This window comes from Python bivittatus, unplaced genomic scaffold, assembly GCF_059951505.1.
Source record: "Python bivittatus isolate LINGU-HERP-01145 unplaced genomic scaffold, Pbiv_v1 ctg000340_np1212, whole genome shotgun sequence".
In the NCBI taxonomy this organism is placed as follows: Eukaryota; Metazoa; Chordata; class Lepidosauria; order Squamata; family Pythonidae; genus Python; species Python bivittatus.
In genome coordinates, this window is record NW_028277056.1 from 15,611,626 (window position 1) to 15,683,714 (window position 72,089).

The 72,089-nt window shown below is 38.6% G+C and overlaps 3 protein-coding genes across 3 annotated transcripts; all 3 read right to left on the reverse strand.

Annotated features, from left to right (window-relative positions):
* Positions 1-4,495: 4,495 nt before the first annotated feature.
* On the reverse strand, positions 4,496-13,466 carry LOC103066940 (interstitial collagenase). Its single transcript, XM_007434734.2, has 10 exons — positions 13,359-13,466; positions 12,569-12,813; positions 10,881-11,029; positions 10,651-10,779; positions 9,367-9,528; positions 8,853-8,970; positions 8,562-8,695; positions 7,259-7,415; positions 5,678-5,781; positions 4,496-4,599 (listed from the first exon to the last, which is right to left on the reverse strand). Exons 1-10 carry the CDS (start codon positions 13,464-13,466, stop codon positions 4,496-4,498), a joined length of 1,410 nt encoding a protein of 469 aa, XP_007434796.2.
* Positions 13,467-27,626: 14,160 nt separating this feature from the next.
* On the reverse strand, positions 27,627-36,972 carry LOC103067400 (stromelysin-1-like). Its single transcript, XM_025170876.2, has 10 exons — positions 36,883-36,972; positions 35,799-36,043; positions 35,539-35,687; positions 34,466-34,591; positions 32,960-33,121; positions 32,393-32,549; positions 30,909-31,042; positions 30,260-30,419; positions 28,401-28,501; positions 27,627-27,727 (listed from the first exon to the last, which is right to left on the reverse strand). The coding sequence occupies exons 1-10, from the start codon at positions 36,970-36,972 to the stop codon at positions 27,627-27,629; spliced, it is 1,425 nt and encodes a 474-aa protein (XP_025026644.1).
* A 22,401-nt stretch (positions 36,973-59,373) lies between these two features.
* On the reverse strand, positions 59,374-69,165 carry LOC103067634 (stromelysin-1). The gene is made up of 10 exons (XM_007434737.4): positions 69,055-69,165; positions 68,375-68,619; positions 66,321-66,469; positions 66,117-66,236; positions 64,206-64,367; positions 63,559-63,709; positions 63,111-63,244; positions 62,159-62,318; positions 61,320-61,423; positions 59,374-59,618 (listed from the first exon to the last, which is right to left on the reverse strand). The coding sequence occupies exons 1-10, from the start codon at positions 69,163-69,165 to the stop codon at positions 59,515-59,517; spliced, it is 1,440 nt and encodes a 479-aa protein (XP_007434799.2). The 3' UTR covers positions 59,374-59,514.
* Positions 69,166-72,089: the final 2,924 nt, after the last annotated feature.

The window sequence follows — 72,089 nt, forward strand, 5'->3', positions numbered from 1 at the left end:
GATGGCCAAGTTTTGTGGAGATTTGGCTTGACGTTCATTTGCATAATCATCTTTCTGGTAGTCTGCAGTTTCTGGGGTTTTTTTCTTTTTGATTTTTTTATCCCACTTTATTATTTTTATAAATGACTCAAGGGAGCGAACATACCTAATATTCCTTCCTCCTCCTATTTTCCCCACAACAACAACCCGGTGAGGTGAGTTGGGCTGAGAGAGAGGGACTGGCCCAAAGTCACCCAGCCAGCTTTCGTGCCTAAAGCCGGACTAGAACTCACAGTCTTCTGGTTTCTAGCCTGGTGCCTTCACCATTAGACCAAACTGGCTCTCTTTTCCCAGTTTCCCCAGTTTCTCGTACTATTTCTCACTATTGGCCTCCATCCAGGGCTGAAGCCACTCAGACAAGCTCATTAGAAAATCCAAGAACCAGGTAATAAGTAATAATTATTGAAGCAAGTAAGGAAGGCACAACCAAAAGAATTTCAGTACCTGCTGTAACTCACGTACTTGCCCTATTTACCCAAGCAGCCTTCTGACATTTTGTTTGCTGTGCTCAAGCCCTGTTGCATTTCCTTTTCCTTCCTGTTCTGTGTAACAGATTGCTTGTCCCCCTCTTTTGATGGGGTAGGCCTGTTTCTCTCCGTTCCTTGTTTTACCATAGTTGGATTTGTTGCCATGTTTTTTCACTGATTGTGTGACAATTAGCTCTAGGCAAAGGGAGGACAAAATGAAGCAACTCTGCTCATGGGGCATTTTCACAGCATGAATGGTGGGTTGTCGGGGAAGCTGTGGAGTGATGGATAAACAAGGTCACTAATATCCTTTATCTCCTCATAACCATGATATTAAGCTCAGAAATATAATGCATTGAGAATGAAGTAGAAAAACAGGAAGAAAACATTCAGGAAATAGAAAGAACATTTGATCAGTATTGGCAGACTGCTTTCATGCTGTATCAAGGAAACTCTGAGATTGTATCTAAACAGCCACCAGGAGTCATCACTGGATTGATGGCAGTTTTGCCTTATAGCTGTTTATAAGTCTTCTAACAAATGCACCCTACACAGAATGTCATGTTGCATCTCTGCAGACATTTAAAGGTACCAGTTTGGGGTGAGGTATCATCAGTATGCTGATGATATCCAGCTTTATATCTCCTCCGGGCTGTCTGAGTGATGCCGTGGATGACCTATCTCAGTGCCTGCAGGCTCTAGGGGCCTGGATGGGGCATAATGGGCTCCAGCTTAACCCAAACAAGACTGAATGGCTTTGGGTGTTTAGGTCTCCCAGTACCAAGGTTCTTCCATCTTTGGTTCTGGGTAGATGGACTTGGTGCGCAATATGGGGGTCCTCTTGGACTCACGGCTCCTGGTGGAAGAGCAAGTGGCAGCCGTGGCTAAGAGGGCCTTTGCACACCTTTGGGTTGTGTGCCAGTTGTGCCCATTCCTGGACCAGGAGGCTCTACTTACTGTCACTCATACCCTCATGACCTCCTGTTTGGACTATTGCAATGTGCTCGGGCTGCCCTTGAAGAGCATTTGGAAGCTTCAGCTGGTACAGAACGCAGCTGCCCGGGTTGTAATAGTGTCAGCTACTCAGCACATGTAACACCACTGCTTCAGGAGCTGCACTGGTTGCCGGTGTGTTCCCAGGTGCAATTCAAAGTGCTAGTTGTCACCTTTAAAGCTTTTCATGGCTTGGGACCGGGTTACCTTAGGGACTATCTTTTCCCAGTTGTTTCTCACTTGTTGATGGGCATGCTCCATGAGAGTCTTGTCTAATCCAGAATTCTTACCCTACCGATATTTCTATTCTTTCTAAAATACACTGTGGTCATTATCAGCACTTTCTTCCATGAAAAGCAATCTACAGGCTTAAATGTACAGACCAAATTGTATAGGACACATTGTGATGGGGAAACAAGCCCAATAAGATATGTATCATTATGGAATTTATTTATTTTATTTATTTATTCAATTTATATAGCCGCCCATCTCAGACCAGATCTGGGCAGCTAACAATAATAAAAACAGTCAAACACTTGAAACAATACAGAAAATTAAATATAAATATAAATACAGCCAAGAGATCTTTAAAAACCATTGGTATCAGCACAACCATAAAATGGGGCCCTTCGTATACTTGGGGCTCCAGGCTCAGACATAAAGCCAGGTCTTCAAGGCCTTCCAAAAAGCCAGAAGGGTTGGGGCCATCCTAATCTCAGGAGGGAGGATATTCCAGAGGGCAGCCACCACAGTGGAAAAAACACGTCTCCTGGTCCCCACCAGCCGACATTCCTTGGCTGATGGGACCTGGAGCATGCCCATCAACAAGTGAGAAACAACTGGGAAAAGATGGTCCCTAAGGTAACCCGGTCCCAAGCCATGAAAAGCTTTAAAGGTGACAACTAGCACTTTGAACTGCACCTGGGAACACACCCGCAACCAGTGCAGCTCCTGAAGCAGTGGTGTTACATGTGCTGAGTAGCTGACACTATTACAACCCGGGCAGCTGCGTTCTGTACCAGCTGAAGCTTCCAAATGCTCTTCAAGGGCAGCCCGAGCACATTGCAATAGTCCAAACAGGAGGTCATGAGGGTATGAGTGACAGTAAGTAGAGCCTCCTGGTCCAGGAATGGGCACAACTGGCACACAACCCAAAGGTGTGCAAAGGCCCTCTTAGCCACGGCTGCCACTTGCTCTTCCACCAGGAGCCGTGAGTCCAAGAGGACCCCCATATTGCGCACCAAGTCCATCTACCCAGAACCAAAGATGGAAGAACCTTGGTACTGGGAGACCTAAACACCCAAAGCCATTCAGTCTTGTTTGGGTTAAGCTGGAGCCCATTATGCCCCATCCAGGCCCCTAGAGCCTGCAGGCACTGAGATAGGTCATCCACGGCATCACTCAGACAGCCCGGAGGAGATATAAAGCTGGATATCATCAGCATACTGATGATACCTCACTCCAAACTGTCAGATCACCTCACCCAGTGGCCTCATGTAGATGTTAAATAAGAGGGGTGAGAGAACTGAGCCCTGTGGCAACCCACACAGTAGGAGCTGTGGACTGGACCTCTCCCCTCCTACCAACACCAGCTGGAACTGACCCTGGAGGAAGGAGGAAAACCAGTACAACACAGTGCTGCCCACCCCCAACTCCCTAAGGTGGTCCAGAAGGATGCCATGATTGATGGTATCAAAGGCTGCCAAGAGGTCAAGAAGAGCAAGAATGGAAGCACTGCCCCCATCCCTCTCCCGCCAGAGGTCCTCCAAGAGTGTAATCAATACCATCTCAGTCCCATATCCTGGCCTGAATTCTGACTGAAAGGGTCCAGATAATCCACTTTATCCAGAGCCCTTTGAAGTTGCTGTGCGATCACTTTCTCAACAACCTTCCCTGAAAAGGGGAGGTTGGCGACTGGATGAAAACTATTCAGATTAGTTGGGTTGAGCAATGGCCCCTTGAGGAGGGGGTGCACCATCACCTCCTTAAGAGCTGGCAGGACCATCCCCTCCCTCAAAAAGGAATTAACCACTGCCCAGACCCAATTACGTGTCTTCTCCCAGGCAGCCTTTACCAGCCAGGAGGGGCATGGATCTAACACAGAAGTGGCTGAACTAGCAGCTACAAGAACCCTGTCCACTTCCTCAGGTTTCAATAGGCTCGAACTCCTCCCAGATAACCATGCAAGACTCAGCCCCCATAACCCCCACTGGCCTTGCATCAAAGCTGGAATTCAACGCAGAGCACATGCAAGCAACTTTACCCACCAGATGCTCAGCATATTCCTCATTATGAATGCATAGTATATCTAGATGAGGTATACTGTAAATTATTTTAGCTATAATTTTATCCTCAAAATCAGAATGGCTAAAAGTCCAGTTCATAAATGTACATTCATCATTGGATGATTGTACTATGAAGATCTGATGCTGGAGATTTTTTACATCTGTGAGTAATATTATACATCAAACAGCAGATGTGAATTTCTCACATTGTCTCACATTAAGTATAAATGCTGTGTTTTTGCAATGTGAATTAACATTTTCAACTATGATCTGTAACTTCCCAAATCAATTCATGACAAATGAAGTGATATGTATGTGGAAGTGTGCACCAGCACAAATGTGGATAAATATTATTTCTCGCCTTTTATGCTTTTGGCTAATTTAGCTAGCACCTTGTAAATTTCTTAAATGAATTACTCCAGCTGTACATTATGCAATTCTTGTATAAAAGTGTAATAGTATTTACATGAGATAAACAAAGGAAGCAAACAAACACCATATTATTCACAATAAATACTTTATGGGAGAGCAGAATAAATTATAGTATATACATATTAGAGTTTAATGGAGTCATTCAGCTGAACTTGCTTTACATTTAGATGAAAAACAAAGCCACAGGTTATTACTGCATTCTCAGTCAAGCTTGTTGAATTCTGTGTTGTTGATAAATCAGAATTACGTATAACTAATAGGTAGTATTGATTAAATGCTTTAACAATTCAGCCAATAATTGCTCCTTCGAATGGGCCGAACAATTCTTTTGCTCTCAGGGTCAAACTGAAACACTCTCATTCCTCGGAAGAAATAGATATAGCCTGGGGATTAAAAAGAAAGAGGCATAAATGAAAAATCTCTTTTTTTCAGACCCCCCAAAAGCTTCCTCTTTACAGAATTCAAATGTGAATTTATGAAAAACTGAGCTAGGTGTGCAAAAACTATTCATGACAATTATAAGTCATAACAGACTTTGTTCTTAAGGTAGGCTGAGATCTGGTAACTTTAAGCCAACAGTAACATGTAAAATAAAAAAACAAATGTATATCTTGTCTGTTAATTTTGAGTCTTGGACTACATATTGACCAAACTATGGCTTGCTTAAGCATAGTTTATGAACCAGTGACTGACTGGGCTTGCACAACATGCCCAACATGTAAGTCACACATTATTTACAGATATTAGTGCCTGGGTTCATACAACAGGTTAAGCCACAAAACAACCAACCTATGTGAGTGCAATCAATTGTGATTTAGTCCACAAGTCATTGCTACTAGTATTTTATTTAGCAAAATATGGTTCAGCAAACCTTGTAGCTTTAAGGTCATGTGTGGACTCAGCTTCAGGCTTGATTTATTTTCGTTTGCTGAATTAATAGATGATATGAGCTTTTGTGTACTTGTAAGTCTTCATAAATTTGCTAGTCTTTAAGGTGCCACAAGTCTCTTGTAATTTTTTTTAATGAAGGTAAATAGTATTAGCAAAACCAAAAAAAAAGGAAATAGAGACAGGGCAAACCAATAAATTGTGGCATGATGACTTGCTTGGTCAAACATCCAGGAAATATTTAGTGAATATGCTCCAGAACCAGTGAACAATGCTAGAGCAGTGATAACTGAACGCGTTATAAAATTGACAGTTTCTATCTTAAGTGATTACAATACAAAATTCAAAACTGTTGAAGGAGTATTACAAGAACTACTATCTAAAACGAAGGGCCATTTAAATGAAGAAAGTTTAAAAGTTATAATGGCCAATGCCATGTGCAACCCCAGGATATAAGTCCTGGGGAAAAAAGCATTTAATAATGCTGATGATAATATAAATGCAAATTAAGTCATCCTGGGTTCTAGATAAACCTTGTTTCTCTACCATATACCAACTGACACTTTTACTCACCACTGTGGTATAAAGCAGCATCAATTCTGGGTTTAATCCCTTTAAAATCTTGGACTATACTTCTGGGGTATCCTTTTTCCATGCTTTGTTCAATTTCATTATATCTGAATGAAAATAACAAATACCATTATTGAAATACAATATAGAAAACCCTTTAGTTAAAGGAAAAGGATTCAAGGAAAAGGAAGCTGATTACCATCAACTGGTAATGATCAATTGAACAAGCCAAGCCAAGTGCAGGAAATGAAAATTTCCTGAACATACTTTTCTCATTTAAAAAAGACAGTGGCTCTGATGACTTCATGGACATATCCATGAAGACTTGCCACTGTCTTTTTCTGTTTTTTTTTTTTTTTTTTTAAACTTTGCGGTTTAGCTTACAGTCCTGATACTGCCTGGACATCTCCCATGTAGACCTGACCCTGCATAGTTCCTATGCCAGACAAGTTCAGCCAGATGTTCTCAAAAACTATTTGCAAATTTTGGATGTTGAGTTGTCATGGTATTTTTAGAGAAGGTGCAGAGAATCAGTCACCCTCTGGATCATGAGAACCAATCTCAGCTTCTGGATTATGATGGCAGCCACATGACAGAAACTGCTGCATACCATTAAGAAATATGGGAAGGATTCAGTTTATGATGGCTGAATTTAGTTCCCACTGAAATCAGTCAAGAAGTTAATCATGCTTATAGTTCAATGGATTTCAGTGGAAAGTAACTTCACTTAACAGTCTGGATCCAATCTGATATCTTTTCAAATGACAGAAGTGACCTTGGGAGAGACATTTGAACAAGCCTTCCTCCCACAACCCAGGGAGCCAGTCAAGATTCAGACTGTCATCTGAGAAGGGACTGGCAAATAGAAGGTCCTCCAGACACCTATGCTTAATGCCATCATTGGAAGTGCCTCAAATGAAAGAAAAAGTTCAGAAGTTGTTCAAATATTAGGTATGAAGGCAATATATGTTTCTAATTGTTGCTTTGGATTTGTGATCTGATTCAATTTGGATTTCCAGATTTGGCTGATTTGGATATGACTTCAGAATCAATGGGGGGGGGGGGTTGGGGCAGGGAGGAGATTCTACTCAGGTGATTTGGAGGCTCATGATTTTATTCAATTTGCCTGTTTACTTTGGAAAAACTGATTAAATTCAATGGTTCAACTGCATTTCCTTTGAATCAAATATTCAGACAAAATATTCACATATCTGTATTAGTCATTAAGAGGACCTTATGATAGATATACCTTGCTTTATATGATCAAATCAATCTAAGCAGCATTGAAACATGATAACCTCTAGCATGTTCTCATTGGTTGTGTTCCTCCAGGGTAGTAGCTGATTGGATCAGCATCCTGCTAGTCAAGGGAAATCTATGTTATGTTTTCATACTGTATCCATGTACAATAGGGCTTGGGCTTGGATCACAACACCATACTCACCATCTTGTAGATTTTATTAATCTTGCAGATTATATTAATATACTACATTACTATTATATATTGCTTCTTAAAGATCAATACCTCAAGACTAACAGCATAGCAAGCAAGATTTATTAAGACTGCAGAACATTGATCCATACCTCCAGTACTTGTTCCCAATTAAGAAATAGGTCTTCCCAGCTTCTGGATCACTAAATACAGCATCAATTTTTTTCACATGTTTTGGTAATCCCAGACTGTAAATACTTTGAGACTGGCTAGTTATATCATATCCATTTAGAACCCAGTATTTGTTTCCTAAAAAAAGAAGAAGAAATAATCTTAAACGTAAAGTAAATTATGATTTTTTTTGATATCCTAGGCTACCTCCTTCAAGTTTGGTTAAGAGAACAGTAAAAATATTATTTCAATATTGAAAGAATGATCACTTCTGAGCATTGCCATGTTTTCTATGGTTACATGCAGCACATCTTAGTTTAAAGAGCTATATAAAATACTAATTTTGATGCTATTTGCTCTGCCATATGAAGAGCATGGCTTGCTCTGGAATAACTGGATACCGGCTTTGAAAGAAAGATGGCACTTTTCTTATATATTCAAAATTCTACACGTGGGTCTGTGTGTCTATTTCTAGCAATAAATAGTTGTTAGGAAAGAAGGGGCTCCCTTGTTCTCCATGGACTTGGCACCATCCTAACTTTTTTTAGGCAGCTGTAGGGAGTTGGAATCAGGCTCAGATCATTTCAGCAGGCTGAAATTCAGTTCTGCATTGCCAGCAGAGGAATCTCTTGGGGACATCCAGAGAAGGGCCAGAAGAAAAGCTGACAAATGAGGCTGAGGGAGACCAGGATAAGACTAGTACTGAGTTATGTGCCATCCAGCCACACTAAAGAAAGGATGACAGCACAAAGCCAGATTAGGCTATGAGTAGTTCTGAATAAATTATGAACTGGGATGAATTCAGACATTGTAGTAAGCCATAATGTGATGTACGTGCGTGTTTGATTTTTGGCTTAACCCAGTTACTGTGGTTTATAGTTTAGCATAAGCCAGTGTTTCTTAAAGTGTGGTTCTAAGTCCCCCAAGACCCTCTCAAGGGTCCACAAAATCAAAATTATTTGCCAGCCTATGGTGAAAAATAATGCAATATTAAAATCCCATCAAACCATTGTGAGAAGGAGTAGTGGCCACGAATGTGTCAATTTTAATTTTTAATATGGGAAATATAACCCATACAAACAAAAGCCCTTTTGGGGTCCTCCATAATTTTTAAATGTGGGAAGTGGTCCTGAGAGGAAAAATGTTTAAGAAACATTGGCATAAGCTAAGAGAGACAAAGAGTAGACATTGGTGAATTGAACAAACTTGCTTAATTTTTTTTTTTATGTGGTAAAAGCAAGTCCCATTGAATTTATAAGAGAGTCAAAGATTTTCATCACTCACCTTTAAAAAGGAAAACTTGATCTTTCTCAAAGTTCTCATAAGCAGCATCTATACTGGAGGGCAGACTTGGCCAGAAAAGAGAGATGAAATGCAGTTCCACAGAGGAAATCTGAGGGTGCTTACGCCAAAAATGCCTAATTGTAAAACAGAAGTGGCATATTACCAAATGTGGCACCTTTTCATAGGAGGGAAATTTAGCTGGGTTCCATGTCATAACAACTAATGGTCATATCCCAGTTATTGGGAAAGTATTACCCACACTATAAGAATTATTTTAAGAATGCAATTTACCGGCCCTTAAAGAACATCATTTCTCCACGCATGGTGGTAACAGCATCAAAAGAAGTCTTAGCAGAACATGCTTCTGGTGTGGTAGGTCCTGTTGGTTGTATTGGGCTATCTAATTTTCCTAAATAGTAAAAAAAAAAAAAAAAAAAGATTTAGAATCTATCAAATAGCTCCTAAAAACAATTGTAATTATAGGCATTTCTTTTATTAAATTTAGTGTTTGGGGTAGTACATTTCAACATGTGTCTATTGGTACTGTGGAATTCTACCTATAATGCAATTAATTATGACACTGTTTTCAAGAATATAATTGGAAGGATAAGCTAGTTACAAGGTATCAGAGTTTTTTCCTTTGGAAATCCTACTGAAATGAATAGGAGCTTGCGAAGATCCAGTTAGTAATACTTGTACTGGTTGGCAAATATTCATTTACATTTGGTAATCAAGTTGCAGAGGCCATGCTTTCTTTTCTAAGAGCACCCCATTCAATTTAAGTTTTGATTTCTGTTGGCCTTACCATAGATGGCTTGAATGCCATTGATATCATCCTGCGGAAGACGAAATAATCTTGGTTCTGTGTAGGAGTAGGTGGGATACATCAAGGCCCCAGGATCCGTGGAATGAGACAGACCCAATGAATGGCCAAGCTCATGAGCAGCAACAAGAAATAGGTTGCGGCCTAGGAAAAATGAAAAAGGAAACCATATTTTCATTGTAGAAAGCTATCAGAAATTCACAACTGATCTATTATTCCCTCAGATTAAAAAAGCAAAGCACTTTCAGCATTTAGCATATAAAGAAAAGGAATAGTCCCATCTAGGATTAATAATCATAGGTGACAGGGAAGGTGAATGGGTTGACTCCTTTCCATGATTTGTTTAGGCAATTGAATCAATTATCTTTTAAAAAACCCCATTTTGTTTCTAAACTTCATTTCCATTGCTTGCAACAGGACAAAGTTATTGCAGTAGAGAAAGCAGTGGGGGGGGGGGGGAGGAGAAAGTTGTATTAGAACTTCTGCTGCCCAGTCTGATTTATGCAGGAAAGTACACAGGCTCAGATTTAGTATTCAGTAAATGCTAGTAATCTGTGATGACAGTGATGATGATGATGATATGACAATAATAATAATAATAATAATAATAATAATAATAATAATAATAATAATAATAATTTTTGTATTGACAAAATCACCATCAGTCAATTGCAAAAGGCAGCTTTACTTGGAACAGCTTATATCCTGTGACGATACCTTTAGTATTATTAAACAACATCTGCCTATCCCCTTGGAAAGGACTTCATAGGTGGATAAAAATGCCAAATCCAGTCTAAACATCTGGTTGACTGTGTGACCAACCATAATAATGATAATAATGCCAGGGCTCCATTAGTGGCTAGAGAATCTCAAAGAGGGAATTGTCTGGATAAGAGAATAAGAATGCAGAGAATGTAAACATGAAAGACTTGGGGGCATGAAAAGAGAAAAGCAAAGACCTCTCTGTACAGAGGGGAAGGCATGCAGTATCTGAAATAGGACTGGGTCTAATCTCTGTACCATTCAGCCTGCTCAGGGACTGCCAACTACCTGCTATAACTACTGTTCTACTATTTAAGTAAAAATGTAATTCCTAGTCACATTCATCCAGGTTTCTTGGGGGTTGCAGCCTATATTGGGGAGGCTGGCAGATATTTCCAGTTCTATCATCTCATCTAGCTGCATCTATAAATAAACCTCAGCTCTTTATATCCTTGCATAATTTGTATGTTTACAGAACTGAGTTCAAGAATGATTTAGGTATACCTCTTGAGCCTTCATTTGTCCATAATTCATCGTCATCAAAATGGGCGTCTCCACCAATGTGTTTCCCAGGTTCAAAAGCATGTGCCAGGATTCCATCAGGACCATCAAAAGGAGAATTATCACCATGGTCTGAATGTAGAAGAAGAAATGAATTCAGTCAGATAGCTAAAATTTGCTCAAAGGTGGTTCCTGAAGGCAGGCTCAGCTCAGTGCTAAACCTATGTAGTTACCTCTGGTTTGGAAAGAGATCATGATATCTGCTTCACCATCATAGATTCTTTTGAAAGTCAGAGGTGACACACTGCTCCAGACTTCAAATGCTTTTCTGAAGGCTTTGTCTGTATCAGATGGATGCATATCTGAAGTGTAGCTTACAATCCTTTAAAATGAAACGGGAGTAAATTCATTAGGGAGCCAGAACAGTGGTCCATCTAAACCAGTATTGTAGACACTGAGTAACACCAGCTTTCCAGGATTCCAGGCCAGAGTTATTCCACTTCTATCTGAGCCTACCAGAATGGAACCTTTTACATATAAAGCATTGCTTTCTCTCTGAATCTAAAATAGAAATTGATCATATTAAATAGAATCTGAGAAGGCCTTTGGGACACACTGAAATCTTTTTTCCTAAGGTCTTGAGGTGATGCACACCTTTCCATTTAATGAAATAAAATAAGGGCAGGGCCAGTCATGACTTTGACTGCAGTGAGCAGGAAGAGGTCTCCTTTTCACTGTTGTGGTCCTGACTTAATTTGCTGCTTTGAAGTTCCTCTTTGGGTTTCCTTTTTTCAAACAATGAATACTAAATGAAAAGGCATTTAGATGTGATTTGGTACAAAAATTGTCTCCTTTCTAGCCGCCAATTGTTTTTGAGACTTTGCTGGATGTGATGGCCACATATGGTTCCAGCTAAATCAAACGCTAAAGCTTTCACTTGATTGATAAACATTCTCTGTTTACAGAAAGTAAATACTGTATGTCAGAGAGAGGCCAAGCTGATCCCTGACATACTAAAATGGCCATGTACAGAGAAGGAGCTTCATTACTTGATTCTGCTAATGAAATTAATGTGTGAGATGGGCGGCTATATAAATAGGATTGATAAATAAACCAATAAATCATGTTTAGACTGCTCTTCTTCCCAAAAGAGCCCAGCGCAGCCTACAAGAGATAATAAACATGTAAATAAAATCATCCCAATAAAAACAACCATGTTCAAAAGCAATAAATATAAAAATTAAAAGGAAGTTCACAAACAAGAAAAGCCAGGACCACAAAATAAAAGGCATTCTTAAAGGGGTCAGTCCTGGAGTAGATAACCCAAATCATATGGCAGGATCTCAAAATGGTGGGCTACATTAGGGTTGGGCAATGTTTCAGATTCCATTTCAAATGATGCTTCAGGGTGTTCAGGGGTGTGATTGTATTTTATTCAGGACAGTAAGTTCTATCAGGTAATATACTATGGCAAGAATTACTTCAGAATTACTTGGATGCTACTTTCAATGGATAAAAAACAGCAGTGAAAATAAATGGCGAAGGATGCCTTGAGGAGAAAAGTTTGCATATATGAGCTGTTTAAGTGAGAATTCTGCTTCCAAGCCTCTCCTAGTCTTAAATACGCCACTGAAAATGCAAAATGTGCTATGAAGTAAGAAAGGGTGGAGGACATTAATAGAAACTTCTCATCGCTAAATGAACTTTAAAACTAAAATTTTCTTTTTATGCAGGGGTGTCTGTGGGGAGGGGGTTCGAAAAGGGGAAGATGGCAGCCACCACCATGTGACACACACATAAAAAGTGTGGGGCTTAAAACAAATGGCTGCCATCTTGACTTTTTCATCCCTTCCCCACAGATACTCCTACTTTTAAGCTTTAAGCCGACACCTGCTCAAAAAGTCTACCTTAATCCTTTTACCTGTAGGTAATATCTTTTCTGTCCCATTTAGGATTCCCTAATGTAAGAGTATATGACCCCAAGTCAGGTACACCACATCTGGGCTTCTGCATCACTGCCAAAGTTTCCAGGTCAGGCTTTCCAGACATGTTCAGGTGGAAAAATTCTTGCATTTTTCTGAGATCTTCAGCCAAGATGTCCTCATCATCCATACGGATCTTAGCCCTTTTTTCATCCTTGGATTGGTAGAAGTTCTTTAAATAATTCTGATAGAAGAAAAGAAAAAAGTAAAGTTACTCTGAATTTTAAAAAATAAGCTAAATCTAAAACAAACCAAGTCAGAGAAAGAATGATGGGACTTTGATCAACTGAGACCTGTTGATCTCAGATCCTTCCTACTCATTCATATGAGCACAAATAACACTGCAAAGCACAGCCTCCAGCATATCAAAAATCATTCTATGGCTCTGGGGAAGAGGATGAAGGATCTTCCCATAAATTTGAAGGCTACAGTCCAGCAACAGAGAGGATTTTTTTTTTTCAAGTGAACTCCAAAAGAGATTTAGCTTTTTTAATGATGGTGCAAACTTAAGGAGGACAGGCTGCCTTGCAGAAATGGAGCCTAACCAATATCTTAAATAACTCTAAACTAATGCACAAAGTATGGGTATAATGGTGAGCTGGATCTCATGAGACACAAAGACAAATATGATATCAAGGGAAAAAAGAGTCCAGGAGAGAAAAGTTAAAATTAGAGTTCAGTAAACTTAGAGTTCAGTTAAAGTTTCAGCAATTTGGAGTGTATATTTACCTTCACAAAATCCATGTCAACATCGTTGATCTGTGGATTCACTGGGGCTGCAAAAGCAGAAAAGTTGCAGGTGAGAAGCAGGAACACCCAAAGTGGGAGATGTGTCATAGTTAAAATCACTGCAGACACTTCCCGTCCTATGAAATGTTTATTCCCTTCAAATGTTTCTGGGTTTTGACCATCCTCAGCTTATATAGGAGTTGAACACTTATCTCTGTTCTGACTCAATATCCTCTGATTGGCAATCAGGGAAGGAATCATTCAATGAGCAATGACATTTTCACAACTCCTTGGTTTAATTAAAAAAAAAAAAGGAAGAAGTTTTACCCAGTTATGAGAACATACTCAAATAGTAATGCTTAACCTTATTTCCCCCTTATTTAGGTCTCACCACTGGAGGCTAAAATTCAAAATAAAGACAGAATTTGCAAGAAAGAGGCATGTTCCTGTGACATGTGTCTCATGTATTTGCTGGTGTTTTGCAGATATTTTCTCTCCACCCTCCCCAAAAACCCACCCTTATTTTATTGATATTTAGGCTGAGGTTAGAAAGGGGAAAATATGCTCGAGATCTCATAACAAGTCACAGAATCCTAGAATTGGAATAGGTCATAAAGGCCACTGAGTTCAATCCTCTGCTCAATACAGAAGTCCAAAGTAAAACATTTGAGACCGACGGCTGTCTAGTCTTTGCCACGCTTCTGGGCATTTGGTATCATTGTTGAACTGCTCTTATGTTTAGGAATTTTTAAACATTTTCCAAGAGAATTCATGTCCCTTTTGTTGCAGCCATATCTCACTTCCGACCTGTATTCAGTTGTAATTAATTACTATTCCAAGATCTTTATCACAAAAACTATGATGAAGCCAGGTATATTGCATCTTATAATTGCCTGTATGATTTCTCCTATTTGAACCAATTGTTTTTAATTTTATTTCTGTTTTCAGTCCCACACAGTTTTGTATCATTTGCATTCCCTTTACCTAATTCATTTAAGGAATTAATCAGCGCACTGAAGAAGAAGGCCCAGGACTGAATCTTGTGGATACCACTTGGTACCTCATTTCCGTTTGATGAAGAATCATTGATCCGTTGATACAATCTTCAGGCCCATTATGAATCCATTTACTTGATATGCCATCCAGCCTAACCTTAACTAATTAGCAAATCAGAACGTCATGGAGTATTTTATCAAGGGCTTTTGTAAAATCTAGATATGTGAGTAATGTATACAGCAATTCCATTATGTAAGGAATTTAACTAATCAAAACATGAAATTGGGCCTGTCTGGCAATGTTCAACAGGCTGTTTTCCAGCCTTCCAGATTCTCTCCCCCACCCACACCCTGAAGACAGGGAAAATATTTGCTTTCCTTGAGTCATATGGCACTTCATTAGTTCTCCAGGATTTCTCAAAACTAACACATAAAAATGTTCAGCCAGATCATCAGTTGGTTTCAGTACTGTAAGATGCAGTGAGAGACATTTTGATGCAGTAGTTAAAGGCACTGGACTGGAAATTGGGAGATGGTGAATTTAGTCCCACCTTAGCTACAAAGCCAGCTGGGTGAGTTTGGACCAGTTGCTCTCTCAAACCTAAGGAGAAAAAGGCAAGGGCAAACTACTTCCAAAATCTTATCAAGAAAACTGCAGAGACTTGTCCAGGAAGTCACCAGGAGTCAAAAGTGACTCAAAGGTACACATACAAAGTGCAATTTATCTGGCCTTAGGCATTTAAACTCCTTCAGAGTAAATTTATTTTCCCTAACTAGGTTTCTATCATTTTTAAGGTTTAGTCTTTCCCCATCATCATTCTCTTCCCAATTTCTTGGTGAAACACCTGCTGAAAAAGATTGTTCCCCAAAAGAACTGTTTTTCTTTGATACCTATTTGCTGTCCTCACTAAGCAGCTGATCAGTTGATTCTTTTATTTTGAAACTATTACAGTGAAGCTTCAAATTATGGAGGCCAACACTTAAACTCTTGAACATAATTTTCATGAGACAAAATGGTAATCTAATGTACTATAGGGAAACATTTTAAATGGCATTTAAACAAAGAACCATTACAGTACTATTTTATTTGATCATTACTATACTAATATTAGGGTCAGGGAAGTGAAGAATCTGTTTCTGATTAAAAAGAATGTTGGTCCTGAAGACCACTCCTTTGAAGTAATAAATTTTAATGAGCCTACTTATTACTGTATTTTGATTCCTTGGTTTGTTTGTTTTTTTTTGGATAAATCTAGTACTCCAGAGAACAAGGCAGATTCACTATTTAAGGCAATGTTTTTGCATCATGTGTTGAAATCTGTCTTCTAATTTCCTTCCTTGTTTTTCCATCTCATTGTCGGGGTGCTTTAGTAAATAAAGTTCAAAAACACCAAATGGATTACTAATGAGAATTAGCAATCCATTTGCTGTTTTTGAACTTCATTTCTGCAAGGTGGCACAGTTGAGCTTTTTTTCCTCTCCTGTTTTCTCTGTGGTGGTTCATATTTTCTTTACTGAAAAAGGCCATTGGGCAAGAGTTTCTTGGCATTTAACCGAAACACGGGAAACCAGAGAAGCTGCAGACCATCAGATGCAAGAGATAGGACATTTACAAGTAAAGGAAATGGAAGAACTACACATTCCACCTATGAGAATTTACCAAAATGTTCTGGGAAGGGAGGAAGAAATGCTATATTTCTCCACCCAGTTGCGTGAGAATAGAAACACAGAGATGATGATGATGATGATAATGACGATGATGATTTAAATTTATATGCCGCCCAACTCCCAGTGACTCTGGGATGACGGGAATGCCAAGGGCATTCTCTCAAATAACATTTAAGACAGAATGGAAATTGAGATCTTTATTTTCCATTAATTGTTCTACAGCAGACTTTGATTTTTTTACCCAGAATCGGGAGAATTTCTTCAGAACCAAGAGGCTCTGGGGATGGTAACTTTTGCCTTGATCATCGTAGCACGTTCTATGTAGGGCAACCTTTAGAGATGATTCAGAAGCTGCAACCAGTGCGGAATGTGGCAACCAGGTTGCATACAGGCCAAACTTAATACACAAGGCAACACCAATTTTCAGCTTACTGCATTGGCTGCCAAAGTGCTGGTGGTCACCTTTAAAGCACTATAAAGCATAGCATTGGGGTATATCAGGGACTGCCTTGCCAAAATTGAATCTGTCCATCTTGTCTGAACATCTAAAGAAAGCCTGCTGAAAGCCCTCTTCCTCGTTAGATACATAGGATGTAGCTATAAATCTATGTATCTTGCAAGGAAGACAGACCTACAAGGTCCTCTCTTGATGGCCAGACTGAATGGGCAGATTCAGACTGAGTCAGGCCTGGAAACCTACTAACAACCCATGCAGCAACTTCAAGATAGGTTTTCTTCCAACCTGTTGGGATTGTCCTATCAGAGGTCTAGCTGCACCAGCTATAGCTTCTGGGTTGCTTCCCAAGGCAGCCTCACATAAAGCACATTACAGCAGACCAACCAAGTGGTAATCAAGGGATGAGTTACTGCTGCATTAACAATTAGCAACTGGGGCACAATTTGGGGGTCCTCCTGGATTCGCAGGTACTGCTCAATTAACAGGTGGCAGCCGTGACTAGGGGAACCTTTGCACAGATTTGTCTTGTGCATCAATTGCGCCCTTTCCTGGACCGGGAGGCCTTGCTCATGGTCACTCCCACCTTGGGCACTTCCCATTTGGATTACTGCAATGCACTGTACATGGTGCTGCCCTTGAAGACTACCCGAAGTTACAACTGGTCCAGAATGCAGCAGCATGTGCAGTGTTGGGCTTCCCTAGGTTCGCACATATTACACCCTTGTTGCATAAGCTTCACTGGCTCCCAGTTTTCTTCTGGGTGCAGCTCAAGGTGCTGGTTATTACCTTTAAAACCTTACATGGCATGGGACCAGGTTATCTGCAGGACCACCTCTCTCTTAGGACATCTGTCCATCCCACCAGATCAGACAGTGTGAGTATGCTGCAGGTCCCTTCCCTTAAACATTGCCATTTTGTGGGTCCCTGGAAGCATGCCTTTCTATTGCAGCCCCTGTCCTATGGAACACCCTCCCCCCTGAGATCCCACAGGCCCCAACCTTCTATCCTTCCAGAGAGCATTTAAAACCTGGCTCTTCCCCCAGGCATTGGGCTAAGGCAAAGCCCGGGTGGGATGAGAATGTGGGTGGCAGGTTTTTCTATTTCTAGTTTTATTGTTGTTGGTTTTATACTGTTTGATATTGTTTGGTTTTGTTTTATTGGTTGTAAGCCACTCAGAGTTTTTTTAAGATGGGCAGCTATATAAATGTTTTAAATAAATAAATAACATTAAATTTAATGAATAGGCAAAGCAATAGCATCTTTTTTCCCCCTAGCCTCACACGGAAGCCAGTCTGTCTTTGTGAGGTACATTGTATTCTCCCATGCCTCAGCAGTAATTTTGCAGTGGTGACTCTTGCTTTCTCAGCCATTCTTTCTCTCCAGCTCTTTTATTGGAGGATTATCTCTGCAAAATGAGTTAACTGACTAGGTTTCTACAATATGACTGATTGCATAGACACAGCTTAACCCTGGGCATGACTAGATGTCTTCAGGGCTAAATGGAATTCCTTGGGCCATTGTTGAGTGGGTTAATTAGTCTCCCACTTTTTTGGGGTTTTGCGGCTGCTTTTATTGATGGTGGGTGCCATGCTGGCTAAGAGGCTCCTCCCCCTTCAGTGAGAAGAAAACTACTTCTGCTGTTGCTCATGGCAAAAGAGGAAATGGACTTGTTAAGGTGAATGGAAGGCCTCTGGAAATGATAGAGCTCTGCCATATAACCTGCTTGAACCACTACTTCTTTCGGGCATGGTTGACTTTGCAGAAGTTGATATCAGAGTATGTGTGAAGGGTGGTGGTCAATTTGGCAGTCTATTTCCAAAGCCCCGGTGATATAGGATATCCTCAGCCAGATGATAGGACCCTTTTAGTTGCTAATCCTCACATAGTCATAACTTAGTATATGGTTTGGAGAAGAACTGTGGAGATGACAATCTTTATAATCCTTACACACCGAAACATCAAAACGTTACAGAAACTTCTGTGCTTGCTCCTCCATGACAATCACTGATATTACATTTTGTTCCTCTTACTGTATTTTATGAAGCGTTTTAATACTCTTTGTATCGCATCTTGAGTTATTTGTGATTAGATGGTCTTATAAATTGAATAAATAAATTAACTAAAAATATAGGGGATTTTCATATTATCCATATTTGATTAATTGATTCACATTTTTTCTGGCATTACCCAGATTTCCTTGGGCTACTTTGTGGAACATGCCATGTATCACATGTAGCTCAAAAGCCAAAAACAGTCACAATTGGAATATAGTTATGCAACCCTGAGGTATTATCAGAAAACAGTTATTAAAAAAACTTTATGAAACTGCTATTATTAGCAAAATGGGTTGTTTTTTTTACATGACTCTTAGAATGCTTTTTTTTTCTAGGGTACCATATCTTGGCTTCAAACATCTGAATGACCATTAGATGACAACAACATTATATAGACCAGTCTAACTCTTTGGATGCCATCTGGTGATTATCCAAATGTTTGCAGTCCAGGTGTACCATATCCCCAGAGAGCGTTTTCACAAAAATGTTGCATAGTGTGGAAAATGACAGCATTACGAATAAATGTCAGAGGTAAAAGATATAAGAGCAGTCAAAACTTTTTTTATTATAAAATAAATTGATTATGATTGACTTCTGCATCAGGTTGGTATTGACTCTTAGTGACCACATAGACAGATCTTTTCCAGGATGATCTGCCTCAACCTGGCCTTTCGGGTCTGCCAATAGTTTACCCATCACTGCTGTAATTGAATACATCCACCTTGCTGTTGGTTGTTCTTTCCTTCCATCCTTCCAGCATTATAGATTTCTTCTGAGAAGGTCTTCTCATAATGTATCCAAAATATGATAATTTAAATCTGGTCATTTGTGCTTCAAGTGAAAACCCTGGATTGATTAAGTTAATGATCCATTTGTTTGTTTCCTTGGCTATCCATGGCATTCTCCAGAGTCTTCCCCAACACCAGTGTTCAAAAACACTGTATTTTTTCTGTCTAGCTCCTTCAAAGTCCAATAAAATTAATAACATATGTTTTAAAAACACATTGCACCTAGTGAATATATATTTTATAAATTATTGTTTCATTCCCGAGGAAAGTTTTAATGGTAGGATCTTACTTTTCTCTGGGTAAACAGGTACAGCTTCTTTTCCTGGAAGGAAAGTTGCATTATTGGAAAAAGTCTGTGTGTGTTAATGAAAGTGATATTTTTATGGTAATATTTTCTGTCAATTCCTGTAAAAGTTAAGATATAGAATAAGTCTTTGGAACAATTCAAAGGTGTTTTGATTAATCTTTGTTAATGGCTACTAAAATATAGTTGATAGTATGATCTAGTATATTGATTTTAGCCATATTCAGTGAGTTATTTTTGTAATTTTTTGGCCAGGTTGTACATAGATAAAAACTCACTTGATCACTGAAGCCAGTCTTCCATAGACTTTCAAAAGTTGTCAGCAAATTAAAAATTGTCATTTGTAATGTGTGACTGAAATGATAAAATATATAGTTAGAAATCCATAATGTTAATTAAATTTGAATTTAACTAAATTCATGTTAAATTAAATTTAGTTTTTGTCCTGGCCTCATCCGTTTAGGAGTGTAATACTCAGCATCCAATTTTAAAGCCAGATGCAACACTTAATCCCTAAAAAGTTATGTACCTTATTTTAAACTTCCTGGTCTCATACTGTCCTCCTTTTCAGGTAGAAATGTATATTAATTCACCTGAGCACTTTTCAAGATTCTGAGAGCCACTCCCTTCCCTGCAACTTTCTTCTCCTTATGTCCATATCATTTGTTTTGTTTTCATTGAAATCAGTAGCCCAGTAAATGGGTATGTGTGGGAAAACCCAAAATATTGTAATAACTTTTGGGATTTTAGTTAAACTCATTCATTTTACTGCATTGAATGGAAAGTATCAGTCCATCTGATCATGTCAAATTCTGAATGCTGCTTTGGAAGGGTCTCCTCTATGTGTGTGACTTAAATAATTATTTTTACTGCCTTCTTTCTTTACATCAAAATATGGTAAGCCTATTTCCTTCTGGCATTTCTCCTGGCATTATTTGGAGCAATGATTCCTGTGGATTTACATTTGGAAGGTCACATTAAACCAGTGTTTCTCAACCTTGGCAACTTTCAGATGGGTGGACTTCAACTCCCAGAATTCTGGAAGTTGACGTCCAGCCACCTGAAAGTCGCCATGGTTGAGAAACATTGCATTAAACAATCAGGAAGCTCATTCTGTGGGGGAGTTCTTGCTTTCTCATGACCAGTGTTAATTTTCTTTTGCTAGGAATGGTAGGCTCCTGATTCCTCTATCTGTCAGTCTCTCTGTAAGCTGCATTAGCCACTAAGATATTGAATGCTGCAGAGTACCAAGAATCTCTTCTGGCTGAAAGATAATTTGAACCAACTATGAAATTCAGGGGGGATGCGGTGGCGCAGCGGCTTAATGACGCTGAAAGTTGCCGGCCAGAAATGGTCGACACTTCAGTGGTTCAAGCCCAGCCTTTGGGTAGCAGAGTGAGCTCCTGCTTCCTCCCCCAGTTCCTGTCAACCCAACAGTTCAAAAACTCACGTGAGTAGATAAATGGGTACTCTCACTCTGGTGGGAGGAAAAATGCTGGCAGTGCCTTGCAAAAGGAGTCGGGAGCAGTTGCCGTTAGCGCAGAAGGTGCGCTCACCCAAAAAAGGCGCAAAGCAATGGAAACCCTGCCTCCTGCGCTTGCCACCTGGGCTCTGCTCTAGGAAGGAGGCATTGGCAAACCACTTCCGAAACACCTTGCCTTGAAAACTGCAAAGGACTCGTGCAAAAAGCAGTCACTGCAGAGTCGGTAACGACTGAGTGCAGATTAAAAAAAAAATGAAATTCAACCCACTCACACAGCTGGACCACCAAGACTGTATCAAGTCAATTTCCTCTAGACTAGCTATTCGTCATTCCTGCCAGTATTTCTGATTTATTATATGACTCCATCAGCAACAGACTAACATTTCTTTTGGGCAAAGAAGAGAGAACAGGATGTTTTGGGACAAAGGGAAGTGGCAATGTTGTGTTGAAATATCAGATAATGAGCTAGCATCTCATGACAGCCTTAACTACCATCTGTTTCTGGATATGGTTCATTTTTTAATTCCCCTCCCCCTTTCATTGACATCTTATAAATAAATAAAAAGTTGCATATCTGTGTTTGGACATCTCCTGCTCTTCCTTTCTGACTCAAAAGCTGAAAATGATTTCCCATTATTTATAGTCAAGTTTTCATTGCATGAGAATTGTTTTTCCCATATTCCCCATATTTCCTAAGCCAAACTCTTCTTTTTAGCATTTTTAAACAGATGATATTAAACCATCCTATGATAATTCTCAGATACTAGGAAAAACCCAGTGCCCAGGAGAGCACTGACTGGAAAGACTCAGGTACAGTTTGATGCTGCACTTGAAAATTTTGTGAAAAGTACTTGTGTGCATAGATGTGTTAATGTCTAAACCAGCTCTATAAACTTTTGTAAGGGCCATGGGCCATGCACACTGACTCCATTCTTCAGTCTCTGGCTTTGTTCTCCACAGGCTTATTTGAGCAGCAAAGTCTCATATTCAAATTCCCTGAATATGACTAGAACAATTAAAGGTTATCATGTCTTCTTATTATAGGATGAGAGTCGTATTAGTTGATGGTAACCAAAAATCAGGAGGAGTCTGGGTAGCACTTTTTGATAAAATGTGTTAGTCTGAAAAGGTGCTACTAGATTTCTTGTCGTAGGATCTTCCAAACTTGCAGGTTTATACTGCCCTTCAAACAAACCTGAGTTGCTTCCCCCTCAAAGCCTCCTGCTCCATGCATTTTATGTGTGTGTAGGTAAGGAGAATAGCAATTTCTCCTCCTTCCCCAAATGATTCTGCAAAGTTGCTATTCTTCTGGGGAAAAGAGCAGAGGATAGACAACTGTCAGCAATGTTATCAGAAAATACTTTTGAAAAATTTGGGTCCAGCTCTAGGACTGAAGAAACATTTTCAAAGGAACTGAAAAAGCTTACACTGATTGGTCAAAGATTAGGAGGAAAATCCTGTGGTTGGTTGGTTTGTTTTGTTTGCAAATTTACACAGAGCCATAATGTGTGGTTTAATATATTATGTAGTTTATTAAGTAAACCATGGTTAGGCAAACTGTCAACAGTTGGTTGTTACTTTTTTTCCTACCTCTTGTACGAAAGTCAATGGAGACCTACTTGTCTGATTCTAAATAGTCACAGCCCTTCATTTTTTTAAAAAAATAGGCAACATGCAACAAAAGAGCTACTGAGGTTATTTACTCATTTCATTTTCATTTTCTCAGCATCTTAATTAACAGTGAGAAAACCCAGAATACACACAATCGTGTGCTAGTAGAAAGACAACTGATAAATGAAAAGTTCCTGTCCACATGATGTGATTAAAGCACTGATGGTACTTCTTAAAGAATTCTATACTGCATGGAGAACTGCTGTGGAAAACAATGTCTGAATAAGGAAACCCAGAAATGATGAAAACAAAAATACATAATCCTATAACAAAGGTTTAAAAGTATGTTTATGATAGCCTTGAATTTATTATCACTAGAAATTGGCAGCTGAACATGAGATAACTTTCTAAATATATGTTCTAGCTTTTCAGCCAGGGGTTGAAAACATTGGTTTATGAAATAGGAAAAAATATTTCTTTATTCAGTGCATGCACTGATGAACACAATCTTATTAATATATGATACGAAGGATTTCACACCAGTTTTCCTTGATAGTTTCTTCCAGATTTGCACTGTGTATCTGGAATTTCTAGAGAAGGGGTAGCAATGTTAGTTTTTTGTAGGGGGAAAAAACCACAGTCTTGTGGCATGATAAAGATGAACACATTTATTAGAATACAAGAATTTGTAGAATAATTGTGCATTTCATCAGATGAATAAAATATTACTCTGAGGGAGGAATATATATGCATCTATGGTTGTGCAGATGGGAGTAAAGAGTTAAAGGAGAGGACAGGAAAAAATAAAATGTAGCAAATGAGATTGAGATGAGAAATTATGTTATGACCATTCACAAAATAGTTGTGACACAAAACAGTCTTGTACTGATGTACAGATTAATATCTGAGTTGCAATAAGAAAACTGACCTCAGGTTACTCCACAGTTAGTGGAGTTAGTATTTCATCCCTTCATTGGTTCTAACTCAGTGAAGCCTACTATGATAGACATTTAGGGAATTAGGTTAAACCTACTATGATGGCTATTTAGGGGATTAGGCTTGCAATGGGATGTTCTTGAATGGACCAGTTTTTTAAATCATCATCTGTTTTCTCTCCTTTCTTCTACAAACTGATTTTTGTTGCCAGTTTCTGAAGAGCACAATTAATCTATCACACACTTCTATCACAAGAAAATATCACCTCTGCACCAGAAGGTCCTTCTGTTGTTCATACACTACACCTGTAATCTGGTTGCCAATTCTTGCAGATAGCCAAATACTCTAACTGTCCTGCAGTTTCCAGAAAACATCCTTTTTCTCCCATACGCCTCTATCTAGAAAAGAAAGTGTTTACATATGCATGTTTGAAGTCTCCCCCCCCCCCCCCCCGTGTTGGAAGAACAGCTGCCTACTCCTAGTAAGCTTCAGCAAGCCCTGGGAAGCCTCACAGAAAGAGAAAGACGCAAAGGGGAGTGATGCAAGAGAAATTTCCCTCTCTTAGTAATGGCTTATAAAGATAGAGGACTGGAGAAATATTAGCAAATAGAATTATTGAAGATTACTTCATCAGCCTTGTAATTGCATGTAGGAGCTAGTCTAAGAACGTGATATAAACTTTAGGCCCTAAAGTGGTGCTTTCTTCTTCAGGTCTGGATCTTGTCAGTTCTTCTAAGTGGACCTCTGCTTAAGAATTGGAGAAGGGTCATAGCTTCTATGATAGAGCACAACTTAATGGTAGACCAAAAGATCCCAGTTAAGCTGAGACAGCCTCCAACCAGCAAGTGTAGACAGTACTGAACTAGATGAACCAATGATCTGATTCAGTAGCTATGTTCACAGAATGCAGAATCTGGTTATTACATCAACCCATTTTCTGGGGTTGTGTGTCACATTAAACCATAAACTAATCAAATGAACTGAGTTTGCATAATGTGCTAAGCCATAGAAAACCTACCTGAGGTTAATACTAATCAAAATTGGCATGTTGTACTAACCTGTTTTAAATGTTATGTGAATATAGCTAGTGTGAGGTAGCTTCATATGTTTCTCAGTTTTCATGATCAGTAAAAAATGTGGAATATAAATTTAATGGATAAGCTATCTATCCACCAAACTTTGGCCATTTCACTATCCATCTTTACAGATCTAGTTTTTATCTGTCACGCTTTCCTCATTCAGTATTGCAACAATGATTTCATAATATATGTGTTGGTGAATGATAATACAATCCTACAACTGAAAAGGATAGCGTAAATAATCCATTTCAACCCACAACTTAATCCAGGAAACCCAGCAATGACCATTCCCCATTGTTATTTGACCCCCTTTGCTTGAATATCTCAAGTGTGGAAAGATCCCCACTTCAGGTATTTAGTGATGGGTGTTTGGAAAAGGGGACAAATGATCAAATGTGCATTGTAGGGTCACAATGAAAGCTGCCCCTTTTGTACTTCTATCATGATGTCACACAAACATGATTTAGATGAAATCATGGCTTGGTGAGAGCCATCCATATGGCTGCATTGTTGAATTGTTCCTATCAAGAAATTTCTTCTAATGTCCAACCAATCTCTACCCTTCTGTAAATTAAACATAGGTATATTCCTGTATGGATGTAGCGAAAGAGTTTCAAATCCTTCAAATCATGTTACTTCACCAAACTTTTATTTTCCACACTAAATAAAACCTTCTTCATGCCACGAAAATTGGTGAGGGAAGTGGTAGAATGGTTTATTTATTATTTATGTCTAGCTGCTTTAGTTAAAACTTCCTAGGATAACAGTGATGCAAGGTCAGTGCAAAAACCAGAAACATATCACACCAAAATGTACTTTATTGTTGAATAATCAAGTTGATTTTTTTTTTAAAAAATCCAAATATATACAAATAAACATTTGTCCATTCAAAGCTGTAATTTTCAATAATCAATATTTGAGGGAAACAAGATGAGGAACTAATTTAAATAAGAGTTCATGCACACGCACGCGCGCACACACCCACACACACAATCTTATGAAACACTAAAAAGTAGTGTTCAGTATTGGTGGAACTCCCTTAAAAATGAAATAATGAACTTCAAGCCCAAAGGTTTCTACAATGTTTTCTCTCAGTGGTATTGCAACATATGTATATATGTACACCTGGAAGAGTTTATTACCATAAAGGAACGGATTTATTTATCTTGGAAACTTAGCCTGAAAGATCATAAGTTTTATAAGAAGCACCTTGGATCCTGTCCAATTATTAAAGCTGTTTCCAGAGATTACAAATCCATTTTGTAATCTAATTTCATAGTATTATGCATAACAGACACTCCATATATATCACCTGAGTGGTTCCTGAAGTTTCTGTGTAGATTGAATGTGAAAGTCTACCTCCTAACTTCACTCTTCAGTTAGGACTATGCATACAACAGAAACTTTGTTAAGCAGAATGAAGTAGCCTGTTCAGACAGCAAAATGTGGATGTCTTGAAAGGAGAGCAAAGTATCTTCTTATTGCTTGTGTTATTTATCTTATTGTGTAATGGATGAGAAGAACTTCTGCCAGATTTTCTGCCAGGTGTGGCAAAATAATTGGGCTGGCCTTTGTGTGAGGCTGGGATGGGTATGAAAAGGCAAAATTTGTCTATACAGAGAGCTAAATGCCTGCTATGTAGCATGAAACCTTTTCTTTGTTCAGCTAGCTGCAAGTAAAGACATCCATGGAGTGTGTGCGTGTGTCAAAAAAGTCAAGAGTGCACAATTGAAGCCGTATCTTTTTTTTCAACTTGTAATACAATGGTAGCCGCCACCACAAATTTTGCAGTGACAGACACCATTGTGACTTTTTTGATCCCATCCCCTGGTGAGCTGCAAGTCTGAACTGGCATGTCAGTTTCCATTTAAAAAACTGGCAGGACGATTTAGCAGAACAAAAAGAAATATCAAGGATCGTTCTACTCATATATACAGATTTCCTCATTGTGGTCTTTTGGCACAGTTGATTTATGATCCCTTGGTAAGATAAATGGATTATAGGACTGCTGATTTTTTTTTTTACATATATAATTTTTATTTTAAAAAGTTAAGAGAATAAGAACAATACAAATTTTGTAAGAAAAAAATAAGGAAAGTAAAGAAAAATAATAAGTGAAAAAAGGGCAAAGAAAAAATAGAGAAGAAAGGAAAGGAAAGGAAAGGAAAGGAAAGGAAAGGAAAGGAAAGGAAAGGAAAGGAAAGGAAAGGAAAGGAAAGGAAAGGAAAGGAAAGGAAAGGAAAAAGTCATAAAGAAGTGGCTTCCAATCTTCTTAATAGCATTTACATTTATAGTTTTCCCTCTCTCCAAGGTTACAACATAATTCCCTTCTTTCCTTAGTCTACCCTTTCTAATCGTCAAACCCATAGATCACAAGTTCATTTTTTTTTTTTCAGCAAATAGTCCATAAGGTGTTTCCAGTCATTAATAAATGGGGTTTTTGTCCTTTCTCTAATCAGAAGTCAATTTTTTCCATCTCTGGTAATTCTGTCATCTTCACCAGCCATTCCTCCATTGTGGGTTTTTCAGAGTCTTTCCATTCTTGTGCATATAATAATCTCATAGCAGTTATTTATTTATTTATTTATTTATTTATTTATTTATTTTTATTTAGCAAACTTATCCCCGCCCATCTCCCCCCAATGGGGGACTCTGGGCGGTTTACAACAAATTAAAACAATAAATAAATACATAATTAAAATTAATAAGAAAGAAAAACACATATATCACATATATAATTATATATATATATATATATCATATACATTATCATATATAGGACTGCTAATTTAATTATTTCTATCGACAGATTACCATATATATACACAACACTGGATTAGACATTCAACATAAAGTAGCCAGTTTATGTTTCAACACTTTTTTCTTTATCTTCTCAGCATGAAAACCAGCTGTTGGCTGTCAGGATCCGAGTAACTCTCCTGGTGTTAGGATCAAACTCATATTGATTGGTTCCCTTAAAGAAGTACAATAAATCTACAAAGGGGAAAGAAAGCAAATTTAAGTGAATATAATGTACATTTGAAACAAATGGAAAAATACCTGTCAAAGTGCAGAGTAATTATAAACTTTAGCTAGTACAGAAATGCAGCAGTGAACACACTAGCCTGGAATAGCTTTGCTGGCAGATTCTGTCTACATTTTCTGGGCAGCAAAATTGAGAGAGACATAACGGAAAGGGTTAAGATTTGTGCCACTCATCCAAACTAAGGGGGCATAATTCTTTGGTGGGCAAAGAGAGGGTTGCACTGAAATCAGTGGACAAGTATAAATTTTACTTAAATACTTTTTGAATTATTTAACATTTGGGTTCTAAAGTTTAAATTAAACTTGAGTTAAATGTTATATAATTACAATCACAAGTAGTTAATTTGCCACTCAAGGTTGGTTCTGACTGGAGTGGCCTATAAGTTCTAATATACAAGCAAATGAGTAATTACAGTTTCTTTAATATATCCTTTTTTAAAATACCCTTTTGAAGTGACTCTGGAGGACACAACTACGACATTAAGACCCTCAGGGCCTCCAGTTATGAACCTTTGTCCTAATCACTGTCAAGTCAATTGTCATTGGTTTAAGTTTCCTTAAAAAGAAAGTCACATTGGCACAAAGTCCTTAGTAATGTCTTCTTCTAAGAGTTCCTCCTTACCATTGTGTTGAAAGACGGCATCGACTTTGCCTGTGATACCTGGGAAGCCATCTTGAATCCTTTGGGGTTTCTTGTTCATGGTTTGGCTGTTTTCATTGTAACTTAGAAAAGGAAACAAAAAGAAAGAAATTTAAGCCAAACCGAAATTGGGATTAGAATCATAGATTTGGAAGGAGTCATTTAGTTCAACCCTCTGCTCAGAGCAGAAATCTAAATTAAAGTATTCTGGACAGAGGGCTTCTACCTGCAACGGAGGGAAGACTCCACCTCTTTGGATAATAATTTTCATTATTATACTGCTTTTGGTAAGTTTTTCTAACATTCAGTTAGAATCTGTCTTCCTGTAATTTATATCTAGCATACAATGTCCTGCATTCTGGAACAAGAGAGAACATGGCTGCCTTGACCTTCTTTGGTGTGACATCCTTTCAGGTATTTGAAGAATACTATTCAAAGGAATACATATTCTGTGGAGTCCTTGGGGTTCTCTGAGCTCGGTGTTTCCTTGCAAATGTTTTGTTACCCGGCTAGGTAACATCTTCAGTGCTAGAATATATATTCCTTCTCAGTCTTCTCAAGGCTACATATTTCCCATTCCTTAAATTGCCCGTTAAGGACTTAGTTTCTAGCCCCTAGATGACCCTTGTTGCCCTTTTCAAAACATGTTTCAGGTTCTCTGTATCCCTTTCAACAAGTGACACTGCTGACCTGGACACCATATTCAAGATAAGGTCTGATCAAACACAATAGAATAGCACTGAAAATCCTTTTAGAGAAGATTTGGAAATTAGATTTCTGTCAGTGGAGACTAAAGGTTGCAATACTCCTTTGGATGGAAACTCCAACCCAAACTGTTTGGTTTTATAATCAAAGCTTATAAACTACTTTGTTGAAAGAAAATTGGAAGCTGTTTCCTGCTGTGCTGGACCACTGATCAGCCAAGTAGACAACAGTACTCTGACAGAGGCTTTCTGGATTGACATCAGAGCCTTTTCTAGCTCTATCTAGAGATGCCAGAATTGGGGGCTTCTGTATACAAAGTAGATGCACTATTTCCATTCTGTATTATTTATAGATTAAAGCTGAAGTCTAAACTACTTTGAGGTCACTTCCAACTCTTAGGATTCCATGATTTCCAACCAACTCATAATCTTAATCAATAATATCACATACCAGTTTAAGCCTTTAGGTTACTGAGATTTTGTCCTTATTGGCTTAGTCAGTAAATGCACCTCATAGACATTAAAATGTACTATAATTCAACTTATTTTTCATCCCCAAAATAAAATCTACAGTAGTTACTTTCTGAAAGAAATAACATTTTCTATCAAGTAGACAAATAATATATGTAGCTACCATTAGAGGGCACTAATCAGTTTGGAAAGGAAATAATGCCAAAACATTTTAGTTCTATAATTTGTACCGTATGCCGTAGTATCTCTTCTAATTTTTCTTAGATATTTTAGAATAATTATTTTTTAGCCTAATTAATTGTGATTCTCTTGTTCTATTTGCTGGCCTATGACTGAATAAAAATTTGATTTGATATTAAATGTATAATGCAATGCAACACGTTGCCACTTGCTGGTAAAATAAGGTATACATACAAACACTCTGTATTATTTTTATCAACTACCCACATTTTACCCACATTTTATGAACTACCCACAGGAAATGAACTGCCCAGTATCCAGGCAAGGGAATGACAGAAAAATGTATTAGTTGGGGTCCTGATTTATGTTCTGTGGATTTTGCATTTAACTTGCTTTCTTTTAAAATGCAGATACTATCAGCTTTGCCAAACAGAGATGAAAGCCATTTGTAAGCCCTCTTGCATCATATCTGACATTATGTCATACCTCCAGTATTTGTCTGAAGAAAAATAATATGTCTTCTTTTCATTTGCATTGAAAACTGCAGCATCAATTTTTGTGACATCTTTGGGGAAGCCCAGACTGTAGATGGGCTTGGGGTACCCAAGAAGCATGGAATCTCCTTTCACAGCCCAGAACTGGTTGCCTGTAATCAAGCAGATTATGAGTGCAAAGGATTTCTAGAAGCGAATGAGTGGGATTGAGTGGGGGGCCTGTTAGAAGTGCCTGTAATTCAAATAACCATCAGGTCTGGCAACTAGGAAAAGACAAGTTATTTGCCTGAGATTATTTGCCCCCAAGTGATACAAAATCCTTACTTCTTTTGCTAAATTGGTACTTTCACTGCAGAATTCGCAACTCTGTTACAGCACTTTGGATCTGACTCCCAAAAGATCCTTTAGGGAGCATGAGGGCATGAACTTAGCCCCTGTTTGCAACTCTTTAAAGCAGCTGTATCTTTTCAAAGGTTTCCCCTGCAGCTGCAGAAGACTGCCACACAATTCCAGGAAAAGAAGTGGCTACTTTAAAGAGTCACAGACAAATACTATTTTCTTGTTCAGATTTTCAAGAAAATACTTTTTTTGAATCAAATACAAAGCATAGGAGAGCCCTAGTATATATAATAATAGCTTACCTTTAAAAAGAAATGTCTCATCTTTCTCATTATTTTCAGAAACAGCATCAACTCCAGATGGTAAAAATGACCAAAATTCAGAAATCAGATTCAAATCAATCTGTCTGTACTGGGGGAGTTTTCGCCAAAAATATCTATTAAAAAACACACATTTGTTTTAAAACACTGCACCTATGATAACATTTCTTTTTCTTTCTTTCTTTTTTTTTAAATACTTTTAACATCTGAAATTTCAAGCCCTGGCAACAGCATTTTTTTTTTCTTAAGTGGAGAGAGACAGGAGTTAAAAAAGAGAAAAATGAAATGAAATGGTGTGAAAGAAATACCTGAATGCTCTCAGGGCATTCAGGACATTATTTGATATTAGGATTGATTATTAAGTTTTTAATACTGCAGATCATGGATGAGCAACCTGTTATCCTCTGGCTTCATGCAGCCCTCAGGATGATTTCACACAACTTTTGCATTAAAATAAAAGGCAGGAGTATTATGTTCACTGCCTTGAGTTGACCAAAAATCTATAAAATCATCATCATCATCATCATCATCATCATCATCATCATCATCAGTCAAAACCTGTCAGCTCCACTAGGATAAGGCCAGAAAAATGAACTCCACAGGAAGGCTAAAACTACTTTTACTGACACTGGTTATAATAACAGGATCTTGTAAGTCTAACTGTGCTATATCTTGTAATGGTATGTGGAAAAGACCTTGGTAGATGGGACAAAAAGACACTGCCAACAGAACAGTCAGATAAAAGAGGGCATAGCCCACAGCTGGATGGTGGGTAGGGCAAGAGGCTGAAAAGGGACCTACTTTCTTGGGCTGTAAAGGAGACAGCGGGAGAATTATACTTTCAGACTTGCAAGATTCTGTTAATGTAGCTTTACAATAAAGTAGAATTTGCTTATCTGGTCATGTTTCCTGTCTGGCCTACCTGGCAAGACTGACATATCTCCTCCTTCTTAAAACCCAGTGAATCAAGGAGGCATCTGCCTGAGTCACTTCCACTTATTATCTCGTTCCTCAGGACTTAAAACATGTTTCAGCCCCTTTTCCTTAGGTAATGGTTCTTGCATATTTCCATCAACATAATTGTCCATAACCTTTCGAAACCCTCTGCAGGAGATCAGTTCAGGTTTCCAGTAAGAGTTGCATCCCTTCCCTGCATACCACTGCTAGCAAAGCAGTGCTCAGGAAGAGGAAGAAGGGGGAGTGAGATGAGGAATGGATGTTCTGAAGTTTGCTTCTGACCAGGCTCTGCCCTTTGCTTGCTTCACCCTCCCCACCAAATTTCTCCAATATTTAGATGAGGGAATTCCTGGATCACCTCTTCCAGCTCCCAAGGCCAGTTTATTACATCTTAAATAACCAGAGTTCACACATTAACAAATCTTTTCTCCACATTAGAAGTGTGTGTGTGCATGCGTGCAGTAATTTTGTGAGAAGATAATGATTCTGGTTGAAGATTACAGGCTTACTTATTCCAAAAGAACATTATTTCTCCCCGGAAAGAGGTCACAGCATCAAATGTCAAGTGAGGATTGCAAGCAGATGGTAATGCGGGTTTCTCTGGGCTGGAGGGTTTTCTTGGTTCATCCTCTTCTACTGGGTCTTGAGATGGGTTTGATGATGCTCCTGAAAGAATGTCAGATGCATGAAATTAGCAGGGGGAAAAAAATAACCCCCTTCCCTATGTGGCTAGGCATATAATATACATAAAGTTTTGCATAAAGCAGCTATCCAGAATCCAGTAACCTCCAGAGGTATACTGGAAGTTGAAGTCCTGACTAGGGTACTAGGCTGAGGAAAAGCTGATACTTCATTATCTACATGCTGATATGAGGTGACTTAAAAGATGCAGACATTTTAGAAAACTGAGTCTGAGCTGACTTTTCTCTCAGTTCACAAGTTGTTAAAGGTTACAATATAGACCAGTGTTCCTCAACCTTGGCTGGCTGGGGAATTCTGGGAGTTGAAGTCCATCCGCCTTAAAGTTGTCAAGGTTGAGAAACACTGTTTTAGACTATAAGCATTTTCTAAATTACCATAGAGATACTGGATGCCTTCAATATCATCCTGAGATAGAGTCTGTTGATTTTCCTCAGGGTCCTTATACACTGGAAACATTACAGCATTAGGATCCTGGGAATGCAGGAGTCCAAGTGAATGGCCAAATTCATGAACAGCAACATAAAATAAGTTGGAACCTACACGGGAGATTAAAAAACATCATATTATAAATAGACATTCTAAATCTTAGGTGCAGTCAACACTACGTAATAGTTGTTAACTGTTGCTTCCTTGTTGTTTTTCCAGATAAGAAACAGGAACACTTTTAAAGAAAAAAAAGTCACAGTGATGGCTATGAATGGATCTGGGTAACTCATGGATGGTCAATCCCAGTCACATGAGCTACATGAATTCCCAACCCCTTCTTTTTTTAATTGCTTCTATTGCTCCTGAGATTTTACTGCTTCATCTTGGTGTCATACAGATGAATATTGGAAATTTCACTAATTGGAGATATTCACTATTTTTTTCAGCTGAAAACAAAAGAAACAAGGCACATTGAAGACTTGTACAGGCTTATATCTCTTAAATGACACCTCCCAACCCAAAAAAGCTTAGGCCTGCCACTTGTGTGACATTAATGCCCCATCCTGCATCTCCCTGTTGAAAATAAAGCATCAGCATTTTGATGGTCCTCCTCCACAGCCACCCAAATGATTGCTGAATCATTCTATGCATGTTAATACTGCTTGGAAGTTATAAGAAACCACTTCATTTCAGGAAGGTGTGGATTTGACTTGGAGTTTCAAAACTCATGAGCACATTTCAGTTTTTGAAACAGTGTTCTGGATGCCAGCACAAGTTCTAATGGGGTTGTATGGCATTTAGAATTCTGTGGTGAGAGATATATTCATACAACTTCCTTTTTCTAGCTCTGATTACATTCCCACTTTCTTTCTGTTTTTTTTTTTTTATTATTATTTTGCTAACAAATTCGCAAAATGCCAGCTACAGGAACCAAAGCAATTATAATATCCTCCAATGACACCTACGAGACTCCAAAATTAAATTAAAATTTCATTAAAAATGTTGGTTGAAATCTTACATAATCATCACATTTTGTTATTCTTAGGAGAATGTTGTTCTTGCCAAAACATTGAAATGAGATCTCTGCATCTTCATGTGACATATGATGAAATCTAAAGGCAAGATTGCCATTTTAACTATTTTTATTTTTTGTAGCTCCTGTCCCATGCCAACTCCTGCTTTTATTATTAGGGTGTTGCTTGCTGTTTTATTTATCTACAGTCAGAAATCTCCTATAATAACATTTCCGATATGTACAAGCTTTGTTTTTTATTGATTTAAACCACTACAATTATAATAAAGAGGAAACTTTTTTTGATCACAGCTATCACCATGTTGTGGTATATTGTCACTATAAAATTTTTATTTTTGTTCTTGGGGACAAGGATGCTTAAGAGCAACTTTTTAACATGATCTTGTCAAAATTTTCTTACATCTTATATCTTTATAATTACCTTCTAAGCCACTGCTCCAGAATTCATCTTCATCGAAATGGGCATCTCCTCCAATACCGGCACCAGGAGCGAAGGCATGGGCAATGGTGCCACCAGGTCCATCAAAGGAACTGAAATCCCCATGTTCTAAATATAACAGAAAAAAATGTTTTATTGTCCCATCTCAGACATTGTTTCAGTTCCTGAGATGAATTATTATGTGTTTTTGTGTAACAGCTTTTCCGTAATATGCCATCTACACTTCAATAATACCCAACTTTCTGCCCTTTGCTTGTCATCAAATTTAAGCAAAACTGAGATAGTGTCGAGTTGTGCTTGGCTTCAGCAGAAGAACTGAGAAGGATCAAATAAATTGAAATTCTCTCTATCAGAAGGATTTTAACAATTGACTTAATGACTTAATTTTGGAACTCTGTCTGATGGTTGAAGATACTGAACACAGACATACGTGATGGGCTCACAGCCAGAAAACAAACATCATCCATAGAGTATCATTGTCAATTTTGCCAGTTACTGGGGGGAAAAATAACACGATCATGGATTTTAACAAGATAGTTTGTAAAGGTAAGGAAATACAAGTTTTTCAGGATTTTTCATCAGAAACTCTCTGCAAAGAGAAAGGGGGATCAGTTAATTGCATAAATGGGGTTACATGTAGGTACACCACATTGCACAAGCTGTTTGTGCTTATAATTTTGTTTCTGTCTATTTTTCTTTATAGGGAGGGATCAGCTTCATTTCAATCTTTGGGGTAATTATAGTAATAAAAAACTGGAATTCTAATACAAACTTGTGCACTAGGAAAACAAATGCTAAATGCAAACTATGCATGAGGACATAATAACTTCTAAGTTGTTGCTGTTCAAGCTCTAGTATTCTAAACTGAGATGTAGGATTGATATCCAATAGTTAGAAAATCTGTATGATATTGGTAGAAGACATATTCCATTTGGCAAGTGAAAAGTTGCCTAGACCTGATGTAAGAATTATGAATGCAATAAATATTTCCATATGACTTTTATGCATTCAACATATTATCAGATTACACTTTATAAGTATAATAGCTTATTTACCTCGGGAACGAAAAGAGATCAAGATGTCTGCATTGCCCCCTGAAACTTTGTTGAATGTCAGAGGTGTAACTCGGCTCCAAACTTTAAAAGCTTTCTCAGTGCTTTTGTCAACATCAGCTTTATCCATATCTGGTGTATAGTTCAGTATCCTTTGAAAAAATAAATGGGACACAAATTCAAAGGGAGGTTTTCCTTTCAATCTTTCAGCTCTCTATGAGTTGCATCAACCTTGCCCTTGAGAACCTGAGTTGAAAGATTACCTGTAGGTTAGATTTTTCTTCTGCCACTTGGGTTGACCTGCAAAGAAGGCAAATTGGCCCACATCTGGGTTTCCACATCTGGGTTTTTTAATTGCCTGCAGTGTATTGGAATCTAAGTCTCCTGTCACCTCTAATCCAATAAATGCTTGCATTTCTCTGATCTTTTTTGTCATGGGGTTGCTGATTCTGCCTCTAAAACCTTTTTGCCCATCTGATGTAAAGTTGTAATATTTTTCTAGGTATTTCTGAAAGAGAAAAAAAACCGTATACATCTATGAGTTAATTTTCTTACATTTTAGAATGATTTAGAAGTCTCTGGTCAAATGTGTAGCTGGTTATTTAAGGTCATGATGAGCACATCCGTTTTGTTGTACTTGCTCCAAATTTTATGAGAGATAAGAAATTCTAGGACAAAAAGACTCAACAATAAGCAAACTAGAGATACTGTAGATGATAAGAACATTAGCTGCTTTCTCTACTCCATTGTAGCATTGACTTGAATGTAAAAATCAGGACAGATCTTCCCACATTCTTCATCATTCTAATTGTCCATCATACTTCCTGCCCTATAGGATGGGTGTGAATAGATCAACTCTTATTCATAAGTGCTCTTTGAAAGAAAATGGTTTAGTATTTGAAAACAATTATGTTTTCCATTATATTTTAGATTGTTTATTCATAAATATAAATATAAAACATAGCCTGAGATCCAGTTAAAACATTTTATTGTGCCATACCAGATCTCCAGATAAATAAATACTTCTACATTCTCTGAAGCTATCAGCTTACAACCTTTGCAAGAAATGGCTTTTTGTATGTCTTTTTCACCTTTCTTGATCTTCATTGATTCTGAATATTTTATATACTTCTGGGAGATAACAAAATAATTATATGTATGCATGCTTGTGTGTGTGTGTGTGTGTACACACACACACACCCCTTGGGAAATAAAAAAACAATATTATTGATTAGATAATTAATAATAGCATTGCTTATCTTTTTAAATTATTTATAATACTTTATAGATATCTAGTTACATTGCATTATACAGTCATTATATACTTCCATTTGCATCTCCCTTTACCTGGATAAGCTCCATTTTTTCTTCCTCATGTCTTACGGGCAAAGCCAAAGCTATTGCCCCACCGAAGAGCATGAGACAGATGCTTCTCATCCTGAGTCTTGTATTTCTGTTTCCAAGCCAAGTGGTATCCTTGCTTTGAGATGTGCTGCCTACTTATATATCGTTCTGTTGCTTTGCAAATTGATTGAAGCTTGCCTCAACTGAAATTATTACCTAATCAATGACAGAGGATATGGGAGGAGGGGAAATGGTGGGGAAACGAGCAATGTGTTGCCCTAAATGATTTAGTATGATTTCTTCACTCTTCATCTTGGTAGATGTTGTAATGTTCCATGCTTTAGGCATAGGAAACAGTTACCATTTATGTTCTTGTAATTATTAGCTGGAAGCATACCAACAATATGCTTCATATGCTTTCCATTTTTTAAAATGTGTGAACATGCATGTGTACATGTGTATATACATGTATACATTCACACAGTTCATGGGGTAGACAGAATGAGTTCATCATGTCATACCACGGTACAGCTCTGGCTTTTACCCAGTCTGTAATCAAGGAAGTACAAAAATGCTTAGAGACTTACGTATGTCAATCAATTCCTTATAGGGTGTAGACCTGGCATGGGATGACTAACAATTTTAAATGATACGCAAGTCATAATCATATGAATTCAGACTAGGGGAAAGCACTGATGACTGTCAAAATGACATCAACTCATGAACAGACAAAGTTGGGTTGCGGGTGGGACGGGATGGGATGGGAATAAGATGTTTGAATTTGTAACCTGGTTGTCACGAACAAGGCCAGAAGCAGTCTCATTTTTTTTGCTTCTTGGAATCTCCAGGATCATGTTTTTGAACTTCACAGAATGATTTAAAATATATATATGAAAAAAACTCCAGGAAATAATGTGTTAAATGTAGCCCAGCCCACCCCCTGCTTCACTATTATGCCCTCTGTAGCTTTCAGATACCTAGTGATCATCTCCTCCCTGGCCCCCAAAAATTGCCTATCTCTCTCTTAAAATGATTACTGATTTGATAGCAGGATATATTTATTTAGAAGTAAATCCCACTGTGTTCACTGTGATGCCATTATGGCTAGGCTTCAAGATCGAGATCTGGGCCCCACTGTCTGGCTACTGACATGAAAATGACATGTTAAACAATGCTCCCTCCAAGAGTTGACAGCAGGCAACTGGACTAGTCAAATGTTGTCTTTGGACAGGCAGACAATTGGGACACTGAATGATGAGACAGCTGCAGGTTCATCATCTCTGCTTAAATGGTCAATTAACACTTCTGAGTGGCATCTGGGTGTGAGAAAATTGAGGTATGAAATTTGTGCAATCAGAAAAGTGAGATAAAATATGGGTGAAGTTTCAGGAGAGGGACAGCCCATTATTAATTGGGCATTATTTTCTGATGACAAAACAAGTATTGCAAATATACCTTTGATCTCCAACAGTCTCTTATACAAAGGAAAGAAAACTAGCATTGCTACCAGCCACTTTCCCTACTTAAATGTTACATTCATCTGTCACATGACCTCACAAATTTCAGGTCAGTTCAATGTTAAAAGGAGGTCTAGGCTATCAGATATTACTGGTTCGGTTTAAATCCTGGAGATTGTCCTGCTATACTTCCATTCTCATTTTTATTATTATAATGGTGAGGGCTACCACTATTCCTGTTTGAAAAAAGTCTGTAAGGACTTCTTTCATGATGTCTTTCCTTGGGATTTAATGGAAGCATAGATAGCCAGGTAGGTTGCAGTCTTCTGGAGAAGGAGATATCCATGAAAAATGACATTCACACATGCCTGACTTGTAAGTTAAAAACAGCAAGAGCAACCTCCACCACACATGAGAATGTCACCCAAATTCTTCTTTGAGACACATTTCAGGTGAGAACCACTCCTGGCACCCCATCCGAGGGGTAATTATAACACTCAGTGCAGGGATATGTATATTCATAGGTCTACTTTGTATAATTGTATAAATCTGAATGTACACATTTCACATTCTCTTTCCCATAATAAATCTGATTTCTTTCACAGTAATGCCCCTGTTCTATTTGGTGGCTGCCTGTAACAGACATTGGGCCCATGCAAATCATTCAATGAGCCAAACAGTCCTTTGGATCATCTTGAAATTGCTGTTCCGTGAAGATCTCAGGAGGGCTTCCAGGCAGCTACCCAGACCTTCTGAGAAGCAATGGATGATTCAAGGCTTTTAGATGGGCACTTTGAAGCACCCCTTTGAATGATTTGCTGGCATACCAAGTAGGCCAGGCAGGGAATATTGATTGTATCCACTGACATTTATTGGTAAGGGAACAGATAATGTTGGCTGAATGATTCTCCCCTTTCTTCTGGAATCCCTCTCCTTCCAAAATCTGCTGCTGACAGTCAGGTGATTTCCTAAGCAGATTTAGAAGTTGGGTGGGGGTAATTCCTGTTACGAGTGTAGACATCCTGTTGTATAATGTTGGAGGTAGCCCAGGTTTGGATGCGTCTTTTATTTAGGGAATTTCCCCACCTTTTCAACACGCTCTATTTCTGAAGTTGCCTCAGAATATTGTTCAACATTTCTATGATTTCTATCTTTTGCCTTTAGGATTATGAATACCTGCCTTTTCTTGTACAAACCTGCTGCTGAGTTATTTAGCAGTTGTTATTTTATACATTCCAGCAATCCCAGATGTGTTCTAAATTTGGGCCAGGAAGAGGGTGTTTTATGTGGCTGAAAAACACTTTTAATAAGTGTTTGTGCTTCTCTCTCTATATCACTGTTTCTCAACCTTGACAACTTTAAGATGTGTGGACTTCAACTCCCAGAATTCCCTAGTCAGCATGCTGGCTGGGGAATTCTGGGAGTTAAAGTCCACACACGCCAAGGTTGAGAAACACTGCTCTATATAGGCCTTCCATAAGGTGAGGTCAAAAGCAGCTCTCCTTTTCCTGCTGCTCCAGAGGGGTTAGACTTCAACTCCCACCATTACCAATGGTCAAAATGACAAGGGTGTTATGGAAGTTTAAGTCCAACACAAGCTTTTCATTTTTATTAATAGATAAAAGGATTGTTCTCTTTCTGAAGGGGATTTGAAATTGTATTAATACTGTAGTTAAATTTTCTTTTCTTTTTTTCCCTTGAATTCTTTGAAGAAAGGCAATGTATAAATTACTTTTTTTACAAGTACTTATTTGAAACTTATCTCAAATGAGAAGGGAGTCTTGGTGAATTTCTCATGGGTACAATTACTGAACACTTATATCAGGCTCCATTAACATCCTGGCCCCAGTTCCTGGGGAACAGCCAGGTCTTCAAGGTTTTCTGGAAGTCCAGCAGGGTTGAGCTCATTTGAATCTTGGAGGGAGGCTGTTCTATAGAGCAGACACCGTGACAGAAAAGCTGAATCTCCTGGGTCTCACTAAGTGATATTGCATCACAGTAGGGACCTGGGTCATGCCTACCTTGCCAGGTCTGGTGGGACAGGCAGAAACCACTGGAGACAGGAAATTCCACATGTACCTTGGCACATGCTGCTGTATTCTGGCCAGCTGGCCATTTTATTAAAGCTAGCAGGTTGCCATGAGTCACCGATCTCCTGCTATTAAGAGCAGCAGAGACTGCTCAACAGAATTAAGAATGTACATGTACATTTGACTGTAGACCAAGGATTGTTTTCCTCTGTGTCCAGAAGGAGAACACCTTGTAGCGTAGATACTTAGTCTTTGAAAAATGTGAATGCAAATGTATGCTGATTGTTATTCTTACAGCCTGACTCGGCAACCTACTTCAAATGGGAGAGTTGTAAATATAACCGTTATCGGCATCCTTGGGAATGCATACTTTATAGAGATATCCAGTTTGTGAATCAAAGGCCATTTATTGATATAACAAAGGTTACAGCTCTAGGAGAATATAAATCATGAAGGAGTAGTCATGGCATATATAGGAGAAAGATTGTTAGCAATTCAGTCTATTGTGGTTAGATACATTGGCCATATACTAAACAGAGACGGGTGTTCATCAGTGGATCATCAATGACTCAGGAAAGTGAACATAAGCAAGCTTATAGAATCCTTCCACACCAACACCATTCAAATTGTGCTTATTCATGTTTTTGCTTATTCTCAAGGTTAAAGCCATATTGGGGTATGTGTCTCTGTGTGGGTGTGTCTGTGTATATGGGGGGGAGGATTCCCTTTATTTTACATCCATGAAAGCAACCCTGTAAGGTGGGTTGAGCTGAGAGAAGAAGTCACCCAGTAAATCCCCAAGGCTGGAGGTTGAATTTGGGTCTTCCCAGACCTAATCAAATACTTTAACCACTACGCTATAAACTTGTGAACGATATTTTCAAGTACTTTGAGAATAAGGTAGAAAAACAGAAGCCTTTTTTAAAAGGGAAGAAAACTTCAGATTTTGGCATAGTATTAGTAGCACTGTTTTACATTCCACAAGTCCCTCAAGACCCGGCTAGGTGATCAGGCCTGGGGCTCCCAGGGGACTGGGGAGATTTTATGATGGCTCCCTTATTAATTTTATCCCCTCCTGTTTTGTGTGTTTTTACAGTTTTTTATGTGTAATTGTTTTTATGTATTTATTTTTTAATTGTTGTATGCCGCCCAGAGTTACCTTGTGTGAGATGGGCAGCTATATAAATATGATAAGTAAGTAAATAAATAAATAAATGTTCTATATATTTAGATTAAAGAAGGGATTAGCTTTGATGTGATTGCAGAGTTAGCTAACTTTGACAGGTTTTTTTCCTCATAGTAAGAGAAACAAATTGCATTACATCATTTCCCCCCCTTTGTCTATGTCCTACACTGATCTATTCATGAGAGGAAGAGGAAATGTGTGGTTTAGCAGAGTTTACTAAGACATTTGTTTTGAGAATATTGTTGACAAGACAATTCCTTCTGCGAAATCTCAGAAACTGATTGCTTTACGTGCATGTTCTTCATCTAGGCCATGACTCATGCCAAAGAGTCTGCTATTTCATCTCCTTTTTCTCATGAGCTCAAGTTGACAACCATGAACATCTCCAGGGAGTCAAAAAGGTTAAGATGGCAGGTGCAATCAAAGCTTCGCCCATTTTTTATGTTTATGTGATGCATGCAGAGGAAGCAAGACCCACAGTCTTTCTCCTGAATGGCTGTTCTACCAATGCCTTCCTTCTCCTTTTTGGAAATGTTCCTTTCTCACTATCCATGTTCTTTCCTCTGTTTTCCCAGATGTTTGCATACACAGATTCCTTCAGACTTCTTTCCTACATTCTCTCTTCTGATACTGATGCAGACTCTGCCTCCCCTTTACTGTATCTTTGTTTCTGTTTAAAGCAAAGTGAACATGTTGTTCCTTTGTTCCTCCATTCCACTGAGGGTCCATAGAAGCTTTATGGCAAAAGAACTGATGGTTCAGCTTCACAGAAGCAAAGTAGCACTCCCTGAAAGTTTGTAGCCTTCTTCCAGTAGGTCTCCATTGTAGTGTAAAGATACACATATTTTAAGGGAAAGTAAGGCATTGCAATACAGGGTGTGAAAGTCTTTGCAGAAATCAAATTCCAGGTATTACTGGAGCTCATGGTGGTGGTAGCAGTAGCAGTAGCAGTAGCAGTAGCAATAATAATAATAATAATAATACTAATAATAATAATAATAATAATAATACAATTTATTTATCCCCCAGTGAGATATTATCTTAATGTGGTTGTGGGGCTTGTGTGCTCCAAGGCAGATAAAAACTATGCCAGAGATTCAACCATATCAGACAGGTCTCATCAGAGGAGCCAGATGAAGAGTGCCTCTCCCATAAACAATATGGTGAGATGTAATTTACAGAAACGGTCATCACCCGGGTCAGCAAGAACTGGGCTAGGTGTTCTAGTTCCCGGACATCTGCTGGCAAGTGGGCTACAGGACACAGGACTGTTGGCTGAGCAACCAGGGCCAGCAGCTGCAGGACCACTGGAAGAAAAGTTGTTTACCTGTCGTAAATATACAAAGACTAAAAACAAAGAAATAATGATCTGCTATTACAAATCAACAGAAAGAGAATATCTGAAAAGAATGCACAAGTTATAGAAAGAACAACATCTAAAATCAGATAGAACAGAGGCTAGCAGATCAACGCTGATTCATAATACGAAATAAAGTATTCACAGAAGTAGAATTGGAAGAACTGCAAAGGTCTACCCAGGCCAAAGAAATCAAAGCCTTGCCAGAAGTAGCTCAGACTGTAGAGGCAAACCAGTGGGAGTCAGTAGTAGAGGAAGCCAGCATAGCTATTGAATTGTTTTCATTCCCAAACCAGGTCCCTCTCCTCTGCCTTCTTCTCTGTCCTCTAACTAAAAAAAAAAGAGGAATTGAAACAAGGGAAATTGAAACAAAGTATAACTGAGCTTCTAGAACAGCACAAAAAGAACAGAATAAGGTTGCCTGCATTGAATCCTGTTACAAAGAAACAGCTAGCACAAGTATTAAAAGATGCCAATACTGTAATATCAGATATAAGCACCAGCTCACTACAAGAAACAAACCAGCTAATGTACAGCATGGCTGCATTTATAACTGAATACCTTGGATGCAAAATCAACAAACAAGAAAAAAAGCCAGACTGTGTGCCACTAAAATGGAAGATCAGGTTGGAAAATAAGGTCAGCATGCTAAGATCAGACGCAAGCAAGCTAGAACAGATGAAAGAAAAGAAGTTGAACAACAAGAAGACCAAAGAATACCTGATCAAGAAATATCAGGTAGAAACAAGGAAGATCAAGGAAGCACTGGAAATAATAAAGCAGCAAATAACAGCCATAGCCAAGAAGATCAACAGATAAGAAGCTCGAATTGCACACTACAGGCAGAATCTCCAATTTCAGTCAAATCAGAAACATTTCTACCAATCCATCAATGGAGAGACTGCAATGAACCAGTTAACACCTGACAAAGAAGAAACAGTGCAGTTCTTGGCGCAGCTATAGGACAACCCAAATAAATGCAACAAGAATATAGCTTGGATAAAGGAGGTGGATAAGAATAAAAAAGAAGTTGAAATGAAAGAGTTTGTAATACTGTAACAGCAGAAATGGTGGAGAAAAGGGCAAGGAAGATCAAGAATAGGTCAGCACCAGGTGAAGATGAACTGCATGATTTGGGGTTGAAACATCTGACTGGTCTGCACCCATGCATTGCCAAGCAGTTTAACAACATACTGCAAGCAGCTGAAATTGAAGATTGGTTAACATCTGGCAAAACCTACCTGATAATGAAAGATCCAACAAAAGGGGAAGCACCAAGCAACTTCAGGCCAATTATCTGCTTACCAACAACTTTCAGATTGCTAACTGGTGTTGTAGCTGATGCAATCCAACAGCACCTAGTTGAAAACAAGCTCTTTCCACCTGAGCAGAAAGGAAACTGCAAACAGCAGAGGAACAAAAGATCAGCTCCTAATTGACAAGATGATTTTGGAAAACTGCAAGACAAGGAAGACCAACCTGAATGTAGCTTGGATTGATTACAAGAATGCATTCAACTCCATGCCACATGATTGGATAATAAAGTGCCTAGAAATCATAGGAGTCAGTAGAGACATCAGAAGCTTTGTGCAAAGATCAATGGCACAATGGAAGATACAGTTGCTGGTCAATGGAGATAGACTGGGAGAGGTTAATATCAAGAGAGGAATCTTTCAAGGAGACTCACTATCATCCCTACTGTTTGTCATTGCACTGATTCCTCTGTCAACAATGCTGAACAAGTCAGGCCATGGCTATCAAATATCAAAAACATCTGTCAGGCTATCCCACCTCCTTTACATGGACAATCTGAAGCTGTATGGAAAAAGACCATCTGAAATAGAATGGCTGCTCAACACTGTCCAAAGATATTGCAATGGAGTTTGGACTGGACAAATGTCACCCTTACCATGAACAGAAGAAAAATAATGAAATCTGAAGGAATCAGGATGCCCTATGAAAATAACATCAAGAGTCTGGATGAAGAACATTGCTACAAATACCTGGGCATCCTTCAAGCTGACAACATCAAGCACATTGAAGTCAAGAAGTAGGTTAGTAGTGAATACCATCAAGGCAATTAACACCTGGGCAATTCCAGTCATTAGATACACAGCTGGAATCGTGGACTGGACTCAAGCAGAACTAGAAGCCCTGGATAGGAAGACCAGAAAAATAATGTCAATGAATCATGCCCTTCCTCCATGCAGCAATGTTGACAGACTACTTACCAAGGAGCATAAGTGTGTGTGGAATGTTGCAAGTACACCAGACAGTTGAAGAAGAAAAAAGGGCATTAGAAGAATATCTGAAGGACAGTGAAGAAGATGCACTGAAGCTAGTACATCATGAAGGCTTACTGAATACCAAAGAAACCAAACTGGCCTATAAGAAAGATCAAATGAAGGATAGAAAAAAGACATGGCAAGGCAAAGTATTGCATGGCTAGTACACAAAAGAACTAGCAGGCAAAACAGATAACAACAGGACCTGGCAATGGCTAAGAGCAGGAAAACTGAAGAAAGAGACAGAGGGACTAATACTGGCTGCACAAGACCCAGCCTTAAGAACAAATGCATACAAAGCCAGAATTGAGTAGACAACAGTAGACAGCAAATGGCACCTCTGCAAAAAAGCTGAAGAAACAGTGGACTGCCTAGTTAGCTGCTGCAAGAATGTCGCACAAAGTAGCAACAATGGTGCATTGGAATATCTGCAAGAAATACCATTTGCTTGCAAGCAAGAACCGGTGGGACCACAAAACAGACAAAGTAATAGAAAATGAAGCTAAAATGCTCTGGGACTTTAGAATTCAAACAGAAGAGAAAGAACTGGAGAAAATCACAAAATACGAAGACCTGCAAATAGAAGTAGAAAGACTGTGGCAAAATAAAGCAAAGATAGTACCAATAGTAATAGGCACCTTGGGTGCAATCCCAAAACATTTGGAGCACCACTTGAAGACCATCGGCATTGTCAAAGTCACCATCAGTCATTCGCAAAAGGTAGTTTTATTTGGAACAGCTTATATCCAACAACATCTGCCTATCCCAGGTCTGTGAGAAGGACTTGGTAGGGGGATAAAAATGCCAAATCCAGTCTAAACATCTGGCTGACAGTGCAACCAACAATAATAATTTATTAAACTTGTATGCTTCCCAACACTCAATGACTCTGGGCAGTTTTATGAGCCATTGTTGAATCAACTGGGGAGGGAAGGAAGCTGATATCCACCTGGGAACATAACATGTCAGGATGAAATGGCTGTACAGGACAATGACCAAAGGAAGGGACATGCCAGGAATTGCAGATGTTAAAGACCACCCATCTGCAAGGTACCAAAGTTGGGAAACACAGTTATAGATGATAGTGTTGATAAATATTATAGTTTTAAAAATGGTGACTTTGGCTAAATCGCTGCAAGCTGGAGATAAAATTCAAGTTTACAATGAGGAGAAACTTTGGTGCTATCAACGGTACCTCTTAACAATGATTATTTCAGTTTTATTCAGAAAAGATAACATCTCCTGGTGATATTGGCTACTTCTACCAAAGCCCCAGGCCAATATATGTAAATGCATAATTTGCAATAAATGCATTATTTGCAATCTCATCCAGGATGGGAGTGGAAGAGTTGGTATGTTCTGTTTCCTGGGTTGTACCTAATTTGCAAATAACTCCACAAGCGGCAGGATATTGCTTGTTTGTGGATGGAGTCAACTAGCGTCTTGCACACATAGCGTGACTTTGTTTTATTACTGTACTGCATTTTAAAAGGTATGCTTGTAATATGTTCAGCACAGTGTGATATAATGATTAGAATTCCAGAATGACATTTCAAACCGATCTCCTTTTCTGATAAACATTTAGTTGACCACAGGCATGCGGTGGATACCGTATACCTTAATTTGAACAAAACATTTAACAGTGATTCCCATGAGGTTTTAATAGAGAAGACAACAAAATATGAATTGAGTAATGCTACCATTAGATAGCTACAGAGCTGGGTGAACAATTGTATTCAACGGTTGTATCCAGAGTACTGTATATGCATCAGGTTGGAAAGAAGTATCAAGTGACATCCCTCAAGACTTTCTTTTATGCCTTGTGCTTTTCAGACTACCTATAAATGACTTGGATGAGGGGTTAGTAAATATGTCTTTATTTACCCAATTTTGTGGCTCCCTGATTCCTTGATGAGTCTGGGCTGCTTACAGATGAGAAAAATGAACAATACATATAAGTTAAAAAAAAAGATAATAGAGACTGGGAGAACAAAATACCAGCTATAAGGCAAACCTAACTAAAGGGGGCTCTACAACCACCCTATCCCAAGTTGCAGATGATACAAAGAACACTATCAATATATCAGGAGAATATTAACAAGCTGAAACAATGAGCAGAAACTACACATATGAATTTCAACAGGGAGTGAATGCAACATCCTACATTTGGGCAGGAAAAATCACAGATATGATAGGGGAGACCATACTGGGCAGCAGCATATGCAAAAAGGGTCTAGGACTCTTGGTAGATCCTGAGCCGAAAATATGAGGTGGCTGTGATATTAGAGAACTATTAAAAGATGTCATTGTTTTTCTCTGTCCTGCATTAGCCAGTCCACATCTAATATATTATGTCCAATTCTGGGTCCCACCTTTTAGGAAGGACAGTAACCAACTGGAGCAAGAGGAAAATAACTAAGTTGGTAGGCTAGGTCTGGAAGGGATAACTTATGAAGACTTGTTGGGGTCATTGATTATGTTTAGCCTGGGAAAGAGAAGACATGATAGCTGTCTTCAAGTCTCTGTAAGGAGACTTGTCATATAAAACTGTTGATCCAGAAGATGACAGTGAATTTAAATTAGAAGAAAGAATATTTCAATTCGACATCAGGAAGAATTTCCTAAAGGGAGCAGCTATTCAACTACGGAACAGATTGCCTTAGGAAGAAATGGACTCTCCTTTGTTGTTGGCATTTAAACAGAAACTGGATTACCATTTGTTAGGAGTATGGTACTAGTAGATTCCGACACTAGGTAGCGGTCCCCTTCAATCCTTATATTCTATGATTTCCATTCAGCCACTAAGCTTCCAGGATATCAGACCAATCACTCTTTTCCTGTCCAAACTACCTTGCAGGAATTACTATGAGGATTAAAAAGAGAGACAAAGAATATATAATCTCCTTCCTGGGTTTACGTGTTCAGTCTGAACCTGTATAGGCAGCATTCCATGTAAAATATTGGACTTGGATGGAAAAGACTCAGATCCAAGCCCCACTTTATCCCAGAGCTGAGTGATTTTGGGGTTAGTCTCTCTCTCTCAGCCCATCATACCTCACATGGCTCACATGTTCCATGTATTCTACCTCAGATGAGATCTCTCAGAATAAAAGATGGGATCCATTTATTATGATTAAAGGCAAAGTTCACTCTCATTAGTGCAGTAACAGAGGATGAAATAAACATCAGCTATATCTCCCAAAATGTTCAAAAGTCCCTCTGGCCTTTCACTTGAAAACTGCTATGAAAATGAGATCTTCATGTGTCTGTTTGTGGTACTAGGGCCATTTTTATCCAGTCAGGTTTGCAGTTAGCTAGTGGATAATGTTGATTCTGAACGTGACTTTATTCGTTGCAAATGTGTACTGCTTACGATATTCCTTTGCTTTCCTTTTTAATTCGATGAGAAATCTAACTGGGCCACAAATCTGCTAAGACAAGTAAGCCCCTACTGAAATAATATTTAAAACTGCGGGATGCTTATGATATTATGTCTAAAGGAGTTATAATAGATGGTATTTTCATTTAGCTGTAATGATATTTAATTTACAGCTGGTAAAGAAGACCAAGTCAGCATTCTGAAAATATGGATAAACATGGAATTCAATGAGTGATAAAGCACCCTTCTTACTCTTCATACTAGAAATCAGTAATTAGGCATGGGTTAAAGCAATCTTTTAAAAATGATGTGTGCATTCAACTGAGCACCTCATACACCATCAGTACAAATCAAAACGTAGGAACATCTCAACTCTTTAAAAAGAACCCTCAAGGAACTCTCATTTAATTAATATTTCGGATTTCCCTTGCGGCTACTGAATTCAGTTCTTTTCATACTGTTTCCTTGTATTTTGCAACTGCCTTAGAATTTCTTGTTTGACTCAGTTATAGATCTTGGGATGAATCCAGGCTTCAAAATAGAGAATATTTTTCCAGTAAAATAAAGATCTTCTTTAGATAAAAGATGAAGTGTTTAAAGATTTGCGTCACTGAAAGTTTCTTTTTTTCTAATGCAGCAAAATTAAGGCCATTTTTAAAAGAAATACATTATTTAATCATTATAAATAATGACAAGATCTCATATCTGGCAAAATGAGAGAGAGGAAAAAAGAATGAATGTTAAAAATGTATATACTGCTCATGAACTGTATTTGTTCATAAACAGGAGATCATAAGGAAGAGAGAGAACACAAGTAATCAACAGAAGATGTCTTATGACAAATTTGCAAAAATCCCACTTTGAGGAATGATTCAGGATATTGATGGCATTCAGCAGCACAAGTCTGAGCTTCAGTATCATGTGGAAGCCCAGTCAGATAGTGTTTAAAAATATTTCCATAAATGAAATCACTTTTCCAGTAATATTATCAATGCTGGATATCTAAACCTGGTTCACAGATTTTATTTATTTATTTATCAAATTTGTCACTGCCCATTTTGTTGAAACGACTCTGGGCAGTTTACAGCAAAGATAAAATTCATTAAAATACAATATAAAACAGTCCTAATAAATAGCTTCCAAGAAATATGGAAAGTTGGTGAATAATTCAAGGGAGCATCGTCAGGGCACTAACCACCCCCAAGGATGGTTAGAATCCATATAATCCCATACATATTGGCAGAGCCAGGTCTTTAAAACTTTTTGGAAAGCCAGGAGGGTAGGGGGCCATCACACCTCTGGAGGGAGAATATTTCAAAGGGCAGGGGCAATGGCAGAGAAGACTCTCCTCCTTAATTGTTTGTTATAGAACATAGATTGTTCTGGGCATGGTTTATTTCACCTTGCTAGATTGAATAATCCACAATGTTTGTGCTTGCATAGTTCAAGACATCATCAACCATAGTTTGCAAATCTCAATGGATAGTTCACATGCTATAATGAAACAATCATATATACCATCCAGTCGGATACACATTTCAATAAACCCACCACACAATGGCTCAGAAAAATGATCCTTAGGGTCAGGATTTGTCATATTATTGCCTCCTTTGGGACTCGAAGTAACAGGTTTGTTAACATGAATATGAACTGGATGAATGTAGATTCTTTTTGGTTTGAACTCTCAGGACTCCAAGAATTGTGGACTCTTTTGAATGGGGGTTGGCTAGAAGAGTTAATATACAATTCTGAAAAAAAATTCTACACTTGATTTACAACAATCAGTTGCTGCTATGTATCTTTGTCAATATGTATATATATATTTTTCATAACGGGGTGAAAAAAATGAATGGTCAACATTGGAAATGGTCAACATTTTTTTTAAGCTTTTATAAGATAATTTTCCAGGCCTTGCTTAGCTTCATTTTCATTTTTCAGAATTTTATCATGATCATTAATATTGAGATTGTGTTGTATTATTAATACTGTTGCATGAATACATACTTTTTCTTCTATTAATTAGTGTATTACTATAGAGTGACTTAACAATGACCCAGTAAGGTGCATGAAGTACTTGTACCCCCAGAAATCATGACAGTTTGAAAGCAGTTCTGGATTGCACAGGCTCAGCAGCGTTTGAGAACCAAGACAATTTGTTTCTGGCTGAGCTGTAGTGTATTTGAAACCACAGCAGAGCTAATATTTTCTGTTCCAGTGCTTTGAAATACTCAATTTGTCTCTGAACTCCTGAACTCAAAGCAACCATTGCACACAAACTCCACCCCTCTCCACAATCCTTTCATGTAATAATTATTTCTGGAGAATCTGACACTTTTATCAGAAAGACGGAATGAACATCATGCCATTGCAACTCAAGTTCCGCTCCTTGAATATGCGTCACGACATGTACAAAAAGGGCGCAGCGCATGTTTTGTCATTCGTCCCTTCTCGACACCACCAACCCACCCTATCCCCTCCACTTGAATGAAGATCTCTGTTTGGGGGGAACTTACATTTCAAGTACTCACTTAAACACATCCACACACACCTACACCCACACACATTCCAAGTCCATTTTCTGCTAAGAAAAGGAGAATGCAGAGAACAAGTCTGTTCTTGATTTCAACTCTGTTCTCTTTCCCTGAGCTTCTGTATGTCCATAAAATCCTGCAAAGGTGTACAACTAGGCAAGATCACACCTAGCTGTGCCTATCCACTTCTGTCACTTCAGCCATTAACAATTCTGATTAGAGCTATGAAAACTAGAAAAGTTACAAAAATGCCAATATGCTATTTTGGGGTTTCACAGCTGGTAATGATTTTGAAATAGGAACAGAAAGAATAAGATCTTTGCAACCAGGTCGGTTCAGAATATATATGTATAAATAAATATTATTAGCCTGGCTGATTCAACATGTACTGAAAATGAAGATGGGGACCCTAGTAGTTTGTTTTCTTTCCCTTTTCTAGGATTAATATGTATGTATGTGTACAGTATGTGTGTGTGTGTGCGCATGCGTGCACACACACAATTTTAGGAACTGTTGTAGTTCATGCAATGGGAGCTATTTGGTCATTGGAAGGGAACACTGGCTGGTTTATGGTGCTTTCTGCCTCTTCTCAGCAATTCAAGACTGCCAGAAGGGAAGACTATTTCAGGTTGTCTTCCAACTGCTTTGAAGGGATGGAGGGGAAAAGGTGGCTGTGGTTTAACATTACACAGCTGTTTGTACTACAGTGGTTGAAAGAAAAACATTGGGTGCTTCTCAACCAAGCATAAGATGCAGATTATGCTTCTCCAAAGCAAATTGCTGACTTTCAAAGTAGTAGTGATGGAGAGGTGGGGCTTAAATTACCTTGAAATCTGCTAGGAGATAAACTCTCTTCAGCAGAGCATAGCAGCTTTTAAAGGAATTCCTAACTTGTGTTACTGGGTAACTTTCCTTTTCAGATGGTAAAAACAGGAATAAAACTAGTTCTTAGGATTGGATACTAACGAATAGGGAAAGCTTAGTTGAGTAGTAAAAATATTGTTGTCCCCCAATCCCATTCATACTTTGGTTACACAAATCACCTCAGACCCTCTCATCCATAATAAGATCTGGACAAGAGAGTCCTTATTGCAGACCAGTTTGGCATTTAGTAGCAACTACTTGATTAAGTAATTAGCAATGACTTCATAATTCTAACCACAGATTGGCAGTCAAACCAATTAGAGAAGTTGTGGGCTCCACATGGCTGGATTTGTTTATGCAAAAGCTTGGCAACCATTTGTGAGAGATGTTTTAATTTGAATTCCTGTATGTTTTAATTTGAGTCCCTCATATTCTGCAATCCTAAATAACCCCTCCCAACTTTGTGATTCCATGATTAAAAATACAGCAATGAATAAACAGCATATTTTTCAGGAAGTTATATAAATGAGAATTGTTTTCAGTGAAATGAACAAAAACTAAATCAAATTTAAAATGTAACTTTTTGTGCAGAAAGCATCTTATCTAGCCAGCCTTGCTTTGAGCCAAATTTGTTGAATTTCCTCTTAGCTAACTTCATCAGCAAGTGTCAAGCAGCTTGGGATGGGTAGTTTCCAGTTTTCCATAGCTATCCGAAGAAAGAGTTAAGCCCTACTGTCATAAATGCAGAAAAAATAAATATATATTGATTGCACGTGTTTATTGTAGTAAAGCAATAACCCAGTTGTAGAGATGGCAACACATTTGTATGCTGGCCCCAAACCTTGACAAATTAAGAAAGACTTGGTGAGCTATCCTAGCCAGCATTTTATGGAAAGGGTTCTCAAAGATGATATAGCTTCCAAGGTATCAGCCATCCTATTGAGGAGGAACAAAGATGTGTAACAAGTAGTCCAGGAAGTTATGATGCAGAAGGGGAAATCTCTTGGGGTATTGAAATCCTGATTAAGGCTATGACAAAAGAAACTGTCTGCACTGGAAATGCAGAAACTGAACAAGATTGGCATGTGGGACTTATGAACCGTGGGAAACTGAATATCATCAAGAAAGAAATGACAAGGACCAAAGTAGGCATTCTCAGCATTGGTGAGATGAACTGAAAGGCTATGTCCAGTCAGATGACTTTATGGGATACTATTCTGGAAATAACATCAAAAGGAAGGAAGCATTGATAATGATCAAGAAAACAACCCAATCAGGTGAAACCTCCCATGATGGGAGATTTCAACATCAAAATTGGAGACAAAGAAGAAGCAGAAATTGTTGGCAGATTTAGTTTAAGAGAAGAAACAAAGCAAATGACTGCTTGATGCAGTTTTGTCAAGTACATTGGCCGAGAATCAGCAATGCATGTTTGATTCAGCTGAAAAGCTGCTTGTACACATGGAGGTCTCCAAATGAATTGTACCACAACCAAACTGATGATATTTTATGCAGCCAATGATGGAAAAACACTGCTAAAACTTCATCTGGTACAGAGTACAGCTTGGATCATCAATTACTTGTAGCCAAAATCCATTTCAAATTTAAATTCTGCAGCACCGAAAAGAATACAATGGTACCTCAGGTTATGAACTTAATCTGTTCCGTGACTCTGGTCGCAACTCGAATTGGTCGCAACCCGAGGCAAATTTCCCCATAAGGTTCAATGTAAATATGGTTAATCCGTTCTGAAACATATGCATTTTATTTTTAAACCACAAAAACATGAAAAAAAGTACAGTACAGCACAGTATGAAGAGGGAGAATGGGGTGGGGAGGCAGTTATTGTTTGGAGGGAGAGTCCCCCTCCAAAAGGACATCGGGGAGATCTCCTTCAGGGATTTCCTCTCTTCTTTGCCTCTTAGCTGCAGGCTCAGTTCTGGGGAAAAACCTGTCTAAAGTCAGTTGTTTTTTCCTGTGCTGCATAACCCTCCGGAAATGAATTATTCTTGCCAAGCCTGCTCTGCATTTTCTTTGGAGCCATGCTGACAAGCACACCAAAACCCTTCCAAAACGCCACAAAACACACCACAAGCCTCACCGAACGTCTCCTTGCTACCATGATCTCGCCCACAGGAAGCCGCGACCGCATGGCAGCAGGGAAAATGGTCACGGATCCGGTTCGCAACCCGAGGTAAATTTTTGTGGCCGGAGCTGGTCGTAACCCGAAAAATTCGTTAACAGAGGCGTTCGTAACCCGAGGTACCACTGTATAACATTCAGGAAATATATCAACAAAGTGTCATCTCTATTCACCAGTGTTTCTCAACCTTAGCAACTTTAGGATATGTGGACTTCAACTCCTAGAATTCTCCAGCCAGCATTTTTATATATATATATAAATATATACATACATACATATATACACGCATATATACCCCCACTTTAGAAATACAAGAAATATTTCCAACCAGAGTTAAGTAAGGCTTAAAGTTATACTAGCCAGCATTCCTCAATAAATCAGACTGGTAACTCATCCCTGCTGACTTTGCTGTTATCTTCCATAATTTCGAGTCCACTGCATTGAGTATATTGTCCCCCAGTACCTCCTCCTCTTCAGCATGCTTCATCAGGTAGTGCACAAACAATTCTTCTCTTCAGTCTTCCCACTTGCTTATGAATTAATCTAACTCAGGTTTTCATGAGTGAAAGCTATGTTAGGTTCTACTAAAAGCAACAGCCCAACTTCAACAGCCAATTGCTATCTACCACCCTTCAGCTATGTTATCAAAGATCTCTAGAAGATCAAGGAGGGCCAGGATGGATGCACCATTCCCAGTCCTGTTGCACAAAAGTTCATCTACAAGCATGATCAACGCTGTCTCAGTGCTATATCCTGGTCTGAAACCCAACTGAAAAGGATCCAGATAATCAGTTTCCTCCAAGGCCCTCTGGAGCTGTAGATCAATCACTTTCCCAACAACCTTTGTCTAAAATCATTGGATCAGGATGGTTTCTTGAGGGAGGGACAATCATCTGTTTAAGAACTGGTAGAAGTACTGTTACCCTTAAGGATCACTGCTTGGATCCAACCACATGTCATCTCCTGGGAAGCCTTGACCAACAATGAGAGACATGGATCTGATACACAATGGCCACAATTGTAGCCCCAAGAACCATCTCCACTTCATCAGGACCAATAGGCTCAAAGTCTTCCCAGATAACCATGCTAGACCACACCTTGGTTAATTCCAAGGACTTGCACAACCAAAGTTGAACTTGAGTGATTTTATAGAAAGATGCTTCTAAAAACTCACAGCAGCCCTGCAGATCATTCTCAGTCCCATCCCTAACCAGGAGAGTTAAAGTAATCTTGAACAGGGCTGCTGGCCAGCTCTCTGCAGAGGAGATTAAGAGCAGAAAAATAGTTATGTTTTGCCAATCTTATTGGTCCAAGTTATCCTTTAATAACTTTTCTGTAACAGCACTGCTGGCTGCCAGCCAAAAAGAGAGAAGACTGGATGCTTGCCACAGTCTATGGAATATGCCAGCTCAGACAAAAGTTTTAGAAGAAAATATCTAAAGATGGCAACTGTAAATGTGGTCAAAGACTTGGCACAGCTCAAGACCAGGAATCCAATAAACAAGCAACAAATCCAAGGGACGAGACAAGAGACCCAGTGAAGTGGAATTCAGAGTTTACAGCGGTAACAAAGCTGAAAAGTTGTGCTCAGCATTTTGTTTCAGGGAGGAAAGTCAGTAAATAAGCCAAGCTGAGCCACCACCCAATGTGCAGCTGAGGAACATTACTTGTTAGTGTCTACTATCCTGCTGGCCTGTTTTTTGGAACTCAGCCTTCTGCTCTTGTATCTTTAAAGCAGGCCTCTGCTTGAAGCTGGATGGGTGAACTTCAGAGTCTGAGAGGCTTTCAGTAGGTGCAGGGAAGGAGTCCTGAGGACTTACTGGCTTCAACACTCCCTCTAGACTATTATCCCTAGATGTCCCTGGCTATGCTTCCTCCTCCTCCTCCACAGCAGCAGCAGTCTAGACATCTCTTTTGCCACTTCATCCCCTGGAATTCCTCTGAGAACCAGAGAGATTTCTGGGATCTAAGACCAGAGAAAATCTGCAGAAGCATAATCCAATCCAAGACCATTGCTACCTTCTTATTCCAGGCAGTGACCAGGTCCTCAGTCGATTCCTGGTCAGAGCCTCGGGAATGACCCCAATTTCCATCAGAAATTCAGTAGTGTTTCTCAGGCATTTGGGATAGAATGACTGAATAGAACCTTCCTCCCTACATCAGGGATCACCTGCAGAGAACTCTTAAGACCAGCAGAGTGCTCTGAGCAGGACAAGGGACTGATAGGAACATCCCCCAACTCCAAATCATGTGACCACTACCCCAAAAGAAAAACCATGTCTAATATACAGACACTGTTACAAGTTGGATCCTCAGTAATCTGGGTCAGTAACCTGGGTAACTATGAACTCCCAAGCTGCCTCTGATCCCATTCCCATTAGAGTCCCCCAATACCATAAATCTGAGGAACTCCACTGCCAACGTGGTCATAGCATCAAGATAGGCTGATACAGTAGCAGCAATCCCATCTGATTTCTGAAACCAGATCCTTGGAACCTGATCAGCAAGGTCTCACATCTGGTTATCTGTGGGGCAGTGCCTGTGAAAACCACCAGGGTTTCTTGGATCACTATAGCCACTCCACTGCCCCTCAGTAATTACAACTTTAAATATATTTTTGAATTTCGGATATAGCATCAAATCATAGTTGGTTTGAATTCAGAAACAGACTCCATCAAAAATGATAGTATCTCAGGCTTTCTTGAGATGGCTAAGGCATCTGGTCCATATTGAGAAATCAAAATATGCTTTGTTATATTGCCACTGATAAACATTAGGCAAAGAGAATTCTCTCTATAGTTGTTGAAAATCCATAAAATAATCATTACAAAGTAATTGATTTAAAGTAACTAAAGTACTAAAGTAACTATCCAGACTCTGCCTATCTGTTATCCCTAACTTACTTGCCAAACATAGTTTCTGAATATTAACTGCTTAGCAAGAAGAACCCAGCTAATTATTTCTTATGATGAAAGACCATTTGCTCACCGGTGTCCTATTCTATTCTATTCTATTCTATTCTATTCTATTCTATTCTATTCTATTCTATTCTATTCTATTCTATTCTATTCTATTCTATTCTATTCTATTCTATTCTATTCTATTCTATTCTTCTGAACAAAGGCCTTCTTCTGGAGGGAGTAATTCCATTCCATTCCTTGACACATAGTATCCGGAGTTGTTGTTGTTGTTGTTGTTGTTGTTATTATTATTATTATTATTTACATTACTTTACAAAATTTTGTAACAACCATAACAAAATTATAAAGACTCTTCATTCCCTTTAAATAATTTGAGTTCTTTAGAATTTTATTTTTTAATATATTTTTCATTTAATATATTGGTGAGATATGAAGTTACTTAAGTCTTGAATTATTTCATTCTTAACCCAGTAGTCACAGTTCTCATACTTTCCTCACTATATTTAGCCATCCTTCCTCCTGGATGCTTTTCTTGAACATATTTAATCATGACCAGAATAATAGGCAGTAGGGGTATACACTGTATTTGGTTGAAGTCTATTCTACGTGGCAGAGCAGAATAACCTGGGATAGAATTTCATTTACTTGTGATCAAGTGAGTGAATGGAACCCACTGTATTTTTATTCCACACCTCCACAAAACTCCTGTGCCAGTCTGATTTTCTAGAACTGAGCTATTCTGCAAATGGCTGTGCCATGACAGCTGCCCCAACAAGGAAAAAGGAATGATTGTGTCATGTGAAGGGCTAAGGGTTTATGTGTGGAGGAGAGAACAACTGGATTAGTGAATGATAGTCTATCGTCAAATCTGAGTAGCCCTGTGATTAGATCACCACTGGTTGTCCAATCACAGTGTCTTAAGGACGGAAAGACCCTTAGAGTTAAGAAGGATATTTAACACTGACTCTACATCATTGTGACACAGTATCGCATTATAAGAAGTTGTGTTATTGAGTTTTATGGACAGTATTAGTCTGCTATAGAAGGTAGTGACTGACTGCATAACTGTTATAGATGAGACAGCCTTGGAATAGTGAGGAGCAACAAATGGTTAATCTGCAGATTTCACAAGGTCACTGTCTGCTCACAGTGTTGTGAAGTTCCAGCTCTGAAGTCATTACTCTCCAAGAAAAATAATTTGGACTCTGTTATTCTAGAGGTAAAGGTAAAGGGGAAATTGTGGCAGAATTGTATCCATTAAAGCATGTACATGAACATGAAACTGAGCAAACTCAGGGAGGCAGTGAAGGACAGGAAGGCCTGGCGCAATATGGTTCATGGGGTTATGAAGAGTCGGACACGACTTAACGACTAAACAACAACAAAAGCACGTACAAGATTGCTTCATAAGGCTTCTTTTATGTGAAAACTTTATAAAACTTATTGGTATCCTCGTCCTTTTACAAGAATGATTTCCTTCTCTTGTAGAATTCTATACTGAAAACATGAACAGTTTTTTTTTCTTTTTTGACCAAGATCAAAATGCAACAATAGTCAAAAAACAAAGTGGGTATGTAACACTGTTGTTCCTAATATTTCCATTGGTATTTGAATTATTTAAATCAGATTCTCCCAACTGATTTTGTTTAAACTCTTCAGCCATTCTGTAATGATTTTGCTAATACTAATGAGATATTTAGAACCAGTTTGGTGTAGTGGTTAAGGCATCAGGCTAGAAACTGGGAGATTGTGAGCTCTAGTCCTGCCTCAGGCACGAAGCCAGCTGGGTGACCTTGGGCCAGTCACTCTCTCTCAGCCCCAGGAAGGAGGCAGTGGCAAACCACTTCCAAAATCTTGCCAAGAAAACTGCAGGGGCTAGTCCAGGCAGTTGCCTGGAGTCAACACTGACTTGAAGGCACAAAACAGATCAAAAGAGAGATTGAGAGATTAGAATGCTTGCTGGAAATGATCTTTTACTTGATTGCCTTACCAACTGCCTAGTCATGATCTTGATTATGAAAAATCATATAGAGTGTGGTAGTGCCCAAAAGGAGTAATCAGGTTTTTGGAGGGAGGGGTATGATATAAAAAACAGAACCCCCTTCTCTGATTGAATGAAGCATTATTCCCAGTAGGCAGGTACAGATGGGTGATGTGAGAAGAATTTCTTCCCAGAGGCACCATGTGGTAGGATGAGGCCACACATCTTGACTTTCCAAAAAAGAAATAAACTAAGATGATCTTATTCAGAAACATATTTTAATAACACATTTTAACAAATAATATCTTGTAATAAGTTACATTAAATTAAAATTCAATTTTGAAATGTCTCCTTTATGAAAACACCATTATCAGTGTTTCTATGGCTCACAAACACAGGATAGACCAGATAATGACCATAACCTACAACACCAGCTAGTTCTTGAGGCATAGGATGAAGGGATTCCACAATTCTTGCCTCATTTCTCTTCTTTCTGTCATATCACTGGCAACCCAACCAGCTGTTGCTCTTCTTTAGGCCCAGAAATCTTTTGGTTTCAGACTCAAATTCATACTGCTTTGAGCCACTGAATAAATAGATATGTCCTAAAGGAGTAACAAGATTGTGAATTAAACAGGTGCATTAATTCCCAGCAACTTTTATGATACTTTCATCTTTCTTGTTTCCTTTTCAGTTTTAATGGAATCTTACCAGCATCCCTAAAACATGTAGGATATAATAATTAAAATGAGGAACTGGCCTTCTCACACTGATGCACTATTCTAGTGTATTCTTTTTTTCAGAATGAGGGCTGTACTTGGAAGCGCGTGTGCTCTCCCCAAAGTAGGTTGGGCCTGGACACATAAATTCATGGGGCCAAGATAAACATTCAATTTGATTTTGTTTCACTTAGAAGTCAACTGTAATTAAAATTAAATTGAAAGTAGTTTACATGATTACATTTAATAATTTCCCCCTTCTATCACATTAAAATTACACCTCAGTAGCAACTTTTGTTCTTGGAGCTATGCCCAAAGTTTATGGTGAGTAAATGGAACTGGCAGTGCTAGTTATAATGGTTGCCTAAGGACATTTAAATATGCACAGAGGTGAATCAATAGGAGGCATTCAACACTGGAATGGTTCTTAAAAAATTCAGTTGATAGATTTTCAGTAATTTTGTACGTTTTGGAAACCATGAGATTTAGTAAGTCACAGAGTTTTTGTGTAGTTTGGAATATGCTAGCTGCTGAAGATAGTTTTTCACTCTCTGTGTATAAAGGGTGTAACTCTGCAGTTTGGAAGCTCTTCTGTTGGGGAGATTCAGTGATCAAAGAGAATGATGGTGGAGAAGGAGCTTACGTAAGATGTGGAAATTACAGATTTTGAAATCTACTGGAGAGGCTTCTCCTTGAGATGAAGAAACATTGAGACCACTTATGAGAACAGAAGTTGCCTGTAAACCTAGGGCAATTTCCACAGACCTTCACATTGTATCAGACATATAGCGTCTTCCCATTTCATAACTGACAGCTACAGGATGCTTAATCTTTTTTCAAGATCTACCCTTCTTGAAATTCGGCATGGTCACCTTTAATTCCATAATTCCCAGAGTTCCAGGAAAGTATGTTTGAGATTAGGAGTGGGCAACCCAACATTTCATTTATTTGCATTACACCATTTTAAAATCCCATATAAACTCTCCCACAGAGTTCTGACTCTGCTTAGTTTTTTCAAGATCAGTCAGTATTAGAAAGGTGCTGCCATCTGCTGTGGCAAACGAGAACCCAAACCCATCTTAAATTTGGTTGATTTTTTTTTCAGGGATGTTAAGTTGTAAAAAGGCAGGAGGCACCCATTTTGGCCCTTAAAACTGACTAGCCCCCATATGGGGAGAAAGGGTGAGAACATTAGTTCACAGACATGTAGTGGCATCTTGAGATCCCTGGCTATGCTCTGCTAAATAGTAATTCTGAGGTAGCCAGGTTAATGTGCCATAATGCCAGGGACTGAGAACTCAGGGCTAGCAGGAAGCCAGAAGCCCTCCAGCCTCTAGTTTGCTGCCTTCAGAGCCACCCAAGATAGCACTATTGAAATGCTTTGATGTGACAATGTTTGACTTTGAAGGAGGTGACCATGGAGTAATATAGCCTTAACTTCCTCCAAAGTCCCCATGAAATCAAAAACAAATACCCCAAACCCTTCTGGGGACATCACTTTGTCATAAAGAAATTTAAAAAGTGATTCTTGTCTATCATTTTGAATGGACAACTGATTATTGATTATGTCAGTACAAGTGATCTTACCATTATCTATAAAAGCAGCATCCACCTTGGAGCCAATGTTATGGAAGTCAGCTGTTATCTTCCTTGGATACCCTTGCTCCATGGAGTTCTTCTTGTCATCATACCTAAAGAAATGAATGATTTAGACATTCAAATGGCTTCAAGAATTCATATAGTCTTCTCTATTGGTATGCTTGTTAGCTCTGTACTACTTCTAGAATCAAAGGTTGCATGGCATTTGGTTGAGGGGTCAAGTCTACTTTCAGCTATGGAAATTCACTAAGTGACTTTGAACTACTATGTTTCTCATCCTGACCTATCCCACAGAATAGTTTTGTAGAAAAAATGGAGAAGGAGAGTGTTATTTATGCTGCCTTAAGCTTCTGGAGGAAAGGAAGGATACATATCTAATGATTGTAAAAACAATGACCTAAATATTCACTTCCATGAGGCTTTTGGGATGCATCTGGACATTTGCCATATGACACAGATGGTCAGTATAGACCAGATTGGTCTTCAGCCTACTCAAGGGCTCTTACATTTCAGTGTGTCCAGTGAGGTGAACTTCCTCTCTCCCTCTCTCCCTTTCCCTAGTCTAGATATGTATAAGAGTATAGTGTAAGGCCAAAAGCAAAAATTTAAGCTGAAAGCAATTTAACCTTTTGTCTAAAGAGGTGAATCATAGCATGTTCCACTTTGCTAGAAGAGATCCTGAGAGGGTAAAATCCCAGTGGTGGAGAATAATTAAAATTATATCCAATCCCCATAAAACAATCAAGACAAATGTAGTCCATTCTGTGTATTTTAGTTGCAAAGGGTTAAAAGAGATCATACATGTAACATAGACATTTTTCCCTTACCTCCAATAATTGTCGCCTGAAATGAAGTATATTTTCTTTGAACTTCTGTCATAAGCTGCTGCATCAACTTTTTTAACTGTATGTGGGAAGCCCAGATTCTGGATGCTCTTTGGGAAACCGTGCTCTATAATATTTCCCCTGGTAGACCAATACTTATGTCCTGTTAAACAAAATATAACAAAACATACACTTCTGTCAGAATGAACAAAAATATGGTTAGGGGGATGGGGACCTCCATATTCCAAATTCAGAGAGTGAGTTATATAGGCATCCATGAAGTTTTGCAAAGGAAGACATTCCTTCGACTAGTAGAAATAAGAATGTGGAAATATCATTACATTTATTGATCAATTGATCAATGCAATCCCTTACTTTTTGAGATGGAAACAGTAAAAACCAAAACAGAAATCCCATCCTAGTCCACATTGGTGATGTCACAGCATTACTGCACTAAAGTTATTTATCCTTGATCACTGACTGGAAAAAATAATCCATGGGGGCAATACTGAGCCCATCTTTAGCTCATTTTCTACTATACAATGTATCTCACATGTTCCCCCCTGAAATTGCTTTTGATATGTATCTTAGTGTCTTATCATTAAAGCAGTCAAGAAATGTACTTCTTTGTACAAACTTCCTGAGTGAAGACACTGCTTTCAGGGGGAAGGTCTCAGTTCAATGCTCAGGAACTCCAGGTACAGCTGGAAAACCTTCTGCCAGAAACCCTTGAAGAGCTACAGTTTACAGAGACCAATGGTGTGATTCAATGTATGGTTGCTTCCTTTGCACCTATGCTTCCCATGTAGCTATGCTTTCAAGGAAAACAGTTAGATTCTGCCTATGGCCACTTGCACAGCCATCTTATTAATTATCCTCTCCTCCTTCAGCTGCTTTAAATTTGGAATATTCATTTTGTTCACATTTAAAAGAAGAATCCATGGGAATTATTTACCCTTGAAAAGGAAGACGATGTCCTTGTCTTTGTTTTCATATGCAGCATCTACACCGCCGCTCAAAGATGGCCAGAAAGCAGAAATAGGATCTTTCTCAATCTCGTTTCTGCGGGGATTCTTTCGCCAGAAGTAACTACATTGATAGAGGAGAAACAACTTGAGAAGGAGCATAGCTCAAGGGGAGAACCCTGCATTGACATTTGCAGGGAAAGCAACAGGGGTTAGGGTAGGGATAGAATAATCGGATGCATGGCGATATGATAATGTAAGTCTTTATGAAGTAAGTTCATAATTATGGCTTTTGTGTGATGACATCATGCATGTGTTGTCATTTGACATCTTATGGTTTGATGCCATTGGACCCATGAGTGTAATATAAAAGGTTCTTGGCTTAATCCCTGGCATCTGGGGTAGAAAGATGGCTTCAGAGTATTGCACTCCATTTACCTGTCTTTAAAGAACATGGTTTCCCCTCTGAGAGAAGTAACAGCATCAAAAGCTTGGTTGGGGTGGCAAGGCTCTGTTGATGGCACTTCTGTTGGGGCATCTGTAGGGTTTACTGATGTGTTGTCATAATCATCATAATCATCAGGGGCTCCTTGAAAAAGAGGGAATGAGAAGAAATAAAAGGCAAGTGGGATTTAGAAACATTTTCAAGGAAGTTTCTGCCAGTTGACATGAAGTGGGATGTAGACATCATGTTATATCTTTTCAATCTCTTTCAAGTGTTTAATACATATTTGGCCTAGATGGCAGGTGGTGTGGGATGCTTCTATTTAGATTTTAATAATACAATATTCTCACATGTTTATCATAAATTAGAAAAAGAATCTGGAAAATGGGATTTCTAAGTTACATCTCAAGGGAAAAGGAGAGCTTTCATATCTTTCAGAAGGTGGTTGCTCCCTAAGTGGCCATGCCATACAGTGTTCCACATTTTTATCAGGATGGTTCCTCAGAATGTAGCATGAGCTGCATGTCAAAAATTGTGTGAATTTTTTTCATAGCCTTTCAAACTCACTCTGAATGCAGTGTTTCACCCCCCCCCCCCATGGAATATTTGCCAGTGTCTTCAGCTGGGTATCTGTACTTACCATAAAGGCTCTGGATGCCTTCAATGTCATCAGTGTGAAGTCTTAGGGCTCTGGGATCCATTGGTTGGTAGATGGGAAACATCAGAGCCCCCAGATTGCTGGAATGTTGAAGCCCTAATGAGTGGCCAAACTCATGAGCAGCCACAAGAAAAAGGTTTGTTCCTAGAAAGGAAAAGGAAAAGGAGGACCTCTTGTGAAATTGATATTTACCATAACAAACAATCATTCATTATTAAGAAGGCTTGAAGAATTCCATATATGTACATTCCAATAAATAAACAGGCTCAGAATCCTTGATCTGCATCACGGGTAGCTCACCACCCATCAGATCATATATTTCCCATAAAATAGTAAATGTGTGTGTGTGTGTGGGGGGGGGTTGGCTCCACAGAAGCTTAGGAAAAAAAAAAGTTTGAAAAGATACATCTTGAAACACAAATATATATGAAAAAGAAAATAAATACATTGCTGTGGTTGTTTTATGCATTTTAGACTGCAGATTAATGAAGAAACAGAACAGGTAGGCGAATGAACAAACCTGACACTGACTGAAGTAGCCTGATTTGTTCATCTTTGCATATTGGGTTAATATGCAAAAAGGATCTTTCAGAAATGGCCAAAAGCCTGCAAATCTCAAACTTCCATTGTTCTCTTTTATTCTTATCCTTCTTATTGATTCCGACAAAGAATGAGGAGGCCAGAATCAGGAGAATGGGAATAGGCAACTCCTGCTACATTCCTTTTAAGGAAGATGCTTTTTAGCGTCTATTTGCAAATTTAGGAAACAGATTGCACTGGGACTCCCTGCTGCCAGAAATACATTATGTTGAACCAACAGCATCATGCCCCACTTATTGGGCGACATCCAGAGAAACTCCAACAGTGCAGTTGTCAGCCCAAACTACTATTGCAGATTTTCATGCAAATAGTTAGATTTGGTTGTTGGTTTTCCAGTCCTTTCAGCTTCCTAGAAACTGCTATCCCATTAGATGATGATGGAGATTACATCTTGTTTTGGACAAAAGCATGGGCACGTATCTAATAACAGCAGTGTGTAAAATACAATTCTACCGTATTTTTCATAGGAAATACTGGACTCTGTTGGAATTTTAACTTTGATTTCAAAAGTGGCCTTTATCATTTTAATTTTTTGTCTTAGTGGTTCATTTTGAATGATGCTCTACTTGTCTATTTTGCTTTTTTTGTTTTTAAAAGACACTGTTGGAAAATAGCTGCACAAGGAAGTCTATATGGTATTATACCCGTTGGTGAACTACTAGGTTTAATTGCTGGGCACTTTTCCAATGGGTGTGTTCAAGTGCATCTGTTTTAAATTGGATTCCTGAGCAGAGCAGGAGGTTGGACTTGGTGGGCTCCATGGGCCCTTTCCAACTCAAGGATCTGAGGACCTTAAAAAGGGCCATTACTCTGACTCTGACTTTTGATTTTCTTCAGTGAGTTACAAAAAATGGGGAGGGGATTGCCATGCTACAATATAATGCTAGTGAGTGCTATTCAACTTGATGGATCATTGCTTTGTCCGGTATGATGAATAATGATTATTTTATTGGATTGAAGACTAGGAAACTTGCAGTGTTTTGTATAGCTACTGTATATGCAAACAACGTACAAGCTGAAGAAATTAACTTCAGAGCTGCTTTCAGATTAGGCACAGATTCAGGATAAATCCATTATTTGTCTGTCTGTCTGTCTCTCATCTATCATCTCTATCTGTCTATCTTCTATCTTCTATCATCTGTCAATCTGTCATATCTATCTATCTATCATCTATCTATATATCTGTCTGTCTGTCTGTCTATCATCTATCTCTGTCAACACACATATAGACACATCTTGTGTTTCAATTTTTCAAACACATGCAAACATTTAAAAGTTTAAAGGGGAAAATACCTTTCAAATCCTTTGCCCAGAATTCATCCTCATCAAAATGAGCATTTCCACCAAAAGCAGGTGAAAAGGCATGGGCCAAATTTCCACCTTCTCCATCAAAAGGAAAACCATCTCCATGTGCTGAGAAAATAAAACAAAGATATATTTTAAGCCTCTGAGTCTGAAATTCAGGCTACTTTACCCACTGTATGGATATTTACTTACCTCCAGTAACAAAAGAGATTTCAATATCGGCAGGTTTCCCATAAACCCTGGTGAAGGTCAAGGGGGTCACATCACTCCACACTTTCCAAGCTTTCTCAATCGCATAGTCTACATGTCTGGGTTCCATGTCAGGTGTATAGTTGAGAATACTGTGAAATGTAATAAGTGAATGAAAGGAAGGTTTGATACAAAACATGAGGAGACAACTTTTAAACATATATTAGACAGACTCACAAATGTTGCTTTGAAATAGATTTTGGTGGGGCATAGTACACATAGAGAATGTGCCCTCAAATATATTCAATAATCTCTGGTTTTGCATTACAGAGGAAGATCAAAAATGGTAAACTAGACATCCTGCAGAAGAAACCATTATCAATATGGCCAAGAAATCCTGAAGATCTTATGATCGTGGTGTGAAGAGGCTTGCAGGTAAGACTTCAAGCAGTAGGATGAAGTAGGAAGTGCCCCTGCTCGGGGTTGTAGCGTGCCACTTATGGGCCTTCCAAGGTATTCCATTTTATTTCTCCTCCTCTGCTTTTATTTTTTTTTTTCATCAGTAATTTTACCTGATTCTCACTCGTTCCTGAACTTGGCAAACAGACCGGCAAATTCCACAAGACTCACTTGTACCTGTGCAGCCACATCTAACTCATGGTATTCAGGGTTGCTGCTGTTGTATGCCTTTCTACCTCACTTCATTTCAATTATTTCTAGGCCAGCTCGTGCCAAGATAGTTAGACCCAGGACAATATTTGCATTCATAGCCCAGTCTTCAGTTTGATAATGTAGACTTCGTTTCATTTTTGATACCTAAATATCTTATAATGCCCCCCCCCTAAGGATCTGTACTTCTTTTATCCCCAGTTTATCCTGGTCTGGAAATAACTGCAGGTTGTTTGTGCCACCTCAGTATCAGCTCTAGACATGTACAATACCCAGAAAATAAAAACTGTAGAATTAGGTACTAAATAGACATTAGTAACAAAATGTGTAGTAATGGATGCACCAACACACTTCTGATTTTATTGGAAAATGCACCTGGGATTGATCTGGGATCTGTTTATTACTTCTTTTTGGTAGGGGAATGTATGCTTCCCCCCTCCCCCAGCAACTGCCTCCTGGAAGAGGGAGGGGTGTTAGCAAATTATTTTCTTCCCCTTTAATGTGGAGGGGGGCAGGCAGGAAATGATTTGTGTTGCTCCAAGATAATCTTTACTCACATTTCCTTACAGACAACAATTAACATCATATTTCTATAAGTATTATTTAGAACAGATCCCCCCATTCCAGTCACTGCAACTTCATGCCACCATAGTTACAATTATTAGGAAAAATGCCTGGTTACAAATTTGCTGGCATGATATCCTTTAGCGTTCACCAGCAGTATGGTTTTGAATGATAGTGTAATGATGGCTTGGTGATTCACCACTACCCTTTTATACCTGTTTCTCAAATGTGTTTGCTAATGGGTAAACAAATGTGTACAAAATATGTTCTGGGAATCTGTGTTGGGATTTGCAATTTATGTTATTGTCTTTTTTGCAAGGAGTAGAGTAGTGGAGTTTTCATTGCTCCAGAAACTAGCAATAGCATATGGAAGGACACTGATTGTCTCGTGATATTCTGTAGGCTTTAAAGCTCACCCAGATGCCTTCAAAACAATTTGGAGGGATTGGGGAGTGGCAGTGATATCCTGTGGAAGTGTTCCACATCTCCTGACTTCTCATAATGTATCCACAATAACAACAACAAAAAGGAAAGGAAAATTAAGTTTCCTGATTCTGCCATTGGGCGTCTAGTAGCGAAGACAAACAATGGTGGGATTTTATGCCATCTACATTTGCTTTCAATATTGGACTCATTCACCAATACCTTGCACCCTATCTGCATCCTGCAATAGGATTCTATTCTTGCTAAGAATCAGAAACTATAATTCACAAAAGCTTCTGAGATAACACATTTGTCAGTCTCTAAGATACCATAAAACTCTCTGTGGTCTTAATGATCTTCAAGTGGCATTTCAAATTCAAGAAAAGACTTTCAGCTCTTACCTGTATGTCAGGTCTTTCTTTCCCCATTTAGGTGAACCAGGAAAAGTGTTGTATTCCCCTATATCGACAATGCCACACCTGGGTCTCTTCATAGCATCCAAAGTGTTTGTATCTAATTTGCCAGTCACTTTCAGCTTCAAGAATTCCTGCATCTGCCGTATTTTTTCTGGAGTAATGCCATTCTTGACTTTGCTTTTTATCACAAGTGTTGATTCTGATTCAGGATAATAATGTTGTATGTATTTCTGAAATAGAATTAAAGTGCTTAGAGGTTTTTCCCCTTATATGCAGTTTTCATGCTTTAAAATGACTCTTCCAGTCTTAGCCTTTGTTCTAAGCAATCAGGACATTTATCAACTGCAAATTTCCCCAATCTGTTACCCTCAAATGACTTGGAGGACAACTCATAATGGTTAGACAGCATAACCACCAAACAAGAAACATTACTCTATCCAACTTAGACAGCAAGCTACAGAGAAGCCAGTCAAAATATAGATGCTCTAAGCTTATAACTACACATAGGTATAGAATATGTGGTCCTCCAGATGTTGCTGAATTAAAATTCCCAACATTTCTCACCCTTAGTTATAGAGGTTTCAGCTACTGAGAGATATAACTGAGCAACATCTGGAGGACCAGAGATTCCCCATCCTTGATTTATGAACTACCATCAACATTACCTCAGCAAGTTCCATGTCCTTTTTCGAAATTTGCTCAGTTTCTTGGACGATGGGCAAAGACCAAGCAAGTGTTGCAAACAGTGCAACTGTCAGTAGCAAATTCATTTTCATGTTCACGTCTGTGTTCCAAATGTGAAGTCCCAGAACTTTTCAGCCTCTGGAAGTAGATCTGTGCATGTGGCTTAAGTTTTCCTCTATATATACTTCATGTCTGCTCCATAAAATCAACAAAAAAAATGACTCACAGAATTAGAACATTTGTTGATTTGTCAAAGGCAGAAAATGCTGCTCTTAGACTGACACACTATACTGACTGCACTAACCTTATTGTGCAATTACAAACAAAGGTAGCTGGGATTCATCAAATGGGATTTTTTCACCCAAGGGTTGAGGTTGTGCCCTTCATTGAAAGGTTGGGTAATAGTCATTCCTTCTAATCAAATAACTTTAAGTTATTTGCTTTTTACCATGATAGACGTTACCTTTTGATAAACATTTGGCCATCACGGTGATTTTTATTTAGTTTGTTTAAATTAATTGATACAATTGTTTGTAGCAATACCTGAATGAAACATTGGTATGTAAACATTTTTTTAAAAAAAGTAATAATGCAGGCTATGAAAATAGGGATAATTTTCAACAATATCTTTACTTTTAGAAGTGTTAGATGTTTTCATTAGGAGCCCAGTAGAAACTGTTGGAATGTTCTGTCATTTATCAGTATGAAAGCCTAATAAAAAGTCTACGATTAGTATAAAATGAAAATCCTGTTTCAGATCTTCAAAATCTATATTTCTTTTCACCAGAACAAACCACAAAATACCAAATGTCCTCAGTACATTAGCCGATCAGTCACAGTGTTTTACTATGAAATATCAGCCACTAGGAAAAAAAGGTTAAAGAAATATTATTTCTTGGTGATTTTTTGCATAACTGGAATCGCACTTTGTTGATTTCAATGGCAGCCAGTTAATTTAGAAAGCAAACATAATATGGTGGGGGGATTAAATGGCTGAACGTGTACTTCCTCCAAAGTACTACTGGCTTGCTTTCATGAAGCTGAGGGTGGTGAGGAAAAGATACAGGAGTTGATCCAGTTGATCCAGGACTGATCCTGACCCACCTTTGGAACGGCCAGCAAAAAGACCATTGAGGGATCTTCTAATTCTACAACATTTTCTATGGACATGCTGGCAGCACAACTGTCAGATCTGGAGCACCCTGGGCAAAATATCCTCTGGGGGTTCCCACGTGTATTCTTGGGTGCTCAGCCTTCATGTTTCTCTTTATCCCATTTTCCATACTGATGCTCCTTCTATCTTCTGCATTCTTCCTCTCTTCTCTCTGGTCCCACTTATCCGATGGCAGTCCTTCATGAATAATAGAATAGATGTCCACATAGGTCTTTCCTGGCTCAGTACATGTATCTAAATTAAAGCATCCCTGAAGGATGATTATGCTTGAACACATCCAGTAAATGGGACTATTCTCTTTTTGTCTCTAATTAGTTCTACTGTCAAGCCATTCTTACTGTAAGAAGTTTTTCCTAACATTCAAATGGAATCTGCCTTCCTGTCATTTAAGACCATTATTCATTCTCCTGGACTTTGATGGCAAGGACTGGGGGCTCATACAGCACCCATTCTGTTGGTACTCTGAACACCATACAGTAGGTTATTCAACAGGCACATGAGTTCTGGCAGTTCCACAGTAAAACTATAATTACTAACCAAACCATAAAATATATGTAACAATATCTGCAATATTTGGTGTAATGATGAGCAAAGCAATAATGAGCAGTTGACAATCTCGGTAGAAAGTGGCACAAAAAGTAATTGACACTGTTGGCAACCAAATAAGAAGCAGTTGATAGACTATTGATATTTAGACTATTGGATTATTAAATTAATTGAGAGACAGTCAAAGAAGGAGTTCAGAGAATGACAGAGGAATGGTGGAGGTTTCACAAATGGATTCACTTCATACAGCTGTAAAGGACCTCTCTGGGAGGCAAGTGGAGAAAGGGGCCATTGTTGTACCAGTGTTGTATAATACAACTAGAGAGACTAAACTTCAAGTTTCATGGGTACCTTTGGGTCAGTCATTTTCAGCCCACCTACCTTTAAAATTGGAGGTGGATGTGCTATGTATACTTCCCTGAGCACCTAAAGGAAAGGTGGGATTTAAAACTAATATAAATATGATCAGGGACTTCTGGGGAAGAAATGGTGAATTGAAGACAGCTCCACAAAAAGTGGAGCCAACAACTGCAGCAGAATAAAGAGTTGGCAAGTAGACCAGGTCTTTGTAATTCCTCTCTGAACAAGGAGAGGACTTCAGATCACCCATAAGTGCTCCAGGCAGTTGCTCCTCACAAGTCAGATCATCCACAAGTCAGCAGTCTCCAGTGGGTTTAGAGCTTTGGGAGACAAGGGAATAGCCATCTTGCTGAAACCACAATTGGTGCTGTTAAAAGAACACTAGGTTCTCATACTTCCTTTTTTAATCACTTTTGGTAATTACTTGTTAACTACTTGTTAACTATTTTTAACCTTTGGACTGACAAGTCTGAAAATGCCAGGTGAGTTTCCTTCAATCCTTAGCAAAAGGAGTTTTAAATACAAGTTTAAGGAACAAACTTTTTTTATTGGAATAAACAGAAAAAGGGTGATTAAAACTTTGATTTTAGAAAAGGTGCACACAGACTAAGGGTCCAGATAAATTTGAAATAAGATATTGGAATTTATTATAAAGAATCCTTCCCATGGGAAAATGCTTTTGTTTTGAATCCTTGTTTTGAATTCTTTAAAATTCTTCTATATATGACTTTAAAAATTGGACATTAGAGGGAACAAGAAGGAAGTAAATATTACAATTAAAGGAGAAGAACACTTAAATTTGACTTACTAATACAGAATGAAGCAAAATACTTTAACATTGCACATACTGAAGGATATTTTTGAACGATGGACCCAGAATTTAATTTTAACAATATCTGCCTTTATAGATAGACTGTGTTTAAAAGATGCTATGGA

Bases quoted from the DNA above. Each gene is read 5' to 3' on its own strand.
- LOC103066940 (XM_007434734.2), bottom strand. From the start codon at position 13,466: ATGACACATCTCCCACTTTGGGTGTTCCTGCTTCTCACCTGCAACTTT. The intron at 11,030-12,568 runs GTAAAAGGATTA...TTCATTTTAAAG, and splicing joins AGAAAAGATATTACCTACAG to GATTGTAAGCTACACTTCAG. The intron at 8,971-9,366 runs GTAAGGCCAACA...TTTACTATTTAG, and splicing joins TGGCATTCAAGCCATCTATG to GAAAATTAGATAGCCCAATA.
- LOC103067400 (XM_025170876.2), bottom strand. From the start codon at position 36,972: ATGAGAAGCATCTGTCTCATGCTCTTCGGTGGGGCAATAGCTTTGGCT. The intron at 36,044-36,882 runs GTAAAGGGAGAT...TTTCTCTTTCAG, and splicing joins AAAAAATGGAGCTTATCCAG to AAATACCTAGAAAAATATTA. The intron at 32,550-32,959 runs GTAATTTAGAAA...ACATTCTTTCAG, and splicing joins AGGCATCCAGTATCTCTATG to GAGCATCATCAAACCCATCT.
- LOC103067634 (XM_007434737.4), bottom strand. From the start codon at position 69,165: ATGAAAATGAATTTGCTACTGACAGTTGCACTGTTTGCAACACTTGCT. The intron at 66,470-68,374 runs GTAAGAGCTGAA...TACATTTCACAG, and splicing joins AAGAAAGACCTGACATACAG to TATTCTCAACTATACACCTG. The intron at 63,710-64,205 runs GTAAGTACAGAT...CTCTTTTTCAAG, and splicing joins AGGCATCCAGAGCCTTTATG to GAGCCCCTGATGATTATGAT.